The sequence below is a fragment of the Microchirus variegatus genome (assembly GCF_963457635.1).
Source record: "Microchirus variegatus genome assembly, chromosome: 2".
NCBI lineage: Eukaryota > Metazoa > Chordata > Actinopteri > Pleuronectiformes > Soleidae > Microchirus > Microchirus variegatus.
Genome location: NC_139803.1, coordinates 35556038 through 35628126, shown reverse-complemented (window position 1 = coordinate 35628126; position 72089 = coordinate 35556038). Strand labels below are relative to the sequence as shown.

The following is a 72089-nucleotide window of genomic DNA, read 5'->3' as shown; positions in this document are numbered from 1 at the left end:
AAGGAGAGGATTTACAAAAGATCTGCCCTTGGTGAGTTTGAATTATATGACTCTGTGGAGAGGTCACATACTCTTCATCATCTGACGCTTTCTTTTCACCCAGCAATATTTTTTGTGGCCTTTTTCTTTAGCACAGGAGAAAGGAATTGGGGGGTGGGGGATAGAGGGATAGAGGCTGTGATATTTGGGAAACTTGTTAACACATGTCTGCAGGGCAATGGGTCAAGTCGCCTCTTAGCGTAGCAGGGAACAAAGATGGAGGCGCTGTTTTTTTGTCACAGGAGCTCAACCAGCAGACGGGCGTAGGACATGAATGGTGACGTGGTGAATGCCCTGCGACTGTGAGCAGCTCTTACACAATTGTGCCACCTTCTGGAATGAATGGGGAAAAAAAAAAATTCAACAGGGGGCTTTTCAATGGAAAGGAAAACTTTGTTGTGACACAGTTAGAAAAAAAAAAAAAAAAAGCTGCATTCATCAAACATCCTTGAAATTATTACACAAAATACTGGTAATCAACTTCTCATTCATTCTTGTTTTACTAATAATTGGCAATAGGAAGCTTTTTGACAAACTCGATATTGTATTTCTATGCTACATTTTCCCTTTTATTTCAAATTTCTCAATTTGTTTTAATAATTATCTTCATGCGTCGACGGCTATTGACTTATTGAGACAGAAAATACAAACGAGGTCGTTAATGGGTTTAAATGCAAAGAGTAAAATCTTAAAATCAAATCTAAAATGAACCAACAGCCACTGAAGTTCATATAAAATGGATGGAGATACAGTATATATATGTATATACATATATATGGATATATTGTGTTTCTGTACTGTATTTTGCGTGGATACATCTGTGTATCTTTGGGATGGGAATCGGTATCAGCCTGATATTGGTCAAAATCGTTGGATCGGATATGTCATGTCTTTGAAATGACTCGGCACAAATGTGTTGTTAACGGCTTCATACGTACACATACATGGTATGAAATGACTGTATCGGACTGATATAGGTGTCGGTAGATGCTCCAGTTCAGACACAAAAAAATGGTATCGTCCTATATCCCTAATCCGAACTTATCCTTGCTTTGTTTTAAAATATGTTCCTCAGACGAGCATTCAGCTCAACATATAGAAACGGTCCAGAAAGTCCAGATGTCCCTCTGATTTATCTATAAATTCCAGGAATGTCAGTTTGTGTGTGTTATTTGCATCATCTCTCGCTCGGTCCGATTGATTTCAAACTTGACAGGCGTCTTGCTACGTGCACGAGTAAGTGCAGTGCCAAGTTTGACGTAGTTTGGATAAGTAAAGCAAAAGAAATCGTTAAATGTGTCGGTAAAAGAAGCACACATCGGCTTTCGCAGCTCTACTGTAGCCACTCCCCCTCTCACTCACACTGTGGGCTACGAGTTATAACAAATAACGAAGTTTGGGTTTGACGTAAGTTTAAAATCTGTGTAGTAAAATCTATTTTGCAGAAATAGGAGTAGCATTCATGGAGCAAATTACAGACAAATTTGTCGCTTGCAAGTTAGGAACATCTTCAGTTGGTTTAGACAGATTTCGATGTGTTTAAATCGATTTGCTGTACATCTATACTACATCTCCTTGTGAGGAGTCGTGTGTGTGTGTGTGTGTGTGTGTGTGTGTGGGTGTGGGTGTGGGTGTGGGTCAGTACATCAGCTCTCCTGAAAGCATTTGTGTGTTGGCTTGTGGGGACCATGGGGAAGGACAGAGGAGATTGGGGGAGCGAATCAGTCGCCACACAAATGGATTTGGCTAATAGAGCGAGCCTCTGATCCTGACTGGTGCACAGCTGGAGCTGCCCTAATTGAAGAGGGTGAAGAGTGGAGAGAAGAGAGTGCAGGGAGAGAAAAGAGAAAGAGAGAGAGAGAATATGGACCCTGGAGAAGCAACAGCTCCTCTGCTGTAGGCCTAACACACTGTTGACTCTGTGAGGAAATCATTACTAATGCTGCGGAAGGAAAGTCGTGCGGAGGTTTCATCGCCGCTCGCTGTTTATAGTCTCACCTTGAAAAGGGAGCTCAATAAATCTAATCTTACCCAGTGTTTTAAATATCAGATCAAGGGTGTCATTTGAGCAAAAAGTGGTCTGCTCTCTAGCCCACTTCACATCAGCAGAGCACCACTACAGGAATACTGTAACAGCCTGACGCCTGAAAACACAAGCCGTATGACCATTTAGCAGCACTGAGCACTTGTCCCTTTTTTTTTTGGTGAATTGCACTTAAGAAATCAGAATACACAGTGTTCTGCACTATTACACTGGAGTATAGTTAAAAAGAGTAGAAATAATAATCTTTATAATATTTGAGCAAAGTGGACGAAAACATTTCAACAGAGAGTGTAAGGCCCATGAGTTCAACTGTCGCAACTACAGAGAGAGAGAGAGAGAGAGTTCATTATCCTACAGTAGGGCCACACGGTTGGTGCAGCGGTTAGACCCCAGTTTGCAACGAGGGCATTTCTGCATGGAGTTTGCGTGTTCTCCAATTGTGTGCTCAAAGGTTTTCCACCGCCCTCGCCTTGGCACAGCACGGTTAAGTTGTGTTTCCACTAGCATAGCTCTTTTAGTACCTGCTCTGGCGAGGTTCCATGAGAGCTGAGGCCATACTATGCGTGACGTCGTGCAGACTGCCGGGCCACTGATTGGTCAGAGTGCCGGTCGTACGGGTGTCTGGGTATGGAGGAAGTAGTGAATAAAACAGTTTTGATTAACTGATTCTAATGATTCAGTGACACTGATGAGAACTGCTTTACACGTCACGAGTCACTCGTTTGTGTGAGTGTGTCGCATGTAAAGCAAAGTCATGGCAGTTTCACATTGGATGTACTATTTTTTTCGAGTGGAAAACCAACCTAAGCCATCAATCAATCAATCATAAAGATTGATTAAAGATTGACTAAGCCACGCTGTGCCGTGCCGTGCCGGACCGTAGTGGCAAAGGGCCACATGTAACAGTAGATTGATCTGCTTTTGCACATAGGCCTGTTCTGCGTCTGTTTTTAAATGTCTTTGTTGTTGATGGTATTTGTATTTAATATTACTTTTGTGCATGAGGTGCACACTGGTCCCCCCCGGGTTGGCGGTTCGGTCCGAAACTGGCAGTAACTTGTCATAAAATAACAACAAAAAAAAATGAAATAAACAAGGAATTAAATGTTAGTGCATGCTGGAATTGTGTGCAAAACTTTAATTAATAGATATGTGTATATGTATTTATATGTGTATATGTATATATACGAATATATGAATATATATATGTATATGTATATATACGAATATATGAATATATATATAAATATATATATATATATATAAATATATATATAGATATATATATATATATATATATATATATATATATATATAGTAAATACTGGCATAGGGGTATGTGGTGGTAGCATTGTTGCCTAACAGCAAGTTGGCATGTTGTCAGTGGGTATGTGCAGTGTCCTGACAAGAATAGCTGCACAAACCTGTGTGTGTAGGTGGGCCCTGTCTGTGCAGCCTATTTCCTATTTCCTTACCTTTGCCCTTTCCCTGTGAGCTGATGGGTTTCCCTAAGAGCCCCCCTGCTGTGATCCTGCTGAGAAGCTCTTTATGTGCTTTTTTTCTTCTTTTACCACTGGAGGAAACCCTCTGCTTTAAGGATACGCACAAGAACTCTGCTGCTCTCTGTCTGTCTGTCTGTCTGTCTGTCTGTCTGTCTGTCTGTCTGTCTGTCTCACACACGCATATATATATAGGTTTGCACAGCTATCCTGCACTGCACTGAATTCAATTCATTTGGACAGCCTAAACAAAGCATTATGCCCAACCATAACCATAACTACCACTGGCCTAAAATGAACCTAAACTCATTCTAAAGTGAAATATCTATTCACTTTAAAATATAATCAAATAATAATTTGTGTTATGGGGAACACACACATATACAAAATACTATTAGTTTGTAATAGGGAAGTAATATTATGGTAATACACTCTATTTCTTTATAATATGATAATCACCCAAACACCTTTTATAAGATGTTATATCATTGATGGAAGACTGTACCAGTTCTCATTATCAAGCTTTTACGACTGTAAATTACTGTACTATTATCCCTGGTTTACCATTGTTATTGCCAAGAAATAAGATGTTATTATAACATTATTACATTCTGCCACCATGTTGGTACTGTAGTGTAACGTTAAGTGTCACAAATAATAAATGAGTGTCTTTATTTATCGATATTTTGACTAGTTGGAGGAGAAGCCTTATCTGCCCCCATGCTGCCTCTTTAGTGTTTTGTACACACATTAGAGAACAAACACAGTCTAAGTGTCAGATCTTGCGCACACACACACACACACACACACACACACACACACACACACACACACACACACACACACACAGAGGCACGTAGTCCTGCGTGCAGACCCTCCCACCGTGTTCCCATTGTGGCCGCCATTGTAACAGTTTTGTCTGAGCCATATGGACTGGTTTAGGGATGCGGACCCCCGGCAGCTGAGGCTTTGTCCCCGTGTCGCAGAGGTCGCTGGGATTGTGTTCCCAGCTAATTCCCTCTTTCAGCGACTGCAGATCAGAGTCTATAATGATCTGGGCAGCCGAGCACAGGGATTACAGCTGATCTGACATCAACAGGCTGTGTGTATGTGTGTGTGTGTGCTTGTAGTTATCACCGCTTTAGGACCTTGTCTGGCATAAACTCTGACCTTGTCAGGACCGGTAGTCCCAAAGAAGACCAAAACCTGGTCCTAATGATGTAGAACGTAATTTCTGATGACCTGGTTGCATTTAGGACTAAGATTTACAATTAAGGTTAGAGTTAGGCATGAATTACAACACTATGTTGAGGCTGTCAGTGCAGTGTCTGTGTGTGTGTGTGTAGTTTAATTTATATCTTTGTGAGGTCCAAAAAAAACTTAAAAACCTATCTTTGTGGGGACATTTTGTCCTTTGTGGGGACATTTTTCAGAGTTAAGACCTGGTTTTAGTGTTAGAATTGGGTTAGGCTAAGGGTTAAGGTCAATCCTCTTAGTTGGTAGATGGTTGAGGTTAGGGTAAGGGCCTATGGAATGATCTAAAAACAAGTTTGTGTGTGTTCTTGTGTGGGTATCTTTGTGAGGACCTTTTTTGTCTGGTCCTCCCAACTTTAAAGAGCCTTTTCAGGGTTAAGATCTCATTTTAGAATTAAGTTAGGCTAAGGGTTAAGTTCAAGCCACTGAGTTGGTGGATGGTTAAGGTTAGGGCAAGGGCCTAAAGGCCACATTATACTTCTCCGACTGCGTAATGCGTTATCCGACTTGCATAACCACGGAGACACCTCGAGCCTTCATACTTCTCCGTCGTGGTGACGGATATGCGCTGCAATTTCCCGCCCGATCAGTAGGGGTCGCTACGCAAAGGTTGTTGTGCTTTTGGCTACAGTGAGCAGTTGCGTCCGAGAGAGAAAGACTGTCACGGAACGCAGTTTTAAGATAATTTGAGGCGAGAAATTGGCCATTTAGAGTCTAAACATGTGCTGTTTGTGTTAAGATATGACGTTATTTATAGTTTGGCAGCGACGTTGTCGGCGGTGATCAGCAGCTTAGCTCGGCCTGTCCTGAAGACCAATGTCTCTGTTGTCCCTTGACGGAGTGACGGACACTTAAAAAATATTTCGTGCAGTCGGAGACGACGCAGAGGCTCTCTGACAGGCTCTGCGTAACCTACGCACAGCACTTTACGCAGGAGTATAAATTGGGCTTAAGGAATTATATTTTGTGATAAGTTTGTGTGTGTTCTTGTGTGGGTATCTTTGTGAGGACCATGGAGTGAGGACATTTTGTCTCCCAAAGGGTCTTTTCAGGGTTAAGACCTGATTATTTGGCTTAGGGTTATAATTGGGTTTCAGATTAGGCTAAGGGTAGGGTAAGGGATAGGGAATGCTTCATGTCTATTGGTCCTTTTCCACTATGGTGCCAACTCACCATATAACCACATAAAAACAAGTGTGTGTGTGTGTGTTTCTTGTATGGCTATCTTTGTGAGGACCAAAACAACTTAATTAATTTAAAAAATGAACCATTTCGGGGAAGTGAGGACATTGTTATCTGTTCCTCCAAACTTTAAAGGGCTTTTAATGGGTTAAGGTCAGGGTTATGCACTTGGGATAGTTTAAGGTTAGGGTAAGGGACTGTATCTATGAGTGTCCTCACAACGAATGCTGTGCCAGAATGTGTGTGTGTGTGTGTGACTTGGGGGTATAGATAGCAAAAGAGACGACATCTTAAGACAATGTCACTGCTTCTCAACAACAGGAATCAACGGATTCCCCTCTCACACCAAACCCACCCACCACCACCACACTGAAAACACACACACACACACACACACACACACACACGCTTTGGGTTTTCCACCTCATTTCCCTCAATCTATCTTGGGCAAACATAATTAGCAGAGAAAGTGAAGCCAGTGAAGGGAAAGTAATGGCTTCTTGTGTCTTCACTGACCTCTGTTTTCACCGCCGAGGTTCACAAATTACAGAGCTGTGTCAGAATGTTTTCTGCCTCACACACCTCCAGTGAAACGGCTAATAATTATGGGATTTATCCATGTCGTGACTCCGTGTTTACCGTCTCTGTGGTAGTTGTAGCCTTTTAGGGTTTTTTTTTTTTTTACGGTAAAAGATGCCAAGAAAACTCACTCAGTCTGAACATTATTAATACATAAATAATGCTTACTATCAAGTACTAATTTACTAATCAGTTAGATAGAATTAATTATTATTTACAATTAAACTGACCTTTATTTTAGTAGGGATTCACACTGGGACATACATGTCATCTATATGGTGATCACTATGTATATGTTTAAAACATATAAAATACCCATATTCAAATTTGCTCATACTCTATATAGAGATATATGATGTCACACATTTTTTGCAGTATGTCGGATAGATTTTTTTTGATTGATTTCATGCATAACTATTATTAACAATTATACTATATAGAACATTTGTGTGGATTAGGTTAAAAGACTTCATTGGTCTTCTGTGGACTTACATTACTGGCTTTAGGGACCAGGGTCTGGTTTTGTGTAAACCAGCAGCCTGAGTAATCAGATATACATTGTTCTCAAGCAGAGACACATATACTGTATATATGAAGAGCACTTACACGTGTGCTGCACATGCTGTAGACGACGCTGCTGCTGCTGCTGCTGCTGCTGCTGCTGTTGCTGCTGCTTTATCGAGATTCATTTCAACAGGCAGCTGGAAAACAAACTTGTTTGCTTCTCTTCATTCCACTCTTAATTTTCCACTTGCGTAGAAGAGGTTTTCATTTTAAATTCATGACCTCAAGGACAGAGGCCCATACATGGTCAGAAGATAATAGGCTATTTTCCCTGCAGTTTTATTTCTCCTTTATTCCACCCCCCCCCCCCCACCTCTACCTCCATCCCCCGGCTTTAGATTGATCTTGGTCACTGCCAGATGACAGCTGTCTCCTGTGCATTAGCATTGCAAATGAAGCAGAAGATGAAGAAGAGAAAGACGGAGGAGAAGAAGAAGAAGAAGTGAAGTCACAGGCCTACAGTCCGGTTAGAAAGAGCAGAGCGGGGTCAACCGCAGGTGCTGAAGGACATGAGGAAAAGGATCGTGAAGAACTCACTGCTGCCATTGTTTGCTTTGAAAATATGTTCAACATGGCTCAGTGAGTCCATTTCCAAAATGATCCTTGAGGACAAGGTTGGTAGGGTAAAAAAAAAAAAAGAGGAAATTGTCAAATGTGTTCATGCAGTGCTTCCAGTTCCGATCTGTCAGCGTGTTTACATGCATATTGAAAGTCCAATTTTAGTCGGACTAAGACAACAATTCAGTTTTCTTAATGTCATGGAAACACGTTAGTCCGACACAAATCAAGCCAGTCTTAATCAGACTAATCCAATCCAATCCACTTTATTTGTATAGCACATTTTATAAACAACAAAGTTACCAAAGTGCTGCACAACAGATACCAAATGGTAAAATAAAGAAAGTTAAAATACAATAAATCAAAAGCATATAAAAGGCAAAAACCATAATCATAATCAGACTAACATACCTGGATAATGCGATCCATAGTCCGATTACTCTCGCTGTTCACTGTTTGTTTTTCTGCGATTTAAAGGTCAACAGGAGACTGATTCAATACCCACTGGCTTATTGAGAGATACAGCGAGAGCTACAAGCGGTCTGATTGCCTGTCTTAGTCGGACTATGGGCATAGCTGGATTAAACTGTGCGTTTAAACGTATCGAGTGTAGAGGTAAATGCTCCCCCACATAGTGTTGCTTCACAGAGGCCATTTTACAGATCAATCATCAAAAGGCAAAATAAAACAATACCAAAAGAAACATCAACAATAACAAAAGAAAAGAAGCAAAACAATCCTATTTTCATCTGAATTGCAAGATGTGTTTTTTCACCATTGCAGCACTAAAATGTTATTAAATAGTTGGAGTGTTTCAATGTAGATAATACACCTAGTTATTTGATTATTTTGAAAATAATTGTGCACAATTAATGTAAATAACACTTTTTTCAGCAAAAAAAGTTTGTGTATGCACCTTGAACCTGCGGAAGCTAAATGGCACTGATTTGACCTGTAACATATATATATATGTATATATATACATATATATGTATGTATGTAAAAATGCATGCAATGTATGTATGCAAAAAGAGTATAATATAAATGCAGTTTAATTACGGTTAACATAGTTTTCAGTGTCCATCACCTATAAAAGCAGACTTCTTTTTTTTCACCGCTTTACCTTTGCGTCCTTCTCTGTGGAATTTGCCCTCCTCGGTTCATGCGTTCATGTGTGTGTCAGCGTGTGTGTGTGTGTGTGTGGCGAGGTTCTCCCTCCGCGAGGAAACGGGCAGCTTTTGTCTGAAGTGCTGCAGCGGTTACCATGACAATACTTCTTTGCAGGGGGTTTGGAACAATCACTGACCCAAATTGCTTCCCCTGTGGAAGTGATATTAATAAGATTTGACCTTGGGGACGAACATACATGACTATGACTGTGTGAATGCGAATGTGTTAATTGATCCTGCGTTTCTGCAGCTGCATGAATCAGTAAAATATTGTTTTTTCTCTCTATTATGTCACGTTCCATGTACACAATATGTGCAGACCTTGCAGCGTTGTACTGCGTTGATTGACCCTGACATGAATGCGACGTATTCATGACGACCTGCTTTATTAATTTCCATTAAGCAAGAGTAAAACTTTTTTTTTTTTTTTTTTTTTTTTTTTTAAATAAAGCTAAAATCAGTGATGAACATGCTGTCATGGAAGCATGGAATGAGAAATAAATTGTTCATACCTTCTAATGTTGAACACATTAAACTTTGCACACACGGCCTTTAAAAAACTAATTTCATCAGGATGAACCATTTTATATTGTTGGTTCACTATAATTTTTAAATTAATTTCACACTTTTGATTCTTATTAAAGATCAGTGACGACACTGTCAAGCATATTATGTAGCGCACGGGTCTCCGAGTGTCTAGTTTGGTCAGTAGGGGGCCGGCTAAGTAAAGAAAAAGTCAAATTTTTCAATCAAAATCATCATATTTCATAGAATTTCAAAATAAAACTGTTTTGATATGGAATGATAAATAGTTCACACAAAATAAAATCATTATAAAGTGATATTAAAAGCCTGAAATTGATGGGGGGGGGGGGGCTGTTTGACAGCTTCAACTCTTTATTGAAGCCAAAGCATATTTATATTATTCAATGAAAGGTATCTTTAAAACCCTATATTTTTAGACATAATCTGGCTTGTGTGTTCTTTTTAAGTCTTTACAGTAAATGATCCGGGTTCTTCTTCTGTGACTGTGTGGTTACCTGAAGAAGCTCAGTGTTGGGGCGTCTCTGCTTGAGCCCACCTCAGATTTCACGGGGCCAAAGAGCCACACAGACGACGAACAAGCAAACTGGCTCGGCCCTTTACAAACGCTAGAGTGGCCGTCCTCCCACTGCCAGTTCTTCACACAGGACCACAATTAAATTCTTCACCCACTCATTCATCTCCCTTTTTTGTCTCTCGAGAAGACACCTCACTTGAGAACCCACTGAGGCTGCTTTTTAGAGGTGCCTGTGTGGCGGGGTGACAGAGGACACCACTCTCTGCCTTTTCTTCATTTGGAAAGACTGAGAGAAATTGAAAAGCGGGTCCTCAGCTCTCTCCACGAAGACCCTCTCTACCCCTGACCCCCCCCCCCCCCCCCCCCCCCACACACACACACACACCATCCCCATTCGCCCTGGGTGGACTCCCCTGGTCGGTTCTCAGACTTTCCCTGTCTGTGTGATACCAGCGGTATTGTGAGAGGCTGACAAAGAACAGGAAGCCCTGGGGTCGGCAGGGCCGGCCTGAAGGTCAGCTCAATCAGCCTCAGTATGATGGATGCAGCACAGGGGCCGGGTCACCTGAAAATGCTCCAAACAGGATTGCCTAATGCATGCTCCTCTGGCCTGTTCTTTTATGTTTAGCTCTTATTCTCTCTGTGTGTCTCTCTCTCTTTTTCCTTCTTGCACACATACTAAATGCACTGTTGTGCTTTGTTTTGTTTTTAGTTTTAAAACATCCCCTATTAGGAGTTTGCACGTATAAAAAACCCCACTACTAATTAAATATCTATCTATCTATCTATCTATCTATCTATCTATCTATCTATCTATCTATCTATCTATCTATCTATCTATCTATCTATCTATCTATCTATCTATCTATCTATCTATCTATCTATCTATCTATCTATCTATCTGTCTGTCTGTCTGTCTGTCTGTCTGTCTGTCTGTCTAAATGGAATGTGAGCAAGCTAACTTTGTAGCTATCTAGGAAGCTAACTTTCGATCTATCCATCGCTCGGTAGCTAGCTAGCTAACTATCTATCTATCGCTCGGTAGCTAGCTAACTAACTAGCAAGCTGTCTACCATCTGGTTAGCTAGCTAACTTTCTATCTATCACTCGGTATCTAGCTAAATAACTAGCAAGCTTTCTATCCATCTAGTCAGCTAGCTAGCTAACCTATCTATCTATCTATCTATCTATCTATCTATCTATCTATCTATCTATCTATCTATCTATCTATCTATCTATCTATCTATCTATCTATCTATCTATCTATCACTCGGTAGCTAGTAACTAACTAGCAAGCTTTCTATCCATCTAGTTAGCTAGCTAACTTTCTAGCTATCTAGTTAGCTAGCTAGCTAATTTTCTATCTATCGCTTGGTAGCTAGCTAGCTAACTAACGAGCAAGATTTCTATCATCCAGTTAGATAGCTAGCTAATTGTCTATCTATTTATTGCTTGGTATCTATCTATCTATCTATATTTCTATCTATCTATCTAAATGGAATGTGTGTATGGTGACGAGAGACACACTGATGTGAAAATGATGACTTATGAGAGCATCCTGCTGACATCCCAGCAGCCTCAGTGCTGCATGAGTCCGTGGGGTGGGTGTCCACCATCGTCATGGAGACCCCAGTGTGTGGGAAGCAGCCCAAACATGACAGAGCTGAGTTTACTGACTCAAGGTGACTGGGCTGAGGGCACGGCAGCACACAACAGGAGGACAATAGTCGCCCCATTAGTGCTAATGGGGGACACATGTAACTGGATTAGAGTGAGGACACCTGGGGGTGGGGGGGGGGGACCACATGGGGAGATGGTACACCCGTCCCACCCACCAGACAACTGACCCCTCCCATGACTGACTCACTCCATCAAACTTACACAAAACCAGGAGGGATTGCTCGGTGTTTGACAGCGTGAGCACACCCATGTACAAAAATAACAACAATCGTAATACTTTTTAAAAGTTTTTTTTTTTTTGCCCAAACGACATTTACGTTTTTCAAGAAAATTGCCAGAAAATGTGTTATGTTTTGTAGTTTTGTGTTTAAAATCTCCTAAATCACTTTTTGATAGATTTTTGGCTTTTGTTTAACTAACACCTCTGTGTAGCAGATGCAAATAATTGCATTGAATAGAAATCACCCATAAACTAAAGCTTTATTGAGAAAGTGTATCATATAGCCTGGATATTGACTTAATTCCAACCACAAATAAAGCACCAGAGAGCAAGATTTAGAAGAGTTTGCTACCCGTAGGTCTGTTTGTATAAGTGTAACATTGCTTTTCATAGAGCCTTAATCTATACTTAGTTCAAGGGCCTTGCAGCTATCTTGTGCTGCAGCCTTGAACATTTATTTCATGCTTAAAGTAGATGTTTACTCCTCAAACAAAGACAAATTACATCCTCTCTGGTATGCAAAGGCTATGCAAAGAGGGGAGAGGAGTGCAAGTCTCACTATTCGGGCTGGGGTCATACTGTCTAGTCCAGTCCAGTCCAGTCCAGTTGGTGGCGCACTCTTGGTCAGTGAAGAAGACAGTAACTATGAAAACTCGACTGTTATGTGAAGAAGTCCACTGGTTTCCAAACCTAGACGGACCCTTGGTTAAATATGAATGGAACCACAATGGAACCTTTAAAATTCTCCTAAACTCTCTCAGGTTAGACCTGACCCATAAACAAAATCCGTTAAGAGAATGACTTTTAGAATTGTCTTCTCTCTTGGACGGGGGGGGGCGGCGATGCCGCCACTCTCACCCTCTGCCGCAGTAATGTAAATCAAATGGAAATAAATCTGAGACAGAGGTCAATGAGTCTCCATTGGTGGATTGTGAATCCGCCCTGGTTGTTCCGCCCCCTCCATCCCTCTCAGCTCATCCCTCATCTCCACTTTTCCGTCCCCCCCCCCCCTCCTGCAAATTCCTGCACTCTGCCCAAGACGCCCAGTCAATTAATAAGACATTGTCTCCTCCCCTCGGAGCCCCAGCACAAGAGGCCACCCAGGAGCCAGCAGGCCTTCCCTAAAGCTGCTTCACTGGTGGCCTCCAGGAATGCCAATCGCTTTGGGAACAAGCAGAAAACACTGTAGGAATGGGGAGGGAGGTGGAGGAGGAGTGTGTGTGTGTGTGTGGGGGGGGGGGGGTCTGGGAAGCTGGATAATAGGAACGGCCCCATCATGCTCATGCGCTGGGGCAAGCCAGTCAAAAATTGGAGGGCAACAAAAGGAAATGCGTTCCGCTCCCAAGGAATCGGAGGCACTTCACCCCTCTACGGTCCAGCTTAGACCCGGCCCTGGTGCAGCACACAAACAAGAAGACAAACGCTTATAGCAAACATACCACTCTCCCTAATCCATCACTTCCACAACAAGACTGTATAGCACAAAATCTAAAACTTTTGCCCATAGTATTATTGTAATCATGGTAAATGTGTGAAGATGACGATGTTTCACCTCTTTAAGCCAACAGGCTTCTTCAGGTCTGACTAAAACTGGAGGAACACATCCAGGTATTAGACTTCTCTCTGCTGGATGGAGAGTCCTCATGTGACTCACCCACTGACCCAGTTTCAGGTTGTTGTCAACAACAGATTATTATTATTATTCCAGACCGGCAGTATATTCTTCAAATTTCTGATTCACCGTTCCCTCGTCCTCCTCTGGAAGAGGACGAGATAGTAAAGTGATTTAGTGTTGTTGGATTCTTTGCCTGAATGTAAAGTTAGGTGTTCTCATCACTTCATGATCTGGGTTTGTTTGTTTGAGACAGTGATCCTGATCTATGGTGTGTCTCAGGATATTGGACGGACGGATGGATAGATGATAGAAAGCTTGCTAGTTAGTTAGTTAGCTAGCTACCGATAGATAGATAGATAGATAGATAGATAGATAGATAGATAGATAGATAGATAGATAGATAGATAGATAGATAGATAGATAGATAGATAGATAGATAGATAGATAGATAGATAGATAGATAGATAGATAGATAGATAGATAGATAGATAGATAGATAGATAGAAAGCTTGCTAGTTAGCTAGCTAGCTACCAATCAATTAATAGAAAGTTAGCTAGCTGACTAGATGGATAGAAAGCTTGCTAGTTAGTTAGTTAGGTAGCTACCGATAGATAGATAGATAGATAGATAGATAGATAGATAGATAGATAGATAGATAGATAGATAGATAGATAGATAGATAGATAGATAGATAGATAGATAGATAGATAGAAAGTTAGCTAGCTAGCTAGCAAGCAATAGATAGATAGATGGAAAATTAGCTAACTAGATAGCCAGAAAGTTAGCTAGATAGCTAACACGATGGATAGAAAGCTTCCTAGTTAGTTAACTAGCTAGCTACCGAGCGATAGATAGATAGATAGATAGATAGATAGATAGATAGATAGATAGATAGATAGATAGATAGATAGATAGATAGATAGATAGATAGATAGATAGATAGATAGATAGATAGATAGAAAGAAAGCTTGCTAGTTAGCTAGCTAGCTACCAATCAATTAATAGAAAGTTAGCTAGCTGACTAGATGGATAGAAAGCTTGCTAGTTAGTTAGTTAGGTAGCTACCGATAGATAGATAGATAGATAGATAGATAGATAGATAGATAGATAGATAGATAGATAGATAGATAGATAGATAGATAGATAGATAGATAGAAAGAAAGAAAGAAAGTTAGCTAGCTAGCTAGCAAGCAATAGATAGATAGATGGAAAATTAGCTAACTAGATAGCCAGAAAGTTAGCTAGATAGCTAACACGATGGATAGAAAGCTTGCTAGTTAGTTAACTAGCTAGCTACCGAGCGATAGATAGATAGATAGATAGATAGATAGATAGATAGATAGATAGATAGATAGATAGATAGATAGATAGATAGATAGATAGATAGATTCGCAGCCGCGGTGTGTTCACTGATGCTTGTAAAATCCGCTCCGGATGCGTCAGTTTCTTGTTTACATTGTAATTACAACATTGAAAGGTTGTCAGCAAACAAAGACTACATGAACCGTGAGATCTCGATAGACTAGAAACCTTCAAAGTAATTCTTGATTTAAAAAAAGGTTGGCCACCCCTTGACAGATGGCAGTGGCAAAGACACTGTCGAATAACAAATGTGACATATTTGTTTCAAATGCATAAACATAATCTGTGCACATGTCACTGTTTGTGCATTGCACAACAACGTGTACACCAGTGGTTCTCAACTTTACAAGAAGTAAAAGTGAAGGACAAAACCAGGACAGCAGACAGTGTTTACTGTAGCTTAAGTCTTTGTTTTTCTGATTGTTGTCCTCTACTCTGCCTCTATAATATCAGATTAAAAGCAAGAATCAAAGTTGAGCGAGTTTAGGCAGAGAAAATAAGTAATATGACCCCCGTCTCAGACGTCCTTTTCAGTCTGCAGTAGAGGAGTTTTAATACGAGTGTGTATGGCTGTCTTCCTTAATGTATTAGCCACTATCTTTTTTAGAAACCCTCAATGGTGGATCAGAGTGCAGCTCCTCCATCAGAAAAGGACGTGACCACAGAATACACCACAATGTTTAGTAATGGATGTCATGTTAGTGCGGAGAGATTTCAAAGAAAAGAGCTATCACACACACACACACAGTCTCTCACTGTATAATGAGTCTCTCGTGCTGGAGGTTCATATTGATATCTGTAGAATTAGGCTGGTGAAAGTGCTCTGTAAGTGCACCGTCTCTCTATTGTTGTTGTGCGCAGTAGTAGTAAGTGGGGTGAAACCGCAGTAAGTGAACCGAGAGCCACGCATGACAAAAAAAAAAAAAGAGCTTTGTTTCTCAAATACGGCGCGGCGGCTGTGCTGCATAGACCTAACTGTTGCCGCGCAAAAAGGCAAATAATGCTCGCTGCTGCTGTGTCAGAGCTGAGATTCGTCATTTACAGGATAATGCAAGGTTAATAAAAAATGATGTAGTAATGTCTCTCTTTAATGAATGAAATATACGCTCACAGGCCCAATTTGTTGGGTACACAAGATTAAGATCTGACATGCTGTGACTTCAGAGATGGTCTTTTTTCATTTGAAGTACAGTTGCAAGTTACTGTTGCCTTTACGATCATTCTGAAACAGTACGTTCGTTCCCTTTTTGACTTCTGATATGAAACGACGCCTTACAATCTCCATTTTGGACCATCCAAAGGATCATTCTCTGTAAACCTGAAAGACATAATATGCATAAATGCACTGAGGTGCTGTCATGTAACTGGCTAGTGAGGGATTTACGTTATTAAAAGAAGGTGTACCTATAATAAAGTAGCCAGTAAGTGGAGATACAGTGCTTTTGGCATACATAAAAAAATAATAATACAGGGGATAAAACTGGGTTGGCTAAATAAAAAATAAAATTAAAAAAATACATGTATATATGTATATGTTTATATATATATATAAATATATATATATAAATATACAAGTAATAAAGTAAAAAGATACATGGGATAAAACTGCTCAGGCTAATATAAAACCTATAAATGTATTGCACAGAACCCTTAATCACAACCTTACATCCGTCTTAAATAAAGTACATTTTTTACCCCCTTTTAAAAAATAATAATAATAAAAGTGGGGTTTTTTTTAAGAGTTGAATGAGATGAATATAAAGGTTGTGGTAACAGTAGAAGAACTAAAGTCCTGGGGTTCACTGAGGGGGCGACAGCAGCCTCTGCTGTTGGTAAAAATGTTTGTGCGCATAATGTTTTGAGCAAGTTTTAATAAGTCAAATTAATTGTCAGCTGCCATGTTGCTTAATCCCACAATAATCCATCCTCTCTCTCTCATCTGTGTGGATTTTATTTAGTTTTTCCCCAAATTATTATTTTTGTAAATGATGCATGTGTATATGCGACCTGGAAAATTTGCACATTTAAAATGTATATATAGATTCAAATGATATGGTGTTAATGTGATATAATAGTGAGCTCGTAAAGGAAATGTTCCCACAATCCTCTGATATTTGTGGTTTAACCAGTTAATGAAATTATAGAATTTTTCTGTTAATTAACTGGCAATAAAGGTCAAATTAGAATTTTATATTACAAAATAGGTCAAGCTGTGATACGTTAATGTTTTTACTTATATTGTTATTTCATTCTTTTCAAATTTAAGACAGCTTAAACAGGTTAAATAACAAACAAGAGTTGACTCAAGAGTGCTCACCAATAGTAATCACCTTTATGACCATAATTCCCCTCATGAACATGACAAATAATCAATAGGATTTTAAATGTATTCTTTTTTTACCCACTAACAGATGAACGCAGTCACCAGTTATAGTCATTATACTTTATTTAACACTGCCATCTAGAGGCCAACTGCTGACATGCCCCCACTTTAAAGCACTTTTAAATATCTCATTTAATAGTCGAGATTGAACATGGAAATTGTACATTTATTGTCTTTCTGATGACACACACACACACATAAATCCCAGTATCACAAAAGATCTACAGAAATGACGTAAATACACTTGAAAATAGGATAAAGCGTGGTTTCAAGTTATTCAATGTACATGTTTTCGTTCAGCCAGCAAGTGAAGCATTTATTGAAGCAAATCCAGGTTTTTCTTATCTCTTATTATCAACACGTGTGCCTGAATACCTGAATGAAGATGTTCACAGTGCCCTAAAGAAGCAGGTACACAAACGGTCTTAAACCCTCGCAGTAAAGTTAAAGTACTATCCGCTGTTAACTGAGGTGCATAATAGAAAGAAATCGTACTTGAAATAACAGTATATTTAACTTAAAAAAAAAAATTTGATTGCATGATTAAAATAATGTACAGTACAAGTGCAAAGTTTTTGCCCTTAAAGCTTGATTGCGTGTTTTCAAACAGTTTAATAACAGACCAATCTCTCAAAGGCATTCACTGCTACAGTACTTTGTTGTTTTTTGACACACTTCAGTAAAGAGTGAAATCAAGCACATGCATGATGATGATGATGATGATGATGATGATGATGATGATGTTGATGGGGCAGGTTGTACAAACCAAAACCTCAGATTAACACTGGATACGACTAAAATGCTCATGTTTGCAGCCACTTTACTCACAGAAGGGGAATTTGTTTAGCTGACCATGTGCTTTTTTTTTGCCTCTCGAGGAAAATAATTCCTCATTTATAGAAAAAGAAAATAAGTTTAGTTCACTCAAATTCCCCACAAATGTATTTATTTATATTCCTAATTTGCAAATCTGGTAATCTGGACTCCAACCTCGTCCACACACATTTATTTTTTCCTGGCTGTTCGTTGAATTGAATTTAAAGCAACTGTTTTCCAACACATTTGTACGGAAGAGTATTAGTGCCACATGTAAAAAATAAAAATTGAAATAATTTTGTAATGAATTCTGTTTAATCTCAGAATTCATGCTGTTCTCTCAGAATTCTGACGTTAATCTCAGAATTCTGACTTTTTCTTTATTCTCAGAATTCACGCTATTTTCTCAGAATTTCAGAATTCAGAGATTAAAGTCAGAATTCTGTTTAGTCTCAGAATTCATGCTGTTATCTCAGAACTCTGGCGTTAATCTCAGAATTCTGACTTTTTCTTTAATCTCAGAATTCACACTGTTTTCTCAGAATTTGGGGATTAAAGTCAGAATTCTGTTTAATTATTAAATTAAAATATTAAAATAATTTAATTATTTTCTTAAATCTCAGAATTTATGCCGTTTTCTCAGAATTGATTGAGGTAAGAATTCTGTGTTATCTCAGAATTCATGCTGTATTATTTATTTATTTATTACATGTGGCGCAAATACTCTTCCGTACATTTGAGTCCGATTTCCATCCATTTTTACTAAAAACAAAATCGAAAAGAGCCAGCTCAAAATTGTGTCATTTATCGACAGAGAAAACGCCTTCTTATCTGTCATTTGTCAAATTATATGATCGTTTTATCCACGTAACCCAAAGTTTTTTTCTGGTAATCAATGCTTTAAAGGGTCCTTTGATCATAACTATCACAATCTTTATGACTTGTGTTGTTATTATGATTTTTACAGCTGCAACAATGAATTAAAGGGTCACTTCACCCCCCTCCCCACAGTCCAAAAACATGCAGGTTAGGTCAATTGGACACTCGAAATCGACTGTAGGTGTGAATTTGTGAGTTTGTTGTGGTCTATATGTGTCCCTGTGATGGACTGGTGATCTGTCCAGGTGTGTGACCCCCCGCATATGTTAGCTGAGATTGGCCCCAGCGACCCTCATGTGTAGGATAACGTGGTAGAAAATGGATGGATGGACTCTATATTGTCACAAAAACAGTGGTTTTGGCCTTGTTCAGCACCACGGACAGCTCCGCCATAAAAGATGTTCAAAAATCACCTCCAAAGACAAAACTGCACACACTGAAACTGCAACACATACAAAGGTTTAGCTCATCCGTTGCTTTCAGACCTCAAAAAAAACAAAATACTTGATAAATAAGTACTCTCACTGAGATTCCAAAGACAACACGTCCTCACATCCAAACTCCCTCTTCCCTCAGTGACATACAAAAAAACATGTCTTATTGTTCATCCAGGGAGGGGGACGCCTGGTTTTTTGAAATGTAGCACTGAACCGACATTCATTTCTGAGCTACACTTGGTGTTTTCCCCCCCTTCAAAGAAAAGTGAGCCGGGTCCCACAGAGGCAGCCGAGTGGAGTACAGTATTTTCTCTTTGGAACACACTGCACTGCAGCACATCATCAGCTAATAAAGCCACGGCTCCCAGAGGGGGGAAGCTCAATATAGGACACTCTTCCTCTTCCTCCACTCGAGCTATTTATACACCCAAACAAAAGAGAAGAGGCTTAATGAGGCAGCAACGGGGGAGGGAACTCATGCGAACTAAGTTAGACAACAGCTTCCAAGTGATTAAAAGCAAGAATTCGAGCTTGTTTCCTTGTAAGCAGTGGAGCGTGTGCGTCGCTATCTCTTTTTTATTATTATTATTGAAGTACAGTACATGTACAGTACATGTTTTTTTTCTTTAAATGGCAAAAGTGAGAAGAGATGCATAGTTATAAGCATGATAATGTGCTGGATATTGAATTTTGTCAGGAATCTGTGACAAAATCACGCGCGTGTGCTAGAAAATTAAAAAAAACGGTTTCATCAGAACAAAATAAAAAATAAAAACATAAATAGTTAACAATGAAAGCATTTCATTTGCATATTTTGCATTGAAATAAATATCCCGTGCAGCTCGGAGCAGCCACGTCGACAGTTAATGCTTTGGTTTCCGATTCAGAGTGCATTTAAATGGAAGAAGATGAGTGTGGGAGCGTTTGAACGTGTTTAACACACGACTCCCCCGACTAAGAATGTGCATCTTTGACTGAGCAGGAGGGGAAAAAAAAAAAAGCTAATTCACATACAAAAACAAACAAACATTTGTACAACTGAACACAGTATTTTCAAAATTCTATCATGGACACAGATTAACACATACGTGCAAAACAGAACAGTGAACAGAGCATTTTAATCTCACATCATTTTTACGATATTGAGGCCATTAAAGAAATTAAGTCTTTGTTTTAAATAAATTTGTTTTGACAATTAAGTGCTTTTAACCTCTCACCCGCACATTAAAGCAGCGTCTCGTGCGATAATGCTCTTTTGTTTTGAGTCAATATTGAAAGTTAAGGTCGACTCCAGGGCTGGGCATTGATTGAACATTTAGATATTGATTCTTTAATGATCAATGTTTAACAAAAATAACATGACGCATTCGGGTAAATTCAAATAAGTCAATAGCATGCTGCATGCTAAGGCGATTAAGTCCAAATTTTGATATCCAATGATAGCGTGTTTTTTGATATTTTGGTTCCACAGAGGACGCTCAATACCCAGCCCCCAAAGTTCAGTCGATGCAGCTCAAGTGCTGAGAGTTAGACGCCCGCTCTGACGCCACACTCAAATTTCAATCACAATACACAAGTCAGAAAGGTCATAATTAAGGTATTTTACCTTAATTCCACCTCCGTCACACTTGCAAGTGTAAAAAACATTTAAAGTCCTGAATGAAATCAGGCACATTTAAATGTGTAAGTGACTAAACTCACAATAAATCAAGAACGAAAAAGAGTAAGAGGCTGATGTTTTGGTTCACATTATGCACTGATATCAGAGTCTCAATGTCAGTGCTGTCAGGCTGTGCAAAGACTTCTATTTCAGTCACGCGGTAAATAAAAACACAGTAGATCAAGAGCAAGGGACAGTGTTTAAAGTGAAAGAAATGTGTCTGTTTTTTAAAGGTCTGTCCTCACAAACCTGATGTTTTCATAAAGGGTTTGTTACCGAGTAGTTTTAAGACTTCAGGTGGCGACACTGAATCTTACCTGATTGATTTTTTTTGGCACGTACAGTAAACCTTCCTCCTCTTATTTAATCTCGCTATATTTGAAGCTGCTCTCTGACATCCGTGAACTCGCCGCACGGCGCTAAGCCGATCGGGAGTTTTTTTCCGCTTGTAACAATCTGCTCAATCCAATTAACAGAATTCTACACGACACAAGTGCGCAAATCCACTGCTGGTCTGAATCCCAAATCAAGGATCAGACTGTGCGTAGAGAAGCAGCAGCAGCTGCTGCGGCGGCGGCTCTCAAAAGTTGTCTCACTCCCACATCAGAGGCAGAACTCCATCTAAATATAGCTCTTCTTGTTGGGTCACATCCCCGCAGGCAGGCAGCGAGTCCCAACCCCCCCCCCCCCCCCCACACACACACACACACACAACAATCAAACCCCAGATTTGGCAGAACATAAAACACCCACATTTGGTTCTTTTTTCTTTTTTTTACAAAAAGATGTTTACACTTTTGCTTCTTTAATCCTTAAAGATAAGGATTTTGGCTTTTGTTTTTGTGTAACCCATGAAAGGTTACATAAATTCAGCAAACTGGTGTTAATCTCTTCTTGCGTTATTCCAAGCTAACTAGAAGCGTTGATGTCCGACGACGACAAAGAGACACATCTGACTACACACGTACATGAAATACCCCCCTTTTTTTTCTCTTTTTTTTTTTTACCTACACCTACTGTATCCGTTATTTCTTTTCAGATTGATCTGAACCATAAATAAGTTAACAATATAGCTTATTATCATAAATACATTTCAGTCTGTAAAATTCACATATAAATACCCTGCTCCATCTTGCAGAGTCTTCTTCCCCCTGAAAAGTGGACCCACGTGTTTTACTGCTGCAGTTCAATTTCTTTTAACTTCTCCCTTTTGACAAATATAATACAAAGCATCCGTGATGTAAACACTAAGACTTTTCCCTTTGAAAAAAAAAACAACCTCTGGAGGCGTAGACAAAGACGTATGGACCGCGTCTCTGCCGTCTCTCTGGACCTGTGGCAGTAGTGCAGCCCTTTTCATTTTGGACATCAGTGACGACTTTTTTACAGGTCCAGCCCCTGATTGAGACAGTCTGCCTGTGTGTGTTTGTGTGTGACAGTGACGGAGAAAGTAAAACGAACAGGCTATTGCTAGTGGTGACTAATTGATTTGATATTGATTTGCTAATCCTGCTGCATGCTTGGTTTTTCGGAGACGTGCAGACGTCCATGCAATTGAGCCAGAGGAAAAAAGGGAAGAGAGTTGTCTCTACTCCGGTCTGAGCCTTTACTCCTGTTTGCAAAAAAAACTGTCTGAATCTCACTGTCCCTCTGAGAAGTGAAAGGCTGGTGGCGCTGGCTGCTGCTCAGAGTCTGTTCCCAGTGCCACGGGTGTGTTGACAGGTGTGGTGAGAGGAGGAGTGCTGTTGGAAGGCTGCAGGTTGACGTCGCCCTCCGGGGAAGTTTTCTCCTGAGACTGGGAGGACGAGGACGAGGAGTGGGTGCTCTCGCTCGAACTGCTGCGCGTCTCTGTGCTGGTACTGGTCTTTTTCATCTTCCTCCTCTTGGCGAGCGGCGCCTTGTCCACCGTCTGCAGGCGGAAACCTTCCCGCTTACATTTGTTAAATGCCTGGGACAGAAGAAGCAGAAGAGGGAGCTGATGACGGCTAACGGGTGTTCGTTTCAAGAATGTAAAACCAAAATCGGAAAACAAGCCATTTCCTCCGTTACCATTTACAAAGAGAGAAATGAAAATGTAAAAACGACAATCATTGAGAAAGGAGAACGACAGAGTGATCTGTTGTCTGGATGTCCAAATGAATACAAGTCAAGTCAATATATCGAGATACTAAGTCAATATATTGAGATACTTTCTCATTATTTTGAGATACCAAGTCCATACATTGAGATAGTTTCTCATTATTTTGAGAAACTAAGTAACTATTCTGAGATACTAATTAATTCTTTTGAGATACTAATTCAATATATTGAGATACTAAGTCATTATTTTGAGCTAATAAGTAATTATTTTGAGATACTAAGTCAATATATTGAGATACTAAGTCATTATATTGAGAAACTAAGTCATTATATTGAGAAACTAAGTCATTATATTGAGATACTAAGTCATTATATTGAGATACTAAGTCAATATATTGAGATACTAAGTCAATATGTTGAGATACTAAGTCAATATATTGAGATACTAAGTCAATATGTTGAGATACTAAGTCAATATGTTGAGATACTAAGTCAATATGTTGAGATACTAAGTCAATATGTTGAGATACTTTCTAATTATATTGAGATACTAAGTAATTATTTTGAGATACTAAGTAATTGTTTTGAGATACTAAGTAATTATTTTGAGATACTAAGTCAATATATTGAGATACTACTAAGAGATACTAAGTCATTATAATTAATTACAGGATCTTTTTGTTCTGTTATTCAGATTTGTATGAATGATTAATTTTTATAGAGATGCACAAATCCAATTCTGTCTAAAACCAAACTGCACGGTTAAAAAACAAACATACATATCTGTAATGTCAGATGTGAAAATACTCTAATAATTGTGGCCATGAAATGTGTGGGTTGAGTATCAGTCGCTTCAACAGCTTGGACAGCTGGGTAAGCAAATGGAGCGCACCCTCGCTTGAAACTGGTTTTAAAGGGTTAGAAAAAACTGGCTTAAAGAGTGCATCAAAAAAAAAAAAGAATCTCTACTGTTCAGAACAACAGGAAGGAAAATATATGGTCCGTTCTTACGTGAAAGGTAGCTTTAACGTAAGTGTGCACAGAGGCGGTGGAAGAGCCCAGAATGTCCGGGGTCATGAGTGGGTTGGAGGACAGCTGGCTGTCGTCCTGGAGCCAGGCATTGTAACGCAGACCACACATTTTAATCCGCTTGTTTGGGTCCACTGTCAGCAGCTCTGCGGGGACAAGAAGACGCAGGGAATTAAAACTTCCCTGCTCGTAACAGAGGGGAAGTGATTTTCCTCTTCAGGTAGTTTAACCTACTTTGTGAGCTGAAGCTAATGGACATTTCCTGGCACTGAAATTGTTCTGAAAACCTGACACTTTTTTCTTTTTTTGATAATGGTTTGTTTGGGAATCATGAAATGCTGATGGTCATGAATTAGAATAAAATTGATTTTAATATTTAATTGATAGCCTTTAAAACTTCTGATCTCATTGCTGAAAGGATTTGGCATTGCATACTTCTCATTACTGTAACTTCGAGACTGTTTGTGGGTGTGACCCTGCCCTTTGCCCTATGTCAGCTGAGATTGGCACAGCACGTCAGATTCCCCAGCGCGTCACACGTTTGTGACGTCAGCTTCTCGGTACCGTAACAGTTGAATAACTGCCAGATATTGAAAGTTAATGTTATATTTTTTTCACAATTCTACAGCCACAAAATCAAACCTGGCCTGATTATCATGATGGTCAGAAGAGGGTTAAGGCCTTTTAACCATCGCTAGTTCTGGGCTAAGGTTCAAGTGGGACTGAGCATTTCCATTCCATTAGCTCGAGCGGTCAACACAATACTTCCGAAATCTCTAAATAACATCAGATGATATTGGGACTTTGGGAAATCGGAAATTGAATAGATTCAGGAAATCAGTTGTGGCACACAGTCCTAAAGATACGAGTGAGTCATTGAAACATGCAGCCAAAATTCCCAGCTCCACTTCAGATAATAACTTCCAATGTTTTGGGTCCAGAGCTTTTACAAGAGGGGCCAAGTGGGAGGTGCAATGTATTCGCTGGATTCTTTCAAAGCCTGCCATTACTGGCTTTTCTGGACGTATGAACCCTAGATTTAAATACATTTAAATAATAGAAGTAGACATATTATACCCTATTTCTCCAAGTTAAACTAGTTCCCTGGTGTCCTAATGAACATGTCTGTGACATGCTTTGGTCAAAATACCTTAAGGATGAAGCACCACAGCGTGAGTGCGGAAGTCAACATGTTTTATCTCCTGTACTTGGATTGAGGCGGACCACAAAAACATGACTGAGTCATCTCTTTTCACACTTTGATTTAAAAGTTGATTTTTGCATAATATATCTCCTTTAACATATATAAACTAGTATATAATCCATCTTCTTCACCAGCATCATCACCTTGTATCAGGTCTTTGGCCTGCTGCGACACATTCCTCCAGGCTTCTCCTTCAAAAGAGAAGTCCCCCTGTTTGATTTTCTTCATGATCTCCTCAGCACTGGTGTGGGTCAGGCTCTTCTCCTGACACTGGAAAGGCACCTGACCTGACAACATGGTGTACTGCAGACATAGCAAAAAAAAAAACACACACCATCTGCCACAGGAACAAGCAGTTTTTATCTTCAGCGGGAATCTAAACAGTTTGTGCAGTCGTTGTGTGGAGGAGAAAACATTACATGTTTATTTTCGTTCACTGAACTGGGGGGAAAAAACATCTCGTGTTAAAATAATGAAGAGCTTGTGATCGATCACGACACTGTGTTGCTGCGTGTTGTCGAACCAGCGCTGAAAACAACCGCAGGCTGTGCTCATCTCCATGAAAAAGACTATCTCACCTGTGCCTGTGCACATCTGCCCTCAGATTTCTCATTAAAACGACTTCTAGTTGTTGAACGGCCCCTTTTTGGGGAGACGAGGATCTCTTCTCTTTCTCTTTCCATCTCCCTCTTTCGATGCTTTGCTTCCAGGGCATTGTGCACGCAGCTTGTCAGCAGCCATTTCATCAAAGCTGCATGAGGCACACTACTACTATAACTCCCCCAGGGGGCAACGGTGCGAATCAGCGCTTTAGAGACTAAGCTCAGCACAGACGACTGGCCAGCTTTACAAACCCTTCTCTCGACTCTCTGTATCTCTGTGTACTCGCTCCTACTCCTCTCTTATGTCTCCTTTTAATTTCCCTCCTCCGAACAACAGAAAAGGGCTGTATTAGAATGACATTTTGTGCGACTGGGACGCAACGTTTCACACAAAAGCGCGGCCTATGAGAGCCCCGTTTAGTGGCTCTTCAATACTGCGATGAATGTTAAAACTGTGTCAGCTCACCACAGGATCCTGACAGTGGTAGAGCTGAAGAGGACATGGCTGATAAATGTCATGCAAATCAGATTAGCTACACAGTCTACAAGTGTATTTGTACTATGGATGAATATGGGTTTTTCTATGGTCTATGGTGTGAACTGGTTAATTAAATAATTTTCGGTCTATGCTGATGACACATACTAGATTTACCCCTAAACTGTACATTCATTTTAATGTGGAGAATTATTGTTTCATTTATTTAGTCCTGAACGGTTATAAAGAGTGTTTGTTTGCATACATTACTGTTCAAAGGTTTGGGGTCACCTATACAATTTGTTTTGTGTTTTCCATTAAAAGTCACACTTTAATTCATTAAAAGAGTTGCAAAATTAATAGAAAATATAGTCAAGACATTGACAAGATTAGAAATAATGATTTTTATTCCAAATAATAATTTTGCCCTTTCGTCAAAGAACTAGCAAAACTGTTTTCAGCTGTGCTAACATCATTGCACAAGGGTTTTCAAGGGTTTTCTAATCATCCAATAGCCTTCTAACAGATTTCCTTCAAAAATAAGGACATTTCTAAGTGACCCCAAACTTTTGAACGGTAGTGTAAATGTTCTAACTAACTTTCCTTTCAATACATTTCATTTTTTTAAAATAATAGGTATAAGATAAAATGTGATCTTCAATAGCATTTTGACTGCATGTTGCTTTAACTTGAGCGATGACACTCACCAGAATGACCCCCAGACTCCAGAGGTCACAGGACTCATCATAGCCGTCGTATTTGAGTATCTCTGGCGCGGCGTACTGCAGCGTGAAGCACGGCGTCTTCAGGAGCTGATTGTCTGGCGGTTTGAGGCGAGCGAAGCCAAAGTCTATGATTTTTATCTCGGAGTTCTCGCTCTCGTCCGTGAAGAGCAGGTTCTGTGGAGCGATTGCAGACACGGGCGGCAATTATTTCTTTCTGCTGAGGGGAAACTTGGCCACTGCATTGTATATCAAAGACTTACAGTGTGCGACCAGATTCTTACTTAAGTTATATGAAGACAGTTTTAAGTCAAAATGTCACATTGAGTTCAGAAAACCACAGAATTATTTGTTTTGTTTTTTAAATATGATCTAGTCCAGTGTTTCCCAAATGGGCATTGGAGGTATTGCAGGTGGGCCTGATAGAAGGATGTAAAAAAATCACATGTAACATATATTCTATATCTAAATTAAGTATAGAGCTGTATGATGCAGACAGATAGAAGAAATCAATTTTCCAAACTGTCCAGTTTCTTCCAGAATACAAGTCCAGTACCTCAGGTTTAAGGTCCCTGTGCACCACTCCTACATCGTGCATGTGGCTGACGGCAGACACCAGTTTGCGCATGATGCGGCTCGCCTCGGTTTCGCTGAAGTGTTGCTTTCTACGGATCCTCTCCAAAAGCTCCCCTCCGCCAAGCAGCTCCAGCACCAGGTATGTGTGCAGCTGCAGCAAACACACACACACAGAACAACCTGTGTCACACCCATACAGTACGTAACCTTTATGCTTTGAGTATAATGGGTGCAAATGTTCCTTTAAGAGTTAGACAAGTACAAATATTGACACGTTTGCATTAATTAACCACTGTATCAACAGTCTTACTCTCAGCGACTGAACTATCGAAACAGATTTTTGTTAACAAAGCTGCAATAATATGTGGATAGGATGTTTTTGTTGTTGCATTATACTTACAGCAAAACAGAACATTAAACATAATAATGCTGGATTAATGTGAAAAGAGCCAAACAAAGTGGGAATAGGAACAGTTTGTCTGAGCAGCAGGACAGAGTTTTTTCATTAGTGCTGGGGTCTCAGGAACAAAGGCAGGACTCTGTTGAGGCGAGGCAGCGCTGCTTTGATCTGGGTCATGGGCCTCTGAGATACAGTAATAACCCCACTGAGCTCATCAGGACTAAAGTGGTGCTCGTGGGATTGAAGGGCTGCAGCTAATGAACCTGTGCACAGTCAGAAACAGCAGACGCACCTTCCCCAATAACCCGAGGTAAAGCCACATTTGGAAACGTATGCACACACATGTTGTTTGGCTCGAGTGCGTGTGGCTCGTTTAGCAGCGGCAAAGAAAAATAGGTTGTTTTGTATTCCGCTGTGCGAAATAGGTGTTTGCACAGCTGCTGTGTAAAAATAACATCGGAAGTGAAATATTGAGCACATGCGAGGAAGTTTATGAGACAATACATAAAGAGATACAGCGTGATACCTCGAGGACTTCCAGCACCCCCATTTATCTGCCTTGTTCCAGTTCCAGGACCTAATAAGGCTCCGATCCCCACAGGCCAAACCAGAATTTATATTTGTTCAAACGTACCCACGGCAATGAACTTTACCTGGTCGTGGTAAATTTCATGTAACTTGACAATGTTGGGGTGACCGTCGCAGAGTTTCAGTGCTGCTATTTCCCGCTGCGTCTGCGCTTCCATTCTACAGAAACAGAAAAATGCAATATAAATATCCACAGTAGAGGGAGGGTGTTCAGTTTTTGTCTCCTTTATTAGATTTGCAGCCTTTTTTTTAATAGTGTATTCGAAAATAAACACTTTAATGTGCGATGGTTTTGATTTTGCTGAAGCAGCGGTTTGAAAAGAAGTGAGTGGACAAGAAATGATCCCCTACCACTGCATCTATAACACAATCACTACGTACTTTCGTTTTAAATACGGCATTTCTATTATGTTTTTATTATTATTTTATTATTTTTGTTTAATAATGAAGTCTATATAGGGTGTATTTCTGATTAATTCAATGTTCTATTCATTGAAAAAAAAAGTACTTTTCCTTCAAAAATAAGGGCGTTTCTAAGTGACCCCAAACTTTTGAACGGTAGTGTACATGCTGTACTATTTGTACATACTGTCAGTTTACCGAAGGGAATAATCTGACAACTTGTATTTTTCTTTTGTAAAACATTGTTTAGAGTTGTTTAGAACGACCCTTGTCACGTCACTTGTGTCACTTGTGTCCAGCAAAACTATCAACGCCACAGAGAGCCACAACAATCATTGATGACTAAACACGTCTGAGGGAACAGGATTGAAGCTCGTACCTCTTGCTAACAATTTTGACGGCGTGTTTCTGCCCAGTCTTCTTGTGCGTGCAGCGTCTGCAGATTGAGAAGCTGCCTTCTCCCAGAGCGCTGTCCTTCAGGTCCATCTCATAACTCATATAGAAGGGCGAGTCCTGTCGAGGGGGGAACAAACGGAGTCAAACATTCACGTTAACTGACACTAGAGTGACAAACAACTGCAAATAACAAGATAAAATGTCTTCTTTGGTGTGATTTACAGTATATTGATTTATTTTAAACTGTGGAGAATGCTTTAATGTAGGTCATTTGTTTTATTAATAACAGCTTATAACCACTTATATTATAGAGGTCATGTCCTCGATACATCTACCCACATATAGAACCCACAGGCATAGACATCTGTCCTAAATTATTCATTATTTATAACATAACATAACACCTCCAGATCGACTTCACTTCTGCTTATATATTATATATATAATATATATGGTATATTATACCAAATATTACTATAAACATAAACTATCATAATATGTTGCTTTTTTTAATGCATGTTCCCTGGTAATCAGCGTCGCCCTGATGAAATCTACTCTATGAGGAACCCAGTAAACGTCTGTTGTGTAACATATTCAAAGTTTTTTTGTTTTTGTTTTTTCAAAAAGAGGAAGTGGCATGGAAAACATAGAAGTAACAACTCTGAACTGCAACTGGTGGATAAATTTAACTTTCTCTCCTTCTGTGTAGTCTATCAAACAAGTCCACTTCACTAAACTTTACTCAACTTTAAACTGCAGTGTTAGTGTAAGATTAATAATCTTATAATTTTCTATGTACTTTTTTTTATTGTGCACATAAATAAACAAACATCAAAGAAAAAAAGATGAAAAAAATAACACAAGCTACCATTTAAATTAGAAAAAAATGCCACACAAGAAAGATTGTTTTCCAACTTCCTGTTGCTGAAATGCAACTTTTGCAGTCTACATGTTTGTCAGCACAATTTTGTAAAGATAATTTAAATAGTTTGATTGGATTAAGTTGGTTATTCAAGATTCAAGACTGAAAAAAAATTGTGACACACCCCTATTGTGCTTAAAAACAAGATAAACATTTGAATTTGAATTTAAATAAAGAAGAAAAGAAATAAAGGTAAATAAAATAAAATGTGAAGTAGATAAAGAATAAAACTGTATATAAGAATATAAACTTAAAAGTTATTACCTTCCAGTATTGTGTTGATAAATGACATGTTGCTAAAATGAAGTTGAGCTCGACTAATACGCATTTTGATGATTATATACAGTACTACCTCTATCTTCCACATCACAAATGACAAATTTGTGAATACTGAAAATGTCAGCTTGTGAACTTATGCCTTATGTTGCACTTTATGATGCCGATAAATAGGCTAAAACTCAATCTGAGTGCAGTCAAACAAGTACAGTAGGGAGACAAATTTTAGTGGAATGGAGAGGAAGGAAGGGAAATAAAGGACTCATCTGTCAGTGACAGCAGCCATTAGCTTAAGTGTGTTTGTGCAGGAGGATCCAAGTCCATTTATCTTACCTTCATCATGGCGCTGCGGGCCACCGCAGCAGAGCCTGGCCTCTCTGAGCCCCCACACAGCTGGACAGGGTCGTCCATCACCACATTCCTTTTGAACAGGATGGAGGGGGCCATGAAAGAGTAGCCCTGCACAGAAAGCAACACAAACTCCTTATGTTTACATTCTGTACCAAAAACATACTGTAAAGTGAGCGTTGGACAATACAGAGAAAACCATGGATGAGAAGTTTATTCGAGGACAAACTCATGTATTTGCATATTTCCCAATTTTATTGTATAACTTGAAGTCATTGTGCACTTTTCCTCGACTGTCTCTTTATCAAAACCAGCCTGTCAGCTCCACAATGAGCCCAATTTTGGTTGATGTGTGAGTGACAGTGGCTGTCCAGCTGTTCCTATTGTTAGACCTGTCATTGTGAAGCACCGCCTGCATAATTCCAGCTGTGAGGAGCCCAGAGCTTTGAGCTGGCATTAATCTCACTTTCCCTTTCTCCCCTGACACACACACACACACACAGCTGTGTGGTATGTAGTGACAGCCATGGATGGACGGAAGGATGGATGTTGAATGAATGAGATGCCCTAAATTGCCAGGCTTGAATATTTGATTGCTCTGCTGTGAAATTACATCTTGGCGCTCTTAATGCAATTTTAATTTTGTTTTGTGAGGCACTGTGGGGGAGCAAGTGCATGGTTTAAAATTGGGATTGCTGTCGTTATCACAGAGATTGCTAGGCTTGCAAATTATAAAGACCGCAAAATTTCAGACTATGTGAATGGCAGCTGAGAGCGAAAAAAAGCCAAGATGAAGTTGGCAATCAAAGACCGAAGGCGTAACCGAGACAGACGTGGTGATGCTCTCGAAGTGTAACCTTTTATTCCACGAGAAAAGCCCGTTAATGGATCTATTGATCTACCGAGCTCAAGGATCCAGAAGGCAATCAGAGTTGAAATTTCATGCAATACATCAGACAGCCATCAGCTGGCACGGTGTCGTGGGCCATATTATGGTTCAAAGCTACATCAAAAATAGTCATTCACATCTGTTACTTCAATGAGCTGCATATGGCAGCAATTATACCAATAAAAGGCCCCTTTCGTCAATTTGAATACCAATGCACACAGACAGACTCATGTTGACTTACAGCAACCTTTTGAGGACATTCAAAACTTCACTTGATTACTTCAATAGCTGTTGACTATGTCAAATATAGTCACAAACAAAAAGTGGATAATGTATAATGCAATTTTTTTTTTCCCCCAACCATGTCAACATTTCACTCTGCCTGTAACCAAAGCCCGGGGCGAACACCGGCACAAAAGAGATGCAAAAAGAAAAAAATGTCTTGGGCAATGACCTGCTAGACGCACAAAGGAATAGTCCTGTCTGTTAAAGGTCCAGTACGTAAGACCTAGAAGGGTTTATTCATAGACATTGAACACACTACACAAGTGTAGAATCACCTTAAAACAAAAATTTAATGGTGGACACATTAACAGCGCATGGCGCTTTTCCTCGACGACTGACCGGAGAAAGACGCGTGTGACGTCATGTTTACGTGACTCCTGATTGTTAAAAATGAGTCTCTAAAGTAATGCTAAACTTTAAAAAAATAGGCACACTGCTCTTTTTCGTTTAATAAACAGACCGCTCCAGTTCGACTGTAGGCGCACTAACCGGCGCTAAACGAGCCAACGGCGCTAACTGGTAAACGGCGCCTGGACTCCGGTGCCGCGGCACGTAAAAAAAAAAAAAAGAAAAACGTTTGCGTTTGTACTTTAGGCAAGGGCCTTGCTTTACGAGGGTACAGATCAAGCATTTCTTATTTTGAAGCAGAACAAACCTAATTCTAGTATTCAAGGGGCACTATAGTTCCCTGATGTGTTTTTTGTAACATTCACCATTAGATACCAATTCTTACACAATGACCCTTAAACTACCAAAAACCTGGTCACACGCCCTTCCCTTCCCACCTGGAAAATGCGGTCACAGTTCTGAGGCAGAGCTGCCGGTGAGTATGTCGGGTCCATCTCTGTGAACTCATCCGCAAAGTTGCTGACATCCAGCTCGTCCCGAATCACTGGCTTGAATGGGGCAGGCACCTTTTTCGCAGCCAAGTCCTCCCAGCTAATTTTCTAAAGTAAATAGAAAAAAGAAAGAAAAAAAAAAACATTGCAATCGTTATTTAACACAGTACAAACAAATGCTCCTCACTCAAGTGGCCCCATTGTGAACAAACTACAGCCCACACTGCTGTTTAGTTTTTCTAAACACTGGGAAAGGCAATGAGATCCACCTGGTAAAACGGGTGTTTCTTTACATTCCCTGCTCCATTAGGACCAGAACCTAATCTCTTCTTTGGATCTTTGATGAGGAGTCGCTGGATGAGGTCTTTGGCAAGCGGTCCCATGTCTTTGGGGAAAGGAGGATCCTTCTTTGAAATCCTCCTGTGATATGAGACACAGTTGTGGTCAGTGTTGTTAAGTGATTAGGGAGTAACACGAATATTGTGGCTGGTGGTCAGGAGGGAGAATCCATACTTGGCGATATCTGTGTGAGAGTTCTCATGGCCATCGACAGTGAAGGGTGATCCGCCAGTCAAAAGCTCGTACATCAGCACGCCAAGGCTCCACCAGTCCACTGCCTGAAATGCATGAACGCGAACAACCGTGAGTTCGATTTAAGAGACTAAAAGAGTGCACACATCCAGGAGGAAGCAGTGAAGAAGACAGATACGTGGCTGCTTGATTTGATGAAACAACATAACAAAACATAAAACAATTACAAATGACCTTGTCATGTCCAGACTCTCCTCCCTCCACAATCTCTGGAGCCATATATTCAATAGTGCCGCAGACGGAGAAAGCCCTGTCCACCTGTTTGAAACAAAACAGAAAATACCAGTAATTATATTGGACACAACACAAAAATGCTGTTAGAAGTTGAGAATTCTTCTACACATTTGAGACTCACTGTACCTGATCAAACTCCTTACTGAGGCCAAAGTCTGTCAGAACTATGTGACCATTTGAATCCATGAGAATATTTTCAAGTTTTAGGTCCCGGTAAACAATGCCAAGCTGCACCGGGGGAAAAAAAGAAGAGAGGTTAAATATGAAAAAGTTATGGACTAAATATACATTTCATATTCAGACTGCAACTATGATCATGTTCATCATAGATTCATGTCAATTATTTTCTTGATTAATCTAAATTGTTTGGTCCAAAAACTGTGTTTCTCACACCTTGAGATTATGATGTTGTCTAATCTATTGTTTTAACAAACCAGTTATCTAGTTGTTATGTTATATGGAGTAATAAACGCTCACTTAAACACCCATTTACAGCTGTAACAATGAGAACTTCCACAGTGTGGGATCAATAAAGCCTAATCTAATAAAATGTCATCTAATTTAATAAGATGATAAATCCAAAAACTTGTTTTAATTATTGATTGACTGGCGAAATTGTTGATAAATCAAGTAATCGCTGCAGCTCTAGTTAAATATGGAGATTACCTTGTGTAGATGCTCCAGTGCCAACACTATCTCTCCACTGTAGAGGGCCACTTCTTGCTCCTTAAATCGCACCCTTTGGACTAAATGTGTGAAGAGCTCTCCGCCATTGACATAATCTATAAGAAAAGATATCACAACAATGTGGATGGTCAACGTTTTGCTTGCAGACTGAGCTGCTTAAAATGTTCTATATTTTACCAACACGAAACGCGAAAAATGTCCTCACCGAGAATGAGGTGGAGCTTCGTATCCGTCTGAAAGGCGTAGTGAAGTGTGACGAGGAACGGAGACTGGCGGATGTGCTCCAGCACTTGCCTCTCTGTGCGCGTGTGCTCAGCAGTCTTTGCCTTTTGTACAATCGTGGCCTTCTTCAGCACCTTCATGGCGTACAGGTTTCCCGCATCATGACCACTCACTTTCCTGACCAGGAACACTTTGCCATATGCTGGTGGTCAAAGATCGGCAGGGAAAGAGGGGAAACGTTTTACTTTTTAATCATTCCAAAAACGAAATTTACTGGTGAATGCCTTGTTGTAACTGAAATGTACTCACCTCCTGTGCCCAGCACCTTTAATAGCTCAAAGTTCTCAATGCCCACCCTCTCTACATGGCCCGTAAGGTTGGCTGAAGTCAAAGCACAGATGACAAAAATAAAGCTTTTTGTTGCACAGTTTAAATAACAAGTCGATGAAGAAACAAAAGCAAACTGGCACACACATATTAAAGTCAAACAGTGCTCACATTTCTGCAGAAAAAGTCAGTGAGTGGATTCTGTGAAAGTATAACATATCAGTGTGTATCTATAACTGGAAAACTGCCTGTTCTACATGAGGTATTATTACTACTGCTGATTCACCACCTGGTGTTTATCTGGGACACGGGGGAAAAAAAGTATGTTTATATTCACTTCACTGACGGCGCTTTTGCTTGTGAAGTGCATATATTTAAAACCGAGACTAATTATAAATAACTAAGACCACATGGGACTGGATAATGAGTAGAACATTCACCAATAACGACAAAACATGAAACAAAGGACCATTTTTGAAGACGTACAAATTTGGATGCAACTGTACTATATGAAATGTAGTGTCTAAAAATGGAGGTTTGCTGCAATACAACTGCTCCTTTGTGAATGTGATATGATACTAGCTGTGACCTGACATTTCAGTGATGACATGATCAACCTCTGTTCACAGTCAGTAGAGATATTCTCATTGCTTATGCATTACTGTTAACACAGCCATGTTGTAAACACATTCAGGACTGATCACCTTTCATGGCCGCCACAACATGTAAAGCCAATTAAGTCCAATGCTGCAAAGCTAAAAAAAAAAAAATAAAAAAAAAATAAACAGAATAGATGGAGAAGAGAGCTTAAGACTAAAGGGGCAACAGTTTAAAAAAGAGAGCAGAAGTTTTAAAAAGATCTAGGTTTCAAAAGTGACTGCACCCGACCGACAGATAATCAGCAGTAAAAGATAATCTCACATGCATCTGCAACAAGCAAACATGCAGAACGTCATTATCCTCCATCTAAGATCTCTGGTAAAAGCAGCACATGCCGGGCACTGCCTTCTCCCGTCTCTGTATATCATAGTCTCCACACACAGCTGACTGAACACACCGTGCTCTCGGAACACGCATAGCCATTGTAGTGAACACATTCCTTCTGTCTCACACTCTGGAAATAGGCTACTGAGCAATTGATGCAGCTAATTTCATCGCTGCATGCGTCTCCTGTTACACATGCGAGAATAAATCTAAATTCAAATAAAGAAGATTGTCCTTCATATTTAAAAAGGGTCAGAGGTTCAGGTTACGTGACACACTTTTTTGTCAAGCTCACCCGGTCAAGGCCAAAGTTTGATTTTGGTGTTTATTCATAGATGAACAGAGTTCAGCTGCCAGGCAGTGCCTTCCTGTTACACAGGAGAAACTTCTTCAGTTTACGCGGGAGAACATATCAATATCCTCAGATTAAGTTATTACAACAGCAACAACAATGGATTGACATTTCATTTGTAAACTGTCATCACAACTATAACTCATACCCAGCAGGAAGATAGAGGAAGAAAGGCACTGCGATTGTGTAATATGTACTGATATTACACATCTGCTCAAGGGCATAAACTTGTGTTTATATACATATTGCAATAATGCATAAGAAAACAAAGGTCTGGCCTCGTCTGCATGGATTAAGTCAGTATGCATTTCACTTTATTACAAGGAGGCTATTTATTTATTGAGTGTTTATTCATGTTTGTCTGAGTGCAAAATACTTAACGACAAGGTTTTAGAGCTCTCTGTGTGCTTCCTCAAGCTCTACTACATTATCGTCATCGATTCACGTGTAACAACAAAGTAGCAGCAAAGTTGAGCTGATTCAGTGGATCTGTATGAGATCTGACATTTAAAAAAAAAAAAAAAAAAAGCAAGTGCCACTGATAACTAGACAGGCTGCATTATTTAGGGCAGGGCAATGAATGGTGGGGTGCAGCACAGTCATGTTGCAGCCTGAACAGCAGCACTGTGTCATTATAAACCAGTTAGAGCTGAGGCAGTTTTCAACAGCCCCTCTGTTGAAAACTGCTTAGTAGACTGTATATTACTATTACTTAATCTCAACTACAAATGAATGGAGCCTACAACGATGACGACAACTGAATCTGATGTGGATTATCTTCATTGAGTCATGTTTTCAGATGGATCAAGTCAACATTTGTTCACTTCTCCTCTTACGATCATTCAGTAAATGGTCTCCCAACAGTTTGAGCAACATGAGCAACAACGCACTTTGCATAAATAGTACAAAACAACCAATTAAGACATGGACTAAGGATGATGCCAGTAAAAAACGGGTGCAACTAATAACTAAAATGTCAAGATATGATATCTCATCGGGATATTTGTGACAATATTTAACAGAATGTCAAAATAAAAGTGTTTATTTTTGAAATGGAAGGATATACTGTATCAGTAGTTCACAATGAAAAAGCTATTAATGATGCTATATTAATCTGTGAGAATAAAAACACAAGTTTGAGTCCTCTGATATAAGTATTCTTTAAGCTATCAAACTTAGAGCTGATGTAGAGAGGCAGTTTACCCATAAGTGCCTTGTAAATGAAAGTGTCTCTGCATCCTGCGCATGTGTAATGTGGGCCACCCAACTAATAAATAGTGACACAGTTTCACCAAGAGGCTACTACAGATTTAGACGTGTGTCAAACAGTGGTTATCCTACAGTTAAATTATCATTATCAGCATTAGTATAACCTTTATTAATCCAGGAAAGCCTCATTGAGATTAAAAAGGTGGCCTGGCCAAAGCACGAGCTGCAGAAAGACAACGTGCAGTCAGTATTACAGGCATATAACGTATAATAATATTCAAGAATACATATTCATATTCATCTTCAACAGTGAAGGTTCCCCCCTGTACAGGGTCCAGGCAAAAACCAAGCTAACGTTAGCTTCTTGACTGCACTGCAGCTGCTCTTCAGTGCCTATGATGAGCAGAGGTTAGCTGCAACCGCTCATCATATAACAATAAACACAACTCGTCTGTAATAACAAATAACAACGTTGACAGTGACATAAACCCAGTGAAATATCTGCCAAATGTCAGATTTCACCGAATGACACGTTAACAACTTGTTTATGCTAATGTTATTATCACCTGTGTTGAGTCAGGAGTCAGATAGAGCGAGTGGAATTGTTCGATAACATTTGTTTACGTGAGTTTACGTTACTAGTAAAGAAAGGGGTCATTACAACAGTCATATAATGTTGTAATGTTACCGCTCACCCTCATTACCCTCTCCTCTGCCATTTTTGGACATCACGTTAGCGCCCAACAGTGCCAGTGACAGTTTACTCCTCCTCGAGCTAAGCTGCTAACATGTCTCCCCCAGACAGACACGTGTCTCCGGCAGATAAACCCACCACCACACGCACAATAAATACAAACGTGCAGCATGAAAAGTTCAAAAGCAGCTCACTCACCATTTTTCAGCTCATGTTTCACAGTAAACAGGTCACCTTCTCTGGAAGATCCCTCCATCGGGGATGGCATCGTAATTTCGTGCTTCAAAGATGCCTGTCACGCACGGCTGGGCTCCAACGCGCGCTGCAGTTTACGATAGGAACATGCTAGCGCTGAAATATACAGCGAGATAACGGAACCCCGTACGAGTTCGGGCGCTAAAGTTGGCAGATAAATGGGCAGAAATGTCGCTGCCAAACCTGGCATCCAGCGAGCCTGGAGGGAACACTTGCTCCAGCACATCACCACCAGCACAATCACCACCTTCGCAACCAGCGAGTCCCTCTTCGCTGATTGGTGTTGCTACATGAAAATCTGGCTTCTGATTGGATCCCGTATTTTTGCTACGTCACATCATCCCGCCCTTCTTTAAGAAAAAAAGAAAAGAAAAAAGAAGAAGACTTGTGCTGCGTTCAGGTGCCTCGTACAACATCGTGTCAGAAGTCAGCTGTGAAAGTTGAAGTGAAATCAAATGCATTTAAAAATAAACACCGGAATCAAGACCAGACGTGTGACTTTATTTACCTCAGAAAATATGCTGAAGGCAGTATCAGTCAGTTGCGAACACATATTGTGTATTACTATTCTGTCAAAGGTTAGCAAACTTAAATCCGTTACACATGTATTTCTATAATATAACATCTTAATCAATAAATAATCATATGCTTTACAATTGTGTCACTAAATTTGAAAAATTCATGGATAACAATAATAATGATATATATTTTAGCATTAATGAAGAGCCACTGGTGTAATAACCATTACAGAAACATTGTAATTGTAACATTGCTAAGGACTGTATGTGCTTAACAATTATGTTTCTGTAATGGTGATGATATTCTAATGCATTTTCTCTAATGAATGACAAAATAATAGCAATTATTGAATTATTATAATACTTGCTGCCTATATACTTTTTTTTACCTTTTCCTGTGCTGAGGAAGACATTCTCATTAACCAGCTGGCACATCTACGATCTCTGTAATACTCTTTTAAAGTCTGTATTTTATTACTTTATTCTATTATTATTCTGTAAAACAGTAACTGTAAGCCTTATAAATAAATCTATGAATTATTGTTATTGTTAGCAACAGCAGCAGATGTGGTGCTAGTAGTAGTATTAGTAGTAGTAATGTAGTTACTTTGAAATTATATACTTTTAAAAAGCAATTTATAAGATTGAGATTGGTCACATTACAAGTAGACAGTGGCATGAAATGGCAATTGAGTGACTGCATATACAAAGAATAACCAGTTCCTGTCAGAAGAGGTATAAACATCTGCATACAGAGATGTAGATAAGATAAGAATCAAAGTTCAAGTTAATTTGGTTATTTTGTCCATTTCAGTGTGTGTTTTCATTTGACTCACGGTGAGCTTTGCATCTTTCTTACTATTCAAACCTGGAGTTTTAAAACTTTTTTCAACTTCAGAAAACATGTAAAAGTAATTTAAGTGCTAAAAGTGCAAAAACAAATACACGGTTGACTGAAACGTTTGAAGCAGGTTGAAGTCTGATTTCTGCCTCCGCCTGGTGGTAGCACCTCGCTATTGCTCTCATTTTTAGTCTAATACTTACTTTACTTTATATTTGAAATATCAACTGTGTTTTATGCTTCACTGAAACAAATTGTGTTTTTGTTTGTGTATGCCTTAAATCAAAGCAAACTGTATTCTTCACTTCACTGTAAGTGGTCGAGTTTTGTCGTTCTTTAACATCCAATGAGATTAGCGCTCATCAGGAATGAGCCAATGGCATGCGAGTATTTTTAATCACAGCCAATCAACGTCAGGTCTGATTCAGCGCTGCTCCGATAACTCCAGGTTTCAGGAAGTTGCACAAAGTACAGAGTGACAGCGAGCTAGCTAGCTGTGGCTACTAGCTTCACATCCACCGACTGCTTCTGACCTCCGCTCCCAAGATGGCTGGTGCTCGAGCCCTTGGTGTTCTTTCCAGGTTGTCATTAAGGAGATATGCTCTCTTAACAGGTGGGGATTGTATGTGTTTATTACCCAGAATGTTACGATTGTCAGCACGCAGCGTGATACTGTAAAAAACCTGAATGTGCGGCGGTGACTCTCTTGTTAGAGTAGCTGTTAGCTTAAGATATGCCACTGCAGACGTGTGTGGTAGTGCATCGTTAAAACACGGTCGTTTTGTTCTCTGGGCGAACAAATATCTCAGTGGAAGTCTGTTTGAAATACTCAACAAAGTAGAGCTTTTTTGTTTTAGCGATTAAAACAAAGTTCAAACTTGTTTTCTATGGCTAGATAACTAGCCTAGCTTCGGGCTACGGAATCCCGCAAGTCAAATTTAAAGAGGCGGCGCTAGAAATATGTATTAACCGGACTGATTCTACTAATCACTGAAAAGTATCCATGTCGCGAAAGTGTGTGTCTCATTTCTGTGTCTATTAGAGAACTTGTTCCATTCATTCGCCATTGTGATGGCAACTTTCTGTGTCAGGGGTGGGCGGAGAATCTAGGTGAAGGGTCATGTTCCACTGCACTGCACAGCATGGCCGAGACCGTTTGAGGTCAGGGCAATATTATATGAGCGTCTCGTATGCTTCTGTGTGTGTCGTTCATGAAGGCATTTTGTCTGCATACAGTTGGTTGAAAAAGATGAAGCTGCACATCAGAAAACTGAATTATTACACCAACACCAGTATATACACAATAGTAATTCCATACATTCATCAATGTGTGTGTGTGTATATATATATATATATATATATATATATATATACATACATACATACATACATACATACATACATACATACATACATATATGTGTGTGTGTGTGTGTATATATATATGTGTATGTGTGTGTGTGTGTATATATATGTGTGTATATATATGTATGTGTGTATATATATGTATGTGTATGTATACATATATATATATATATATATATATATATATATATATATATATATATATATATATATATATATATATATTATTTTGTGCAATCATGAACATTTAGGTGACACTGCAATACCGGTATACCGGTATACCTACCGGGCTGTGACTAACCATTGTTTTCTTAATCGATTAATCAAGTATTTTTTGCTCCATAAAATGTCAATCAATGTTTTCCAGACCTGGAAACAATGATGTTCTCAAATGTCCTGTTTTGTCCACAAACCAAAGTCTCTCTGTTTTAAAGTCTTAATATGTCCAATGGAGCAGTGAAACCAGAAAATATTCACATTTAAGAAGATTAAAAATCAGAAAGCTTGTATTAATGAGGGAAAAAAACCTTTGTCGGAGCCCTGATTATATGTATTTATTGATTGTTGATTATGTTTGTATTATGTTATATTAAGTGTCATATTGAGTGTGTAGTATTTACTCTCATTTTCCTCTTTTTACAGGCAGTAGGTATCGCAGCTTCTCTCTAGCTCCTGCCATGCTTGGTAATACCAAAATCAATACAAAGTGCAGTAAATGTTTGATCATTTACCCTCTTCAGTCACACAATTGTTTTCCCACTACATTATCTTCTCTCTGTATTTTTTTTTTTTAGCTCGCACACACGTGAACTATGAAGTCAAGGGTGATGTTGCTGTTGTACGACTCAACGACCCGAACTCCAAGGTATGGGTTCTTTTTTTTTTTTTTTTAAAAAAGCAGGTGACTTTGTTTTCACTCCTGGGATTAAATCTGAAACTAATGATTGTTCCTTTTTCTAGGTTAACACCCTCTCAGTCCAAATGCAAAAGGAGATGTCAGAGGTCATGAATGAGTTGTGGGCCAACGATGCTGTTCAAAGTGCTGTCCTCATCTCCTCGAAGCCTGGATGCTTCATTGCAGGAGCGGACATTAAGTAAGCAAAACCTGGCTGAATGCACCGCCTGTTCTGAGACATTTGTCATGTGTTGTTTTCCTTTTAATAACGTTGTTTTTTTATTTGTTATAGCATGATCCAGAGCTGCAAGACTGAGGAGGAGGTAGCCACACTCTCTCAGGAAGGGCAGAAAATGTTTGAGCAGATTGAGAAATCTTCGAAGCCCATCGTCGCTGCCATCAACGGCTCTTGCTTAGGAGGAGGCCTCGAGGTAAACGACAATCGTTTCAGTGTTCACCTAAATATAATAGTCAAAATAATTCACTAGGTTAACTGTCAATGTGTGGTCTTGTTTTGCATTTCAGTTTGCCATTGCCTGCCAGTACAGAATTGCAACAAAGAGCAAGAAGACAGTACTTGGTACACCTGAAGTAATGCTGGGTCTTCTACCTGGAGCTGGTGGTACTCAGAGACTCCCCAAAATGGTTCGTACCAAAAGTGCAGTCCTTTAATTTTTACATAGATGTGTGATTTTTAAAAAAAATAAAAAATTTTGCAGGTTATTTCTTAATAGAACTGAGAACAAAATATCTGTCTCTAGATATTCAGGTTTTCTTCCTGGAGACTACTCGAGGCCCAAAATGTTAATTGTTGTGAATTTTTAATTTTTTAATTACAAACACTATTCATACAAGAGGATTTGGGACTCTATATCAATATCATGAAATTACAAAATGTATTGTCAAAGGTCTTAGATAATGATGTTGTGTCTGTGATGTTTTTTTTTTTTAAAGGCTCTGATATTCGGTCATTTAGTCAGTTTTAATATTTGAGGTTTAAATATTGATCAGAACATGGAATTGACATTTAAGTCTATACAAAAACTTGGTTTAAACTCTGTATCGCTGTATTCTTCGATACACATGTAAAGTTATAGTATGTAATTCGTATTTAAAAGAACTACACCGCATGTCATCTGCTGTATTTAAAGTATGTAATGCATATTTGAAACCTACCCCTTTTTCAGGGTGGAGTAAATATTACAGTGATTATACGTGTCGTCACTGTTCATAAGAAGCACAAACCAAGTGACAACATTGTTCATATTGATGGTGGCTCAGTTAAAGCATAGTTTCTTTTATTCCCTCTAGGTCGGTCTACCCAGTGCCTTTGACATGATGCTAACAGGGAGAAACATCCGAGCAGATAAAGCCAAGAAGATGGGACTTGTTGACCAACTCGTAGACCCTCTCGGTAAAAAAAAAAAGCACACGTATTTAAATTGATGCTTTTTAAGTATTCCCATCCATAGATTGTTAATGGTAATTACCACTTGTGTTTCTAGGACCTGGGCTTAAAAGTCCAGAAGAAAGAACGATCGATTACCTTGAAGAAGTTGCCATCGAATGTGCCAAGGGAATCGTCAACAAGAAAATCCCTCTTCGTAAAGAGAAGGGGACAATGCAGAGTAAGTTGTGCCGTATTTGTCGAACATTTGTCAATTAGTTTAATCATTTATTTAAAAGAATTCCGACGCTTAAGTATTAATTCTTTGCCACAGAAATTCAAGACTACGTCATGAGCTATGGATTTGTACGGAACCAAATTTACAAAACCGTCCATGGTAAGGTTATGAAGCAGAGCAAGGGACTTTATCCAGCACCTCTAAAAATCATTGAAGTAAGTAAAAGCTTCTTCCAAGCCATGATTATTTTTTGGTTTGTTTTTGAAATCCTGACTTTTAATGTCATTTGTTACCGTTTCCTTCCAGTGTGTAAAAACTGGAGTCGAACAAGGCCCTGTGGCTGGATACCTGGCTGAGTCTCAGGTATGGGTTTTGGATTTATTTTGAACATTACTTCATGTGTTTTCATGGATTATCCAGTTGTGGCTCAAACCATTCAGTTGGACTACTATCCTACTCTTCCAATAGGCATTATTGACAGAATCCATTTATAGGCAGAAGTGTGTCCACCTCTGCTCCACTAGGGGGCAGAAGACTGCCTTTTAGCTGGTTAGTCTTACTATCATCAACTAACTTGTCTATCCTTTCAGCTGTCAAATCCATCCATTATTCTGTCCACTATCAATCTATCCATTATTTCACTTTAACTGTCATTTTATTCCTCTGTGCACTGGCATCTTCTATTATTATTCCCTATATTTTTTAAATCTATGATTCTATGTTTTCCAAAATAAAATCAGACTAATTTATTAACGTGTATTTTGATTTTTATGGCACAGAATTTCGGTCAGCTGGGAAAAACCTTAGAATCAGCTGCACTAATTGGTCTCTACCATGGTCAAGTCGCATGCAAGAAGAACCGCTTTGGAACCCCCGAAAGAGATGTGAAGTAAGTGCTTGTTGACACGATTGACATAACGCGTGTTTGAAATTGAACTAATTTAGTTAATTCTTTTTTTTTCTTTTTCTTTTTCACCACCAGGACCCTTGCCATCTTGGGAGCAGGTCTAATGGGAGCAGGTGTTGCTCAGGTGACTGTGGACAAAGGTGTGCACACAATCCTTAAGGACACCACTGAGGCTGGACTGGCCAGGGGACATCAGCAGGTTTACAAAGGGTAGGGTGAGATTTAAGATTTAAGAACTGTTTTTTTTTAATACACAGAATGTTTATTTACAGCAGCTTAAGGCCCAGTCCACACAGAAATGGCACAGCGCATAAATTATCTTTTTCTTACTGTATGGTAAATCATCTACATTTTTTTTCAGTTGGGCTTTCATTGATGGGCTTTCAACTTGTTTTCTGTGCTGATCTAAGCAATTAAAATGTGGGATCGGTTCTCTCTCCTCTCTCTAAAGAAAAACCTGAACTATCCCTTTTATCCTAGTATTTATACAGTATGGCACATAAACCAAGAATCTAAAATCTAAAACCTTTTGTTTCGGGCCAGATTCAGCAAAACAAATGATTTTCGGCCTCTGTTATGGGGTTAATTTAAATTGCTTTTTTGAAAATATGATGTCGGGATGTAAATATAAACACTTATTAAATAAAAACTGCTTATACTGTTACTACAAAAATAGTTGTGAGTGGTTACAGTTCAACAATAGTTAATTAAGATGATCATAACTCATAAGGTGTGTGTGACTTGTGTATCTGTGTGTGTTTTAATTTTCTTTCTGAACTAGACTCAATGACAAAACCAAGAAAAGAAACATCACATCGTTCGAGAGAGACTCCATTCTGTCCAACTTGACGGGCAAGCTGGACTACAAGGGCTTTGAAAAGGCCGACATGGTTATTGAAGCTGTGTTTGAGGACATTAACATCAAACATGCAGTCCTGAAGGAGGTGGAAGCTGTAAGTATGACTTTTACAATCTGTTACAAAGAAAATGCCCTTGAAATAGTGTCATAGTCTAGCTGTGACTGTGACTAACCATCATTTTCCTGCAGGTTGTGCCCCCCCACTGCATATTTGCCAGCAACACATCCGCTCTGCCCATCAAGGACATCGCTGCAGCCAGTAAGAGGCCAGATAAGGTTTGTACTGTATGAGAGCCTTATGCTTTTAAAAGCCATGGCTGGCATCTAAATTAAATAATGCAATGTTGTATTATCTGTGTATGCTCAGGTGATTGGAATGCACTACTTCTCTCCAGTCGACAAGATGCAGCTCCTTGAGATCATAAGCACTGATCAGACGTCAAAGGACACGATCGCCTCTGCTGTGGCAGTCGGCCTGAAACAGGGCAAAGTCATCATCGTGGTTGGGGTGAGTTTGTGCGTCTTTGTTTTGTGGCTCACCAAAACTAGCAGGTGTATGCAGGCTTTAAATAAGGCTGGGCGTTACGAGCAAAAAGGTTACTTGAATATTCAATGGCGCTAATATACTCCAGCGCATTAGAGCTAGTGAAAGTAATGCAGGACTCTCACTGTATGTTGAGAATGCAGCTTTGAGGGGCATTCAAGACACCTTGTAAATGTCATCACTTCTGCAAACACACGTGAAGGCCCTGAATAGATGCACCACAAATTAGGTAGTCATTATTATTAGTATGGTAGTATTGTGTTTTTTTAATAAAAGCAACCATTGATTCAACTTTTATGTATCTTTTTAATATCTTGAATAGTCACAGTAACTGATCAACTTTTTATAATTGAGGACTCCCTTAAACACAGATGTAAACCTGCTTTTAAAAAAAGTTAATGATTTTCTTTTCCCATTAAATACAACCAACCAATGTGGTGGGATCTAATCCGCTTCATTATAGGGAAACAACACAGTTGCCCAAAGTGCCGTACGAAAACATTAAAATGACTAAACACAAATAAATAAGTACAAAATACGTTTAAAAAGAAATCGAATCAGTGAAAAACACAACATCTCACATTCACAAGGCTAACGGAGAAAAAACAGTTCTGCACAACCCCAACAGCTCACACTGTAGTAACTTAATTGCACTGTTTTTGTAGGATGGGCCTGGATTCTATACCACGAGGTGTTTGGCTCCGATGTTGGCTGAAGCTGTACGAGTACTTCAGGTTTGTGGTTTTAAAAATCCCCCGTTATGCCGTAATAAGGCCAGTGTCTGCTTTTATTTATACGTTATGTACTAGCGTAATTAATATTTTTCTTGCATTCACAGGAAGGAGTTGACCCCAAGAAGTTGGATGGACTCACAACGAGCTTTGGTTTCCCGGTGGGTGCAGCTACACTGGCGGATGAAGTAGGCATCGACGTAGCGGCGCACGTTGCAGAGGATCTCGGCAAAGCTTTCGGCTCTCGCTTCGGTGGCGGAAACGTGGAGGTTCTGAAGACGATGGTCGATCAGGGATTCAAGGGTACGAGTTGGAAGAATTGCGCCATACTTTTTTTTTTGTTTTAATAAAGTACGTCGCTCTTGATGTGATGTGATGTGATGTGATTTAATGCACGCTTGTGTTTCCCCTCTAGGACGCAAATCGGGGAAGGGTTGCTACGTCTACCAGCCAGGACTTAAATCCAAAGAGGTTAACCCAGACATTGGAGAAATCCTGGAGAAATACAGGATGGTTCCAAATCCTGCTGTGTAAGTTATATAAGACACTGAACATTGCACCAATCGTTTCCTCTAATACAAAATTATTTGAGCAGTCGGTCTTAAAATGTTAAGATTCAGGTTTTTACTCATTGAAGTGGAAATAATTGGCCTTTCTATATTAATAATGCATAAAGTTGAAGAGTATAAATGGCTTGCTAGATGTGTGAAAACACAGAAATAAGGTTTTTTGGTAACATTGAACCTATTTGGTTAATTTTCCCTTGTTGACAGTCGCTGCTTCACTGTTTAATTTCTTGACCGTTTTATACAGTTCAACAGACTCGGACGTGCAGTACAGGCTCGTTTCCCGATTCGTTAATGAGGCCATACTGTGCTTGCAAGAGGGTATTTTGAACAACCCGCTGGATGGAGACATCGGGGCTGTCTTTGGTCTGGGATTCCCTCCTTGTCTCGGAGGTCAGAACTCAACCTCAGTCTTACTCAATTTCTGAGTGTTTCACATTAATCTGAAAGCCCAGGAATGGTATATTATATTTAATCCTAATCTATCATGTCACTTCTTCCAGGACCTTTCCGCTTTGTGGACAGTTTTGGTGCCGACAAGCTGGTGGAGAAGATGAGAAAGTACGAAGCAGTCTATGGGAATCATTTCACTCCATGCCAACTCTTACTGGATCACGCCAACGACTCTAGCAAGAAATTTCACAAGTGACCGACTCGCCACTTGTGCCAGTAACTCGTACCTTCGTATGTCACGAGTGGAGGGAAACATTCTGAGAAAAACACAGCCAGTTTATTAGGTACGTCTAGCTGAAACAGTTCCCCTGCACTAAAGAAAAGTTTATATGGTTCAGCTTTTGCTAAAACTGTTTCAGAGATGTGTTTATTCAAATGTATGATCACTTTGGAGGCTGTAGATATTGTAATTTAGCCTAAACATACCGTTATGATTAGGTTAGGAGTGTTCAAATATAAACACCTTCCTAAAGAATGTGTGTAGCCTCCATTAATATTAGCTCCATGTACCTAATAAACTGACAACTGTGTATAATCGCAAAAGTGGTTTTTATATTGTACTTAACATTGATTTACCCAACGGCGTCGAGATTGAGTGGCACTTATTACACACAGCAATTATTCACACACCACTTTGTGCTGAGACACTAAAGAGGCAAAGGAATTCAAATATGTTCCAACTTGAAAACAGGTGATGGATGAATGTTCGCTTCAGCAAGTGTCTTTTCCTGTACATTCTAAGATTTTTCTGGCCTGTTTTGATTGGTAATGTAAATGCAAAGATTAAATAAATTCTTTTGTTATTGAACCCTTTTTTTTCCCCGGGTTATTATTACCCCCCTTGTGTCCGAAACCAAGATTAATATAATGAAATGAGTCCTGAGTGAATCATCAAAGATGTTTTTTGTTGCTTTTAATGCCTTTTTTTTTCCTCCTTCATCTTATACTGTATTTCATGCCGTTGTTGTGCAGTAGTTCATGGAGGTGTCATTTAAAATACTTGAATCCTTTTCCCCCAGCAATGAACACATGAACATGTGGAGTTTAATCGTTGTGTCGTGCGTGTATGTATGTGTACATATACACGTGTGTGCATGTATTTGTATATATATGTGTGTGTATGTATGTGTATATATAAGTGTGTGCATGTATGTGTATATATACGTGTATACGTGTGTGCATGTATGTGTATATATATGTATGTGTGTATATATATATATATATATATATATGTGTGTGTGCATATATGTGTATATATATATATATACGTGTGTGTGCATGTATGTGTATATATATATATGTGTGTGTGCATATATGTGTATATATATACGTGTGTGCATGTATGTGTATATATATATACGTGTGTGCATGTATGTGTATATATATATATATATGTGTGTGCATGTATGTGTATATATATATGTGTGTGTGCATATGTGTATATATATGTATGTGTATATATATATACTTGTGTGTATGTATGTGTATATATATATGTGTGTGCATGTATGTGTATATATGTATGTGTGTATGTATGTGTATGTATATATGTATATGTGTGTATGTGCATGTATGTGTATGTATATATGTATATGTGTGTATGTGCATGTATGTGTATATATATATGTGTGTGTGCATGTATGTGTATATATATGTATGTGTATATATATATATGTGTGTATATATATATATATATGTGTGTGTGCATGTATGTGTATATATATGTATGTGTATATATATATATGTGTGTATATATATATATATATGTGTGTGTGCATGTATGTGTATATATATATTATGTGTGTGTGTATGCATGTGTGTGTGCATGTATGTGTATATATATATATATATATGTGTGTATATGTATGTATGTAAATGTGTATATATATGTATATGTATATATACATATATGTGTATATGTATATATATGTATGTATATATGAATATGTATATATATATGTGTGTGTGTGTGTGTATACACCAAATGTAGAATCAGAGCGTGGATATGACAACAATATAACGTAAGTTTGCTCCAATCCTGTGCGCTGCGCACGTCACATGGCACATGGTTTCCATTGTCCGCAGAGCAGAGCAGGGTGTGTTCGGCACGCGGGGGGGGAGGCGGTGTGGGCTGGGCAGGGCTGTGTTTTTCCTCATCATCCTCATCGTCAGCCTTTTTTACATGTTGTTGTGACTTCGCATCCTTCCAGAAAGATGCTGAGGGCGGAGGAGGAGGAGGATGACGGTGAGAGTCGCTCAGACTGGCTCACATGAGAAGGTGCGCCCGTCTCTGTCTGCAACCTGTACAGAGGCGCAAAACAGTGGGCGTCGCCACGCAACGAGATGATGGCTTTATAACGCGGTGAGGATACTTTTTTTTTCCACCCACTTCTTCTCAATTTTGGAATCAAAAATGTCTAAAAGCAAACACGGCGAGGCGGTGAGGGTGGTGGTGCGCTGCCGGCCGTTCAGCAGGAGAGAGGAGATGTCGGGCGGTGAGAACGTCCTGGACGTGGATGAGAAACTGGGGCAGATCACTATCAGGAACCCGAGGGCACCACCTGATGAGCCGATGAAGGTGTTCACGTTCGATGTCGTGCACGGCTTTGAGTCCAAGCAGAGGGACATCTATGAAGACGCTGTGAGACCTCTGGTGGAGTGTGTGCTGCACGGCTTCAACGGGACCATATTTGCCTATGGGCAAACTGGGACAGGTAAAACACACACCATGCAAGGGGTTTCCAGTGACCCAGAAAAGAGGGGGGTCATACCAAATTCTTTCCAGCACATTTTCACACAGATCTCCAGAACTCAGAATCAGAAGTACCTGGTGAGGTCGTCGTACCTGGAGATCTACCAGGAGGAGGTCCGAGACCTGCTGTGTAAAGACAACAACAAGAAGCTGGAGCTGAAGGAGAGTCCAGACTTTGGCGTGTACGTGAGGGACTTGTCCTCGGTGGTGACCAAGAACGCCACCGAGATTGAACACGTGATGAACCTGGGCAACCAGTCCAGGTCTGTGGGCTTCACCAACATGAACGAACGCAGCTCCAGGTCCCACGCCATCTTCGTCGTCACCGTGGAGTGCAGCGAAGTGGGACCAGACGGCGAGGACCACATCCGCGTCGGGAAGCTGAACATGGTTGACCTGGCGGGCAGCGAGCGCCAGAGCAAGACGGGAGCCAAAGGGAAGCGGCTGAAGGAAGCGGCCAAAATCAACCTGTCTCTGTCGGCGTTGGGGAACGTCATTTCCGCTCTGGTGGACGGGAAGAGCAGCCACATCCCGTACAGAGACTCCAAGCTGACCCGCCTGCTCCAGGACTCGCTGGGAGGCAACGCAAAGACGGTGATGATCGCAACGGTGGGGCCCTCGCACAAGAACTTTGACGAATCCCTGGCCACGCTCAGGTACGCCAGCAGGGCCAAGAACATCAAGAACAAACCTCGGATCAACGAGGACCCCAAAGACGCCCTGCTCAGGGAGTTCCAGGAGGAGATCGCCCGCTTGAAGGCGCAGCTGGAGAGGCAAGGGATGCTCGCAAAGGAGAGGAGGAGGAGAAGGAATAGTAGGCGACTGAGTAAAAACATGGCAGGGATGGAGGAGGAGATCCTGAAAGAGAGGGATTCAGAGGTTTGGAAGAGTCTTCAGGACGAATTGGAGGTGAATTATCACATGAAAGAGGGCAGCGTCAGGCCCAAGAGTCTGATCTGCCAGGGGAGCAGTGAGAGGTTAAGGCCCCTGCATGAGCACAGAAGGAGCGTGCAGGAGCTGCAGTGGGACCAAGAAGCTCTGGAGAAGATCATCGAGAAGTATCAGGTACTGGAGGAGATCATGAATGATGCGACGCTGGTGGAACATGAATGAATCATTTATCGTATGTCTTTGTTCACAGACCATGGAGAGCAAACTGTTAGTGGGAGGAAAGACGATCATCGATCACACCAATGAGCAGCAGAAAATGCTGGAACTGAAGAGGCAAGAAATCGCAGAACAGGTAGTTTTTATTGTTCCTTCTTGAATAATAACATAAATAACCGGATCAGTGTCCAAGATTAAAGGTGATGCTCAACGTTGTGACTGTGAGTTGCAGATAAGACGGGAGAGAGAGATCCAGCAGCAGATGATGCTCCAGGACGAGGAGACCTTGGAAATGAGAGAGACGTTCTCCTCCCTGCAGCAGGAGGTGGAACTGAAGACAAAGAAGCTGAAGAGGGTACGATGACTCACCCACAAAGGCAGTTAATCTTGTTTGCAAATAAGATTTTTTGAGGTGACACGTGTGGGTCCAGGCTTCCTCTGGTCACTTTCTGGTGTTTGGGAGTAATTCAATTCCTTGCTTTCTGGCTGGTGTTAGATTTGATTTCATGCTACTGTTTGTTTCCTGCAGCTCCAGTGACACAAGTATCTTTTTTTTTTTTTTTGCCCACCTTCATGCACAGATATATGCTAAACTGCAGTTGGTGAGGGCGGAGATGAGGGACGTCGTCGATGAGCACATTGTGACCAGACAGGAGCTTGAGCAGACACAGACCGAGCTCACCAGAGAACTCAAATTCAAGTGAGTGAAAAAAAAAATGTATGTATCATTAGTACATGCATTTACTTCGTCTTCACGTCATATTATCATACATCTTTATGCTTCATTTAACATTTAAATCAAATTATTTACATTTCGGTAACTTAATAATCTGCAATCTCTATCACACCAGTGATGCATAGTTATGTGTTGCACATTAAATTGTAGTCGCTTCTTTTTTTATTTACATTTCAGCCCATACTGTGTGTTACATGTTGTGTTACATGTTGTTTGAATCCCAAGATGATATGATATGTTATATGATGTTTTCATATATCATATTTCTATAACAGTCTAAGATACATACTGTATGTGTAACTACTTTTTTATATATATATATTTTTGTCTTAAATTAGGATGTATTAAACACAGAATTGTGTTTCATGGGTATTAGTTATGGAAGTTAGTATTATTATATTATTACTGTTGCTTTTATTGCACAATATAATCATTTCTTTTTAAAGGTGCCATATGTAAGAATGTGGCCAAAAACGGATACTACATTCAAATTCAAAATACCGAAGTCTTTTAGGTTTCTTTTTCTGACGTTACTGGCAACCCGTGGTTGCTCGGCAGCTGAGACTCTACTGACTGCAATTATTGTTAGACGGCGGTAGGTGGCGCCAGATGCCAAAACATGATTTGCAGTCTGCAAAAAAAAAATGTAATGAAAATATTTTGTCTGTACTGTTGTTGTTGGTGAGTTCAGTTTGTTGTATGAACATTATTCCTGAGTCTCTGTGACATATTAGGAGGATTTTATAGATTTATTACATAATGCACCTTTAAATCTCAATTATATGAATAATTTAGTGGGGTTTTATGAAATAAAACAAAAAAAATGTGTTCCTGTGCTATTAGTTAAACTCTGTGTGTGCCTGTGTTGCCTTTTGCAGGTATCTGTTAATTGAGAACTTTATACCTCCCGAGGAAAAGAACAAGATTATGAACAGGCTGCACTTTGACAGCGAGGAGGATCAGTGGAAACTCAGGCCGGTCATTCCACCAGAGTGGTCAGTGAAATCATTTCATAGCATAGGCGATCCTGATGTCCGTTAAAAAAAAACAACCTTCACTGCTATGTATAAAGACTGCAATGCAGTGCAGATGTAATGCCTATTTTTAGACTCAGTATAAGTCCAATGTTCACGATTTTTTATCTAATGCAGGGTTGTCAAACTCAGATTTGCCAGGTGACCAGAAAAAACATATTATTAACAAAAAAAAAGGCGCAATTTGAACAATATTATGCCTTATTTTACCATTAACACCGTAAATAAAGGTGAATGACACAGAAAATGCATAAGCATGGTTCTTTGGCCCGATTACAAATCACATTTATTGAGCCATACATATGACACAACAGTACGTTTCTTCTGTACTAACGTCATAAACAAGCCGGTCACAGACCTCGTCATCCGTGCGAAATGACCACTTTGTGTCAAAGCGTATTCTTTTAACTTTTATTTGAATCCTCCTCATATTGGGCTTAAAAAATGCCTTACTTGCTTGTTGAATTTTACTCATTGGCAGATTGACAGTTTCACCCACCCATTTATAGAATTTACCCGCATTTGGCGTGTGGTCGGGTGCTAATTTCATGCCCTGGTCACAGATATCTGGAACTGAAAAATTGCAGTGTTTTTCGTAATGTGACATTTTCACAAATTTGGGCCAGTTCTGGCCTGCGGGGCTGTATGTTTGACACCCTTGGTCTAACGTGTGATTATAGCATCCTTTAAAGTTCTTACGTTGTCGCAATATGCTACCAGCAGGGGGCATCAAAGTCATAATTTTACCCCAATCAAGCCACAGTAAAAGTCTCTAACCCCCCAGAGGCTCTGGATATTTTACCTATACACTTATATTATTATATTATATTATATTATATTGTATTTTTCTTTTCAGCTATTCAGCTGACATTTTTTTTGGTTTTGAGAACTTTAAATCCCAACGTCTGCACAAAGAGTGAGCATACTTTGAATAACTCAGCCTTCTACTTCTCAGTGCAACCACTCGGGTTAAGAAGAGGCCTCTCTCAGCCGTGGGATACAAGAGGCCGATCAGCCAATATGCACAAATGGCTGTTGCCGCGGCAACCGGGGCCCCGTCCAGATACCAGGTCAGTGCTGAGACATTCACAAGTACAGCAGAGGAGTAAAAAAAACAAACTGTTTGGTGTGATGTGAGGATTTTTGTTGTAGCCATGGCAACTATCCATAGTTTATAAAAAAAATGCTTCATCTTATGCCAGTGAAAAATCAATGTGATTTAATAAAACTTGGCAGTAGCTGAGGATGTTTCATTACAGAACACTTAAAGTCACTTTGGAACCCGATGGAAGAGTTTTTGATTGATTTGTTGAAATTTGAATTGGGTTGGGCAGAAAACAGGGAGTTAACGGTGCACGTGATGTTGTTGTGTTTTTAATAACTGTACCTTTACTGACATTTCTTCCTCGCACAGGCTGAGAATGTAATGCTGTTGGAGTTAGATATGTCTCCGCCAACCATGTTCGCGTTGAACCTGAATGGAGCTCACCTGGAGAGGGCCTTCTCTCCGAGGCTGATGCCAGAACTCCTGGCGAATGTACCCATCAGAGAGAGGAGCGCCGCATCCTCGCGGGTCAGGAAATCACATTCCTGGTAAGAGAAAGGCCGTCGCATGCAAATGTCTGCAGATATTATACTGAACTGTGTTGTGGAAACGTATTTCGTTTTAGAAAATCCTACGGATACATTTGATGATTCTGTGAAATGATGGTTCCTCAGGGTGCAGTGTTGGGCCCGCTGTTGTTTATTTTGTATCTCAATTTTATTCACTGAAGATGATTTTATCTGCAGATGAAACTAATTTAATTGACTTTGGGGATAATTTGGAACACATCTTGGATAGTAAGTAGAAAATGAATTATAAAAGCGCAGTAGTTGCTAAACTAGAACATGCAATAAACCTGAAATAAATGAGATGGAAGTAGTAGATACGTGTTTATATCGATTACATTAGATTTGACTTTTTATCCCACACTGGGGAAATCCACATGTTGCTATAAGACAAAAGCAGAAAGATAAGAATAATGTCTATTTACATCTATATTTACTATTTACATTACACATACTGTATTTAATTGTGTTGTGTTTGAATAAATAACTGATACTCCAACAATTCAAATGTACATTTGTTATGGTCCACAGGTATCAGGCACCGCAAGCATCATCCGTGCCGTCGTCGTCATCATCCTCCACCATGCTGACATCAGCGTCTCAGAGCTTCTGTCCCTCTTACAGGCAGAGACCGTCCTCTGCCTCCTATCTGCCGCCAGAAGGTCCGGTTCATACAAGTCCTTAATACGGTGTCCATAGACCTGTTAAGACCGGTACATGTAGGAGTTACATTATTCCAGACTGAAAAGGGACCGAGAGGGAGAGGAAGAGGTGGTGGTGGATATTATATGCCTTTGTTTTTAATTTATTAATCCATAGGAATGACTTTAGTGAGCAGGTAGTTGACGACAAACATCCTCCAATCAGTTCCAAAGATTGCCTGTCGTGTGAATGAGTGAGAGGGTAAACTCATATTTGCTATCATAGTCCATTTTTGGGAGGCTTTTTCTCACTGTTTCCTATCTCTGGACTTAACACAGGTCTACTCAAATAGCACAGCTAAGAGTGTGTGACATAATACTTAAATTAAGTTTCATTGTACTTTAGTTTAAAGGTCCAGTGTGTAACAGTTGGGGAAGCAGGTGGGAGTTACTGACAGAAATTGAATATATCAGCCCTAAAAATGTAAAATGTATGACCACTTATTCAACCGTTTAGGAATTACGGCACTGAGAAGCCGACGTGTGACACACTGGTGAAGCTCTATTTCTCTGCTTTCCGGTATCCATCCATCCATCTTCTACTGCTTTATCCTACACGTGAGGGTCGTGGGTGGGTGCTGTGCCGATCTCAGCTGACGTGGGGCAAAAGACGTGGTCACACCCTGGACAGATCGCCAGTCAATAGTTTTTGAGTTTTCTAAATATCACAAAATGGTCTAGGAGTTACGGTAATGAGAAGTGCGCATGCCAAATCCTGTCGGCAACAAAAGGGTTAAATGTAGTCTCAGTAAGGGAGTACATCTCAGCTTTATGTTTACAACATGCACAAATTGGAAAAGTGGAATCGCCGCAATCTCACCATGAGTCGTCACTAATTCTTACACACTGGAACTTTGGCCATCTGTTTACAAACATCCTCTCTTAAGTTAAAGGTGCCTTATGTAATAATTCTAAAGCAACTGGCCGTAAAATCCTCCTAATATGTCACAGAGACTCGGGAATAATGTTCATATAACAAACTGAACTCAACAACAACAACAGTACAGCCAAAATATTGGCCTTAAAAAAAATCTTTTGCAGACTGCAAATCATGTTTATGTTTTGGCATGTGGCGCCACCTACCGCCGTCTACCAATCATTGCAGTCAGTAGAGTCTCAGCTGCCGAGCAACCACGGGTTGCCAGTTACATCAGAAAACCAAACCTAAAAGACCTCTTTTTTATTATTTTTATTTGAATGTAGTAACAGTTTTTGGCCACATTCTTACATATGGCACCTTTAACTTTGTACAAATAACCAAAAGTGTGATGTTGGAGGGTGATCGTGGAGTTGTGGGTCCAGACTTTTATGAGCCGCGCTGGTTTAAAGTGTGTGTGCTTGATGCACCGTTGCTTGAAATTGTAGCTATAACGTAATTGTGACGCCAAAAAAAAAAAGAAGTGTAAATAAAGCTTGCAGTGCTCTCTCTTGATCAGCCGCCTTATTTTTTCATCATGGAGCATTTGTGCATTTGCTTATACTCATGGAAATAAAAAAAAAACGACTAGACATGATCTTGGACCTGCCTACTGTGGTGTTTTCACCAGATCTGCAGTCCTCCTCCTCCTCTGATCCCGGCACATGAAATAAACACACACCAAATGTGTGTGGAGGGAAAACTTTCCAAATGACAGCTATGTACAGTAAGATGACGTTTCCTTCAGAGTCACGTGACTCTTTACAGTAAATCCAACATGGCAGATGGAGGGGATCTTACGCGGTAACTAAAGCAACATTTCACCCTGAAACGAGACTAACTCAACACTAAGACATCCGCAATGAGGGAGCGACAGAAGAGAAAGAAGGGGAGGACGTGGGCGGAAGCCGCAAAGACGGTATTCTGAGTTTCTTCTGCGCCGTTTGTTGTGGTTGTTTTCCTTGAACGCTCCCACTTGTACAACTGTGTTGATGAGTTCATGACCCGCTGGTGGAGACCAAATGTTGCGTTACTTTGCGCGAGGCCCTGTGTTGACGGCGAGACACGGCAGAGCCGCCGCTGTCAGTAGCTACTCAGAGCCCCGCTGGTTCTGTCACAGTTGAGGATTAAAAATCGCACCTAAAGCATTTCCACCCCCTACACAGCCACACTCTCACACACACACACCCCTCCCGTGTGTTGTGTCTGCCTGGACGGCGCGCGGCAGACTCGTCCGTCGCGGTGTCAAGTCGGAGAAAGTGGCCATGAAGTGGTCACGTCAGTGTTAGCCAGGTTAGCACCGCGCTAGCTAGTACTAACACGACTCAGTACGTCGACAAGTTTGTTTGGCACCAGTTGCAAGCACACCTGTGTGAACGGTATGAACGCAGCCCTACGGCACCACAACAGCCACATAACGGATAACGTAAATGATAGATATATGACATGTAAACGTGTAGTAAGATACAGAAACGAATGTCGCTAGCGCCGCAGCTTAGCAGCCTAGCTTAGCATGCTAATGAGCACGATATGTCAAAAACTCTCAGCAAGTGTCATGTTTGAAAGCATCACTGTCATCATTTTGTTAAACACAGTAAATGTTTTTGCGCAAATAACACAAAGAATATAAATGTCATATTTGTAAACATGTTGCTTTTCAATTTCACACTATTATGCACTTGTTTTCCAATGAAAAAACATAACAATTCGTTAAAGCCTTAACCCTCGTGTATCATTATGGACATTGTTGACAAATGTGTCCTTTTGATCTGGTCATCATTTTGGCTGTTTTAGTGCATATGTCATACATTTTTTCTAATATGAAACACTGAAAACAATTTACCATACTCTTAAGTCATGAGTGGACAACAATGTCCACTTTAAATGTTTGATTACTCACAAAAAGTTTGTTATTTTCTATGTAATGTTGGGTGGCTGTGGGATTAAGACATTGTCTTAATGACTTAAGATGTTAGTACATTTTAAATCTGATGCTAGTTTTAGCAGGGCTGAAATTCTTTTAAGAGATTTATGTAGGGGGGAAAAAACCAATTTGTATAGTTTTTATAGCTGTATTTTGGAAGTGGACATTTTTGTCCTTCATGACTTAAGAGGGTAATAAATAAACTGATGCCTGGGGGTTAAAAGTAGTAAATATGTATGTGAACCAATTGAATTGAATGGAAATATGACAGGAAATACTTTTTGTGTGTTATATGGAGCAACAAAACTCGAAAATATTTACATTTAAGAAGCTTTGTTCATTCATTTTATAATCGATTCGTCATTTCAGCCTTAATTATTAGTGGTGTTATTTGTGTGCATATTGCGGTATTTGTGCAGTGTCTCAGTCTAAAAGCCACAATGTGTGTAAAAGGTTTTTTGAACATGATTACTGTCCACATTATGTCATGCTGTCAAAAAGTATGAAAAATCAGACTTCAGCAGAAATGTACTTGAGGCTGCACAATGCACTTTTGTTTTGGACTGTATATTAATTCCATGTATCTGGATAATGTTTTGTTATTGTAGGTTTTGGAGAAATACCCAAACACACCTATGAGCCATAAAGAGATCCTGCAGGTGATCCAAAGAGAAAGACTTAAAGAAATAAGGTAATTCATCCCCCCCCCATAACTCTCTCTCTGCAAGGAGACATTTTCCCCTCAGTACTGCAGGATTCCCCCACAGTTATTGAACGCTCATTACTTTCCCCACACAGTCGCGATTATTCTTATTCAATCAATAATTGTTTCATCTCTTTTCGTTTCATTGTCACTGTTCTCATCCAGAAGGTAAGAAAAAGCTAGCCCCACCCCCCCATCACCACCACCACCACCACCGCCACCACCACTTACCTTAACAAACTCACTGTAATGCCACCCTGTTTGGTTGAAACATTTGCATGTTATTAACAATACCATGTCATAGTTTCAGTTGCATAAAGACACAGTGTCAGACTAATAAAGACACAGACTAATAATTTTATGTAAATGACCCAGAGACACCTGTTGCATAACATATCATGTTTTTTTCCCCCATAGAAGATGTTTAAACAAAATAAATCACATCATAAGATAAATAGTAGTGTATTCCATGAAATGGTAATGGCAATGAACATGTATTAAACAATTGGGCATAGTTTACCCAGCAGTAATTGTGAGTCTGTCTGTGTAGTGTAATTCCATTGAATGATGATTTTTCTAACTATTCGATTTTGTCTAATCTGTGTGTTTATACTCAATATTCACACATACAGTCAAATAAGTAACACAAAATAAATAAAGGTATTTTCACATCGTAGTTTTGTCTTTTATGCAACAGGTATTTTTCACGTCAGAAAAAAAGGATTACAATGACTTTAGATCAGTTTTATGCAACTGATTCCACATACGCTATAGAGCTGATTTCCCTTGCAGCTAAACTGATGTGAATCTGACCTGAACTCACACACGTCCTCCTGATGCATGATAGCAACATCTTCCCAGATATCAGACCAGCCTTTACCCTTCTTGCGTCTCTCTCTGTCTCTCCCGCTCTCTCTTTCGCCCAGCAGTCTCATTTTCTGGGGAACAGATGTGTAATTTGCATTTTTCTCTCATGATCCAGTGGAACTTCACCGCTGGCATGTCTGAACGCCATGCTGCACACTAACTCTCGCGGTGAGGAGGGAATCTTCTACAAAGTTCCTGGCAGAATGGGAGTCTACACGTTAAAGGTTAGTTAAACAAAACGTCGGATTTCATTGCTCGGCTGTTGAAAGCCGAAAACTGTGAGTGAGCTGACTGTGATGCAAATGTGGTTGTCTTGCTAATTAGTCATTTCGGTGTCAGCCCACAGGGAAATGTGTGTATTTTGATAAGAATGGTGTCATGATTTGATAACAAAAGAAAGAAATGGTTCAGAGTCGACAAAGCCTAAGTAATTTGCATTTATGACTGCTTTTACTTGTATTTACTTTCAATATGCCCTGTTTTGGGGTTTTTTCAATGCAGAAGGACATCTCAGATGTGACGAAGGAGCTGTCTGAAGACGGTTCTGAGGAGAGCAGTGACAATCTTTCCGACTCCTGTAGCACAGAAAACAACAGCAGTGCCGTCACTCAAGAGGGCAGGAGAGGAAGGTGGATGCGGAGAGGTATTGTACCCCATTTACACAGGATTTAATGTCTGTCAGATTATGTGATCCCTGGCATTTGGACTGGAATAATGTGACTGATTTTATATATTAGATTATTTAGTCTGTGAGCCAAGGTTGGTGTAGTGGTTAGCGCTCTTGCCTTTGCGGCAAGAAGACCCGGGTTTGGGCCTTTCTGCATGGAGTTTGCATGTTCTCCCCGCGTGTGCATGGGTTTTCTCCGGGTTCTCCGGGCCATGCAATATGAGGATTAGGTATATTGGACACTCTAAATTGACCATAGGAGTGAGAGTGAATGGTTGTCCCTGCGATGGACTGGCGAACTGGTGTCACACCGCCTTTCGCCCTATGTCAGCTGAGATTGGCACAGCACCCTTTGAGACACTCCTATGAGTTTAACTCTTACGACATGTGTATGTAATGCTCAAGCATGTCGTCAATATATCTGGTTTCATAGACCTGAAATGGTAGGACAAAGTCAGGTTTAACAGCAACATTAAGAGAGCCAGTGTCGAGCTATAATTTAATTTAAATAATTTAATGTTTCCTGTATTTTTCTGGATGTGTTCCAATATAGAAATGATTGAGAAATAATCACATCGTATGGTCATTGTGGCTTTGCTGAGGACTTTTGCACAGTACTGTATGACGAAGGGCATGTTATTGTCATATTTTTGTCAAATAACAAACTGAATTCAGCATGTTATACCCAAATTTGAGCTGACTCACAAGTCAGAAATTAATCAAGCATAACATTCAACTATTAAAACAATTTTTTCCTCTTCAGCAATGCAAGTAAATAACTTTAATTTGACACAAATCATTCAATTATAATAATGTGCTTTACTATTTGTTTTTTCAGGTTTTTTTTGGTGAAACAGTAGAGAGAGTTATGGTTTATTTAAAATGCAAGTCTGTATTTACATAATAGTTTACATTTCTGGTACTCTGTTCTCCGTGATCAGTGGCCTCATTAGTAGCGATACTGTGAGTGAGTTGCACAGCTCTGTTTATCTGATCATTTTTACTGGTTGTCGAGCTTTATTCTGGCTCCCAAAGTTGACACCCCCTTCTCAGCTGTTTTCAAAAGTCATTCCGGAAACACAGAAAACCAGCTGAAGTCGCGGTAGATGAGGCACGCTGAGAGAGAAAGTTGCTTCTCCACTTGGCAAACATTAATTACTCTGTCTGTATCATCAAAAAATACTCTGAGAGTCAAACATGATGATAGCAAAAGGTGGGTTTTTGTCTTTAAAGATGATGTTTACAATATTGTCTTTTACGTGCCAGCAGGGAATCTGTACATATTGATCGCGTTATAGCAGAGTTTGCTCTTTTGTGTAGCTGGGGCAGTCAAATCATAGCTTGTTTTTGTGAATTGCACTCCTGATTGTGCCTGATTGAAGTGCAGCATCTGTGAATGAGCCTTTCAGCAAGTGCCAATTATATTGTTTTTCCTCCGGCTGTGCTCTCAGTGACTCTCATTATTTTTCTCTGCCACTTGAATATTGCAAAGCGAGTGTTAAAACAGGAAGCTGCATTTTATCCGCTGCGACCCATGACCACTTCCTCATTATGCACCGGTTAGCTACTGGCAGGCAAGTGGGTGGAGAGCGGGCTCCTGTGTCGTTTTAAATGTGAATAAATCAATGCAAAGAGACACAAAGTCAAATGCAAATAATAGTGGAATTGTTATGGTATGTAGAACAGCTTTTGTTTCCAATCGACGGGGCGGAGTTGTTTTGAACAGTCTTACTATTGAGATGTTTCAGTAATGTGATATTTTTTACAAAAGGTAATGCAACCCGATGCTTTGAGCACTGTGTTGGTTTCAGTTTCGCCCCAAACAAAAGCGTGATGCGCTGAAGTCGGCACACCACCCCCAGGAAATGACTCTCGTAACATCTGTCGTGTGCTTTTGTGTTTCATAGTTCCCCCCAAGCTGCAGTCACAGCCGTCGTCTCCGCAGCCTCGATGTTCGTCTCCGTCTGTCCCCACCAGTAAACTCATCTCCCCCTCACAGAAACACAGCAAGAAAGCTTTGAAACAGGTACTTTTTGTGTTCCGTATGATTTTATTTACATGCGTTTCAAGCTGCGTCTTAGTGGAATTCGCGTATACTGTATGTGTACGTGCAGTCTGTGCCTAAGCACAAATCTCAAATGTTCAGACACATAAAATCCCTGCCACCCCACTGATACATTTTATTAATACACATGTATACATAACCCATTACCATGAGTTAATTCTGTCTATCATACTGGTTTTTTAAAACAATAAAGAACACCTGTAGCTGTTGTGTTAATGTTCTCTTAATTCACCTGCTCAAGCACTGTCCTATCGTTTTGGTTTGTGCCTTTTGTGTTTCATTTAATATGATTTAATTTGATTGTAATTCACTCCATCTGTGCTGGTCATTTATAATTGTGTCAAGATTTTTCCTCAAAAATAGACGGCTTATGCTTGTGTTATGCAACCTAAGATTATTTGCTGCATTGTTATTTAACCACCAAGTGGCTCTGGTGGGATTTGTTGCAGAGAAACAGAGGGTTACACATTTTCCCACTCTTTTCTTTCTTTTTTTCCCTTGCATACTGTTGGCTAATTGTTCCTTCATTGTTCTGCTTGTTTCCAGGCCTTGAAGCAGCAGCAGCAGAGAAACCAGCGCAGGCAGGGGGGGATGCCAACTGCCTCCAGTCCCAGACTGCTCCTAAAATCCATTAAAGATATGGCCGAAAACATTACTGCAAAGACTGGTAGATGGCAGCTATTACATTTTCATATGCATGAGGAACTGAATTGTCATGTTTATTGTATTCATGTTCATTGCGTTCATGACTGATGGTTGTTTTTGTTACTATAGGTTAATGAAAACAGAAAAAAACATATTCATCATCCAAACATATAATGTATGACATCACTCAACAGTTCTGTCCTTTAACACTAACAGGACAAAATCTTGTATTACTGACCATTTCCTTTGCATTTGTATTGCTGACTTTGACAACTCCAAATGTTTGTATTAAGTCATCAATTGTCTATACTTTTCTTCATGTCATGCACATGATGCAAAGTTACTGTGGCTTAAGTATCAAAAAGTTAGCTGTTTTGCTTGGTGGTACTATCTACAACTTAGTGTAATGTCTCCCTAAAATATTATATATTGATAATATATCATTTTCAAACAACTAGATAAACACACCTGAGCCTGTCTGTCATGGTCTGTTGTCAACTCCCTCTCCACTTTCAGCCATCTTTATTTTAAGGCATGTCCACTGCAGAGCCTCATTTTTCTTCTCCCCTGGTTGAGACATTTTTGAAATGGGTGTTGAGGCTTTTTTTTTATATAATACATTTCTAACATATATCACCTTGAAGTATCTTAGAGCATCTCTTCCTTCTCATCTTCTTCTTTCCAAACAGACCTTTGCCATCCAGTCGTACCCAGGAAGGTTTCGCCAAGGCCAGGTCGCATTCGTGCAGGTAAGTCAGGCATCTGCTTTACTTTCATAGCATGATTTGGAAATCATATGGGATCTACATTTTTCCTCATCATCAACAAATTGAATGGATCGATCCAAATCAAAACAATTATTAATTATGACCTAAAATCAAATAGATAATATTCTCTCTCTGACATCAATGTCAATTGCCCAAAAACATTTATTTTGTTGCTGTTAACCCAGATGACACTAGTTTATTTTTAAAGGTGCATTATGTAATAAATCTAAAGCAACTGGCCATAAAATCCTCCTAATATGTCACAGAGACTCAGGAATAATGTTCATATAACAAACTGAACTCACCAACAACAACAGTACAGCCAAAATATTTGCATTAAAAAAAATATTTTGCAGACTGCAAATCATGTTTATGTTTTGAAATCATGGTTTGGCATGTGGCGCCACCTACCGCCGTCTACCAATCATTGCAGTCAGTAGAGTCTCAGCTGCCGAGCAACCACGGGTTGCCAGTTACGTCAGAAAACTTCCAGGTCATAGTCATCTTCAGGGGGTAGTTTTAGAAAACTGGACTCGCTTGAGTCAAATTGAGGACCTCCCACCTGTGTTCCCAGAGCCTTCTTAAGTTCCTACAAGTCATTGAAGGGAATCCTTTCTAATAATGTGCAGGCCCAGGTCATTTCAGTTCAAGAACTAAAGAAGCCTCATGATTGATTGGTCAATCATGAGTGGTTATCGGAAGAGCAACATTATCATTTTCTTATGAAGCTGTTTAAAAGTCACAGGCAAACGTACACGTGCCTGCTTGTTTGTGTCCAGTTGGAGTCAAATGCATTATCTCGTAGAGCAACATAGAACACGCCTTCATTTATGAATAAATGATTCAAGATATCAGCCGCACAACTGAGACCTTGCATTATATCACATGTTTGTTTTGTTTTGTATCGCAGGGCAGATAAAACGCACCAAGTGCAAAATAGACGTGGAGACTCCAGACTCTATTTTGGTCAACACCAACCTGCGGGCGATCATCAACAAGCACACCTTCTCAGTCCTGCCCTCAGACTGTCAGCAGAGACTGGTCAAACTTCTGCCTGAAGTTGACCGGCAGGTGACTCAAAAATTACATCTACTTTTCATGTTTCCTTTGCATTATACAGTACTAACTGTATGAAGAGTAATATTGATGTCTTAATTCAATATATCACATTTTTATGTATTGTGTATAAATCAGTGTAACATTGCACTCTCTCTCCCCAGGCCTGCATGGACGGTCTTCTCAAGGTCACAAGTTCTGCCTTAAACAATGAGTTCTTCACGTCAGCTGCACAGTCTTGGAAGGAGAGGCTGTCTGAGGGTAAGCGTAACTGCTTCCGAGTGATAATAAAGACATTCACTTGACATTTTAAGACCATTTTTATCACCAAGATTTACAAGTTTAATTTCATGTTTTTTATTACTTTTTCCTTTATAGGGGAATTCACCCCTGAATTGCAGCTGCGGATGCGTCAAGAAATTGAGAAGGAAAAGAAAGTTGAACAGTGGAAGGAGGCCTTCTTTGAAAATTATTACGGCGAAAAGTAGGTTCTCCTCCGTGGTTGATAATCTGGATAATTGGGGTCACCTGTACAATTCTTTTGTGTTTTCCATCAAAAGTCACACTTTTATTCATCAAAAGAGTTGCAGAATGAAAGAACCAGCAAAACTGTTTTCAGCTGTGCTAACATAATTGCACAAGGGTTTTCTAGTCATCCAATAGCCTTCTAAAGCTATTAGCAAACACAATGTACCATTGGAACACTGGAAATGGGCCTCTATACACCTATGTACATGTTCCATTATCCACATATCCACATTACTCATCTACTTTCCTCTTCTTATAGTTCTGGGCTCAGCTATGAGGAATCCAAAGAGTTGACAAAGGCTGATCTGAATCAGACGTCTGCCAAGCCTAAGTCTCCCCCTCATCAGACGGTACCTGCCGCTCAAGCACCAGAGGAAACCAGGGGCAAAAAAGATAGCAGCCAGGCTGATATTACTGCTAAAGAGAAGAAGCAAACACGGACAGCTTCACCGCAGCCTCTCAAGGCTGAAAAAGAGCTCGTGCCCACCATGGAGCCCATGAAGACGAGGCGCTCGCAACAAGCCGAGGATCGCAGGTTGAGCGCAACAGCGCGGACTGAGCCGCCACCTGCTGTGGAAACACCAGAGGTGGAGAAACGGACTGAGCCGAATGCTGTAGCAGGTTCGCCCCCTGAGAAGGAAGTGAAGGTGGAGAAACCTGAGCTTAAGAAGAGCCCTCTACCAAAGGCGAGTTCAGATCTAAAAGAGGATCAGACGCCGCCTGTGGTTAAGCCTGCTGTGAGCGAAGAGGTCATCTCTGAGCCTGGTGTCCCCTCAGAGCCTCTGAAAAGGAAATCCCTCAGTGAGACAGAGGGTGACCTGACACCAGAGAAAAGGCCACGCATTTCCTCAGTCTCCTCAGTGTCTTCAGTCTCCTCTGTTTCCCCCTCAGCATCGTCTATATCCAGCCCTTCGACACCAACCAATCAGAAGGTTCCGCCACTAAAGGTAGGGCAGTTATACCCCCATTTCCACTGGTCAAAAACCCGGATTAATCCCAGTTTTGAATGTTTTTTGTTCAGCATTCTCTTCAAGGCTAAATCACTAACTCAGGTTTTACCTTAGTCTGCTCCATTTGGCATCAGAATGAACATGCTAATTTCTTCCTCGTTTCCTCTGTTTTTGAGATGCACCATTTCCTCAGGATGTTTCTCATTCGCTATCTAGAAATAATTCTCTAACATTCTCTTTCTTACTCTGCAGATCCCAGTGTCACGAATTCTCCCTGTTCCCATTTCACCTGGCCAAGTCTCCCCCAGGACCCCGCTCCCCGCTCCGCTCAGCAGCCCGGGCCGCACCGGTGCTCGTACTTTGGCTGACATCAAAGCCAAAGCACAGCTCGCCCGAGCACAGCGAGCAGCAGCTGCCGCAATTTCAGCGATGTCTAAGGGAGCAGTGCCAGGCCCGGGACCAGGAGGAGGCATCGGTGAGCAGACAAAGCCATCACCCAGCCCAACATCACCGCACACACCAACCAGGTTACCAACCACCAGCAGCAGCAATCAAAGCAGCACACCTCATTCTCAAGCAGTGAACTCCTCCTTTGGGTCTCAGACATTTCATTCAATCAAACCTGATGATGCACAGAAAGGTCATTTTACTGATGCTCTTCAAAATAAATCAAACTCCTCAGCGACATCTTCAGCTCTGCAGACACAGGTAAAGTTACAGGAAAACCCATCTCCATGTGGATCGTCAACCAGGAACAGCTCATGTATCCCAGCAAACAACCCACTGGTCACTCAGCTTCTGCAGGGCAAAGAGGTTCCACTGGAACAAATCCTCCCGAAACCACTTTCCAAGCTGGAGGTGAAGATGTCACACTCGCCCTCTGGTAGCAAGGGCAAGATGTCGCACTCTGCTGAGCACAGGGCCGACAGGCACATGTCCCATCAGCTCCACGCAGCAGGACGAGCTGGAATCTTTTCAGAATACTCCAGAAATCACAGAGAAGCTCCTAACAAGGACACCCAAGAACAGATCCTACAGGCTCTTATGCAGAGGAAAGTCCAGCAGAGCCAGCCTTATGGAGTTTTAGGGCCTCAGCACTCTCAGCTGAAAGTCCATCAACTGATGCATACAGAAAATCATCAGGACCGCTCCAGGATTTGTGTTGGTTTTTTGGGCCGTAAGCGGATACCCAGGCCTGCCATGACAGGACATTACCTACTAAATGTGTCCACATATGGCAGAGGAACAGAGAATAAAAGGCTGCTCCAGTCTGTAATCCCCAACACGTGTTTAAAAAGGGAAAGTATAGAAGGAGAGGAGGCAGTTAAGGAGGAAGACAACGTTTTCTACCCCATTTCTGGGCTTAAAACGGAGCAGCAAGGATACTCGTCAACCAAGTCTGATGACGCAGCGGGCTTTCAGCATTGCTCCAGCGTGAAAACTGAACCTGAATCAGAGGACAATGATAACAAAAGCACCGGCGCAACAGCCAAAGACACCATCGCTTTTTCTCTGTCACACCGAAGGCACCTCCAACTCTGCAATAGTAATCAAGGGAACTCTGAGCCATATCTTCCCCAAGTGGACCCCAGTCACCAGCGGCCGCCTGCCTTTCAAACCCAGAGGACGCTCGATAATCAGGTGGCGCCGTGCTTCGGCGGCACCATCAGCATGTCCGTACCTCACACTTTGAACCGCGGCATTGCGGGCACCGGTTCCTCAGCGTCCTCATCGGAGGCTGAAGGAGGCGGCAGCGTCATGTCGTTCTCGGTGACCGTCACCACCATACCCGCCAATCACTCGTTAGACCACGGCAGCCGGGACGAGCCGTCCCCTGAGCAGTCTTTTATCGAAGGCTCCAACATGGAGGACGTCCAGTCGAAATGCTACTGCCGACTCAAGGCGATGATCATGTGCAAAGGGTGCGGCGCCTTTTGCCACGACGACTGCATCGGCCCCTCCAAACTGTGCGTCTCGTGTTTAGTGGTACGATGATAATCCCGGGAGGCCGTGGCTGGTTTGATTTGTTTTGAAGCAGCAGGGATCGTTCAGGATCCATACAGAAACGGAATGAAGCACGTTGGTGTCATGTGGTCACTGTCGGTAGAGAGGCGAGGATTTACACTGGATGGTCTTTTGTTTCGTCTGAGAAAAGTTGTACTGTGCAATTTTTTTGGGGGAGGGTAGAAAAGTCAATCAGATTAGTAGTTTGTCAGATGTGTGACAAATATCAAATCTGGCAATGTTTGCACTCGGCTAGGATTAGTGTTATATATTTTTTAAATATATATATATATGTGTATATGTGTGTGTGTGAGTGTAGTTTTTAAAAAAGGAGGGAAAAATGAATGTTGCTATTTTTGTAGAATAATGACTGTTGTGTTTTTAGACTCACACTTTGTATTATTGGGCCTAATCAATCGTGATTTAAAGGCAAAAAAAGAAAGGGCGCTATTGATAATCATTAGTTGTAAAGTACCTCCTATTTGGCATTTATGCACGCATGGCAGGGAAGTGCATAAATGCATAAACTATTTTATATATATATATGTAAAACAAAACTTATTTCTGAACACACACAGATTTAGGCACTAGAAAATAATATGTATAGTTTTAGAGATTAGTAAAGAAATGTATAAAAAAACACACAATCAACTTGTACTCAACTGTGTGCAGCACTTACTTTAAAACACAGAGACGAGGAGAATCACTTTATATAAGAATTGTTATGTGTGCTTGTTTTTGTTTGGCTGAATCTGATCTTTTCCATTCCAGGCTAAGGTCAAACGTCATCTCCTAGTACGCGAGCCTGCGCTTTCTGTTCAAAAACGCCGGTTTGTAGATATCGTCTCTGTCTCTGGTGTGGCTTTCCTTGTGCGTGCACGTCCGTATGAATACATCAGCAGAGGTAAAATTAAGTTAGTGTATATATTTGCTCGTATATGCTTATAAGCTTTCGATGTAGAGAAAAATTTGTTTTATTTTATTTGTGCAGTACACTTTGTTTGAGCATATCCAGCTGTTTATTATCAAATGATTTTTAGCTGTGGGGGAAAACAAAAAAATATATAGAGAAGAACAGTAATCTGTGCTAAAACGCTAAATGCTTTATCATGTGATGATTCAGCGTTGGTTGATACACGTTTTTGACTGATTATAAAAGGCAGGCGAATCACTAGATAACGGCCTTTTTTTATTGTACACAGTCTCTGTGTTAATGTGGTATAAGCTATTATAAGCACAACCAGCACATTTGTGGTGTAAACACAGACACGCTTTATGATTATTATGACACATTAAAATGTAAAACAGGCCAGTGTCAAGTGTTTCCCCTGCCGTGCTCGTGATTAGAAATTGCATTGAAAATGTATCATTTATAAACCCAGAGGTGTACAGGAGGCCTGTGTTATAGCAATCACTCCCACAGTAATATGCCAAAGTCACCTTTTTAAAATAATAATAATAATAATAGTAATAATCAAAAGTTGTTTTTATTATCCGACTAGTTAAAGTAATATATTTTAATTAATATATTTTAATATAAAAAAATCTATTTGCTAATTGTTTGTGACAAATCAACAGGGTATTTACTATAATAATAATAATATATTGGCTTTTTTTTTTATTAGTCCTTTAATTTCGTTCAAACTGGACAGACCGACAAACAGAGAATAATTTTGTAATTCAAATCAACACAGTTATCGGACATTTTTATACATTTTTTTCATACAGATTGTCCACCGTTTGTATCCGTGTCCATATTTGTGTGTCATTGTGAAACAAAAAAAAACACACAACCCAAGTCAGTGAGTGGATTCATTCCAAGGGAACTTTTCAAACGTGTGTAGAAGGATGTGTTGTTGTGTCGTGTGGGAAATCGCTTTTTTCAAGATTTTAGAAAACTGGAGAAAGAGAGCGAGGTTTCCACAGATTTAGTCTTTTGTCATTTCACTAAAGTCGTTTGATTGTGACGACACACACAAAGTTTGATTCACCCCACTTAAATATGATATCTTATCTCGTCCGTTGAACGTGACGGTAGAATACTGTTTTAGAACACTGAGGTTTGAGGACTGCACTGGAAAAAGAAGTTGGCAAATTTTTACGCTCAAAATGTGAGAACTGTGTGTTTTTAGAGGAGCAGCTCACGTAGAACCTTTTCACGGGCGCCGTTTCACTGCCGTTTTTGTTTTTTAAAATTGTCACGTTTTGTCACTTTTAACACACCGATGTCATTTTGTCTCCATTTAATCTCTGGGTGAATGTAATATAGTAATCAGCACTCATAAACAAAGTGTATTTTATCAAGAGTTATAGACTATTATGAATGAATAAATAATGAAGAGAAAGAACTATGCTGTGCGTCTCCTGTCTTTTACTGGTGCGCAACACTCAGTGAAAACAGTCGTGATCTTCAGCAAACGTTGATTGGTGCTTTTCAGACCTGGAAATTATGATGTTCTCAAATGTCTTGTTTCGTCCACGGACCAAAATGATTCAGTTTTCATTGTTTTTGTTGTTTATGTGGAGCAAAGAAACCAGAAAATATTCACATTTCAGATGCTGAAAAATCAGAGAACATGTTTTAATAAACTGACGGTTTAATCGTAAAACGAGCCCTAGCAATTTGTAATAGATCAGTGACCATTGGGGTTAGGGTTGTTTTAAACTACTGCTTTAATGTGAGATAGAGTTAGTTTAAACTGGAACTGAACTTAACCTAAACTTTAACTGTTAACTGAAGCCTGAGAAAATCTGCCTTACAAATGTACTTTTTACAAAGTTTACAAAGTCGATGCTTGTGAGTAAATGATGAACACTGCCCTCTGCTGACAAATCGGCTTCACAGCAACGATATTGGTGTGAAATTGATATTGTGCATCACTATTTTTTAACTCTGCACTCATCGATATTGATAACACAAGTTATAAATGTTATGACATGTACTGATGTGACTGTGACATGTTTTGTTTTGTTTTTTATAGGAAAACAACAACTCGCTCTTCGCATGTGTTTTCAGGTAATCCTCTGCCCAACATGTTAGCTTAAATGCTCCTGCTGAATTCACTATTTACTCATAAATTCACAATGATTACAGTCAGCGTGTTAACATACACATTAAAAGTCTGATTTTAGTCAGATGAAGACAATTATTATAAGTTTTCTTA

General features: G+C 40.1%; 4 protein-coding genes across 4 annotated transcripts; 3 read left to right on the top strand and 1 right to left on the bottom strand.

Annotated features, from left to right (window-relative positions):
- Positions 1-22621: 22621 nt before the first annotated feature.
- On the bottom strand, positions 22622-38779 carry rps6ka5 (ribosomal protein S6 kinase, polypeptide 5). Its single transcript, XM_083885964.1, has 17 exons — positions 38532-38779; positions 35077-35148; positions 34751-34969; positions 34525-34640; positions 33985-34086; positions 33799-33882; positions 33547-33650; positions 33303-33453; positions 32980-33141; positions 31006-31131; positions 29458-29591; positions 28742-28835; positions 27669-27839; positions 27098-27289; positions 25457-25616; positions 24092-24255; positions 22622-22949 (listed from the first exon to the last, which is right to left on the bottom strand). Exons 1-17 carry the CDS (start codon positions 38599-38601, stop codon positions 22641-22643), a joined length of 2430 nt encoding a protein of 809 aa, XP_083742090.1. The 5' UTR covers positions 38602-38779; the 3' UTR covers positions 22622-22640.
- A 1643-nt stretch (positions 38780-40422) lies between these two features.
- On the top strand, positions 40423-48662 carry hadhab (hydroxyacyl-CoA dehydrogenase trifunctional multienzyme complex subunit alpha b). The gene is made up of 20 exons (XM_083909847.1): positions 40423-40560; positions 41955-41996; positions 42107-42177; positions 42273-42406; positions 42500-42638; positions 42733-42852; positions 43519-43621; positions 43713-43835; positions 43929-44047; positions 44139-44195; positions 44612-44721; positions 44815-44949; positions 45521-45692; positions 45788-45874; positions 45966-46106; positions 46808-46876; positions 46981-47176; positions 47289-47403; positions 47687-47832; positions 47943-48662. The coding sequence occupies exons 1-20, from the start codon at positions 40494-40496 to the stop codon at positions 48086-48088; spliced, it is 2292 nt and encodes a 763-aa protein (XP_083765973.1). The 5' UTR covers positions 40423-40493; the 3' UTR covers positions 48089-48662.
- Positions 48663-50305: 1643 nt separating this feature from the next.
- On the top strand, positions 50306-55817 carry kif3cb (kinesin family member 3Cb; the record flags this gene model as incomplete). Its single annotated transcript, XM_083903122.1, has 8 exons — positions 50306-51709; positions 51786-51887; positions 51984-52106; positions 52333-52451; positions 53366-53482; positions 54477-54591; positions 54936-55114; positions 55664-55817. The coding sequence occupies 8 exons, from the start codon at positions 50306-50308 to the stop codon at positions 55815-55817; spliced, it is 2313 nt and encodes a 770-aa protein (XP_083759248.1).
- A 1721-nt stretch (positions 55818-57538) lies between these two features.
- On the top strand, positions 57539-71198 carry asxl2 (ASXL transcriptional regulator 2). Its single transcript, XM_083885818.1, has 12 exons — positions 57539-57668; positions 59282-59364; positions 60359-60467; positions 60745-60886; positions 62818-62936; positions 63522-63642; positions 64310-64369; positions 65298-65458; positions 65608-65704; positions 65822-65927; positions 66231-66918; positions 67174-71198. The coding sequence occupies exons 1-12, from the start codon at positions 57612-57614 to the stop codon at positions 68914-68916; spliced, it is 3486 nt and encodes a 1161-aa protein (XP_083741944.1). The 5' UTR covers positions 57539-57611; the 3' UTR covers positions 68917-71198.
- The last annotated feature ends 891 nt before the right edge of the window (positions 71199-72089 follow it).

Excerpts from the sequence above, each read along its gene's own strand:
- rps6ka5 (XM_083885964.1), bottom strand. The coding sequence starts at position 38,601 with ATGCCATCCCCGATGGAGGGATCTTCCAGAGAAGGTGACCTGTTTACT. Across the intron at positions 33,454-33,546 it reads TCTCACACAGATATCGCCAA|GAGGATTTCAAAGAAGGATC; the intron begins GTATGGATTCTC and ends CTCATATCACAG. Across the intron at positions 31,132-32,979 it reads ACTGTGACCGCATTTTCCAG|GGCTACTCTTTCATGGCCCC; the intron begins GTGGGAAGGGAA and ends CTTTCTGTGCAG.
- hadhab (XM_083909847.1), top strand. The coding sequence starts at position 40,494 with ATGGCTGGTGCTCGAGCCCTTGGTGTTCTTTCCAGGTTGTCATTAAGG. Across the intron at positions 42,178-42,272 it reads TCAACGACCCGAACTCCAAG|GTTAACACCCTCTCAGTCCA; the intron begins GTATGGGTTCTT and ends TCCTTTTTCTAG. Across the intron at positions 47,404-47,686 it reads ATGGTTCCAAATCCTGCTGT|TTCAACAGACTCGGACGTGC; the intron begins GTAAGTTATATA and ends CGTTTTATACAG.
- asxl2 (XM_083885818.1), top strand. The coding sequence starts at position 57,612 with ATGAGGGAGCGACAGAAGAGAAAGAAGGGGAGGACGTGGGCGGAAGCC. Across the intron at positions 59,365-60,358 it reads GAAAGACTTAAAGAAATAAG|TGGAACTTCACCGCTGGCAT; the intron begins GTAATTCATCCC and ends CTCATGATCCAG. Across the intron at positions 63,643-64,309 it reads AAACATTACTGCAAAGACTG|ACCTTTGCCATCCAGTCGTA; the intron begins GTAGATGGCAGC and ends CTTTCCAAACAG.